The sequence below is a fragment of the Spea bombifrons genome, chromosome 6 (assembly GCF_027358695.1).
Source record: "Spea bombifrons isolate aSpeBom1 chromosome 6, aSpeBom1.2.pri, whole genome shotgun sequence".
Classification (NCBI taxonomy): domain Eukaryota; kingdom Metazoa; phylum Chordata; class Amphibia; order Anura; family Pelobatidae; genus Spea; species Spea bombifrons.
Genome location: NC_071092.1, coordinates 20,837,193 through 20,909,281, shown reverse-complemented (window position 1 = coordinate 20,909,281; position 72,089 = coordinate 20,837,193). Strand labels below are relative to the sequence as shown.

Below are 72,089 nucleotides of genomic sequence, written 5' to 3'. Positions count from 1 at the left end.
AATAATGAAATCAGTTCTTACAACTTAATTGGGTTTCACTCTGAAGAGCCCAACCACCATTCAAGTTTCTGTAATTAATCCTTTGTGATAAAATATACAGATTGAAATAAGAGTAAATAACACAATACCTTTACTTTTCCTCTCACTGATTTCTGGGCCTAGAAAGTTTTGTCCTCTGAAGTGACTACAAATTCAGGAGGGCATTTTATCTCTGGATAAGTAAACATTCAATAAATCAATTTATTACCACAGTAAGTACAGTACACACACACACTCCAGGACAGGCTCTGCCACACCGACACACCCAAACACACTCCAGGACAGGCTCTTCCACACAGACACACACACACACACCAGGACAGGCTCTGCCACACCAACACACACACCAGGACAGGCTCTGCCACACCAACACACACACCAGGGCAGGCTCTGCCACACCAACACACACACCAGGACAGGCTCTGCCACAACGACACCCAAACACACACACACCAGGACAGGCTCTACCACATTGACACATGCAAACACACACACACCAGGACACGCTCTGTCACACCGACACCCAGACACACACACACAAGGACAGACTCTGCCACACCGACACCCAGACACACACCTGGACAGGCTCTGCCACACCAACACCCAAACACACACACCAGGACAGGCTCTGCCACACTGACACACCCAAATACACACACCAGGGCAGGCTCTACCGCACCGACACATGCAAAACACACACACACCAGGACTGGCTCTACCACATCGACAAATCCAAACACATACCAGCAAAGGCTCTGCCACACCGACACCCAGACACAAACACCAGGACAGGCTCTGCCACACCGACACCCAAATACACACACCAGGACAGGCTCTACCACACAGACACCCAGACACACACCAGGACAGGCTCTGCCACACTGAAGCATAAAAATTTGATTTTCTGCATCATTGTATTTGTGTCCCCTTATGTATTCATGCCCCAGCCAGGTCCCCATTTAGTATTGATTACCGTCTTCCCCTCACAACATACAACCTTGTGAATTGCCCCCTTTGTGCATTTATTCCCCCGCACCCTTGTGTATTGCCCCCCAGCGTTGACTAATATGATGCCCCGACTAACCCCCGCCACTTTTGTATTGGTTTATGAGATGCCCAAGCACACTTGTCTATTGTTGATGCCCCCCACTGCCATATGTATTACCCCCTGCCACCCCCCCTCTATTTATACGGATTTTGTGATGCCACAACCCAGCCACCCCCTTTTGTATTATTTAATTTTTAATGATGTCCCAATGCAACCCCCCCCGAATATGGGTCTGCTTTCCTTTAACCCTCTATTTTTTGGTAATACTTACATTTTTGTGACGCTGAGCGGATGCGAGCGAGATTGAAAGCAGCCGTCGCGCAGCAGTCAGGCCACCTCCACCTAATGAAATTAAAGTGGCCAGCGTGCACGCACCATGCCACCCAATGGCCGTGCATCAGCTCTTCGTCCCACCCCTTTTAAGCTGTGGGACGAAGATATGAGGCACGGCCATTGGGCGGCACGGTGCGTGCACGCCGGCCACTTTAATTTCTTTTTTTTTTGTAAATTAGATTTTATTATTTTACAACAAATCGTACACAACAGAAGGGAAATAAGAGGGAACAAAATAGGGGGAGGGGAGGGGGGGGGACACTCCTGCGAAAAGTAGCAATAAATCAGAAGATCCTGACACAGCAGGATAATGCAAATAACAATGACAGCATATATGACATCATAGCCCCAACAGAGCATACAGACGACCCAGCACCCGCAGCCCGGAGGGGGGGTACCAGAAACAAATGAAGGAAAATCAGCCAAACAGAAGCCGGGAAGAGGGGTCCGCCAGGAACTGGGACCAGTAGAACCAGGTACGACCATGCCTCTCGCTAAGACTATCAGACCTGGCCACGAGTTCCTCCATTCCACGAACCTGTTCAACCCGCAATACCCACTCACGTATAGAGGGCGGAGATGTCGCACCCCAATGAAGGGGAATCAAAGCTTTAGCTTCATTCAACAGGTGTCGAACCACCGAGCGCCGATACACTAAGACGGGTTGGGAGGTAAGATGCAGCAAATAGTTAGCAGGGGCGAAGGGGGGTGGGGAGTCGGTGAAGCGAGGAAGGACATCACGGATAGTGGTCCAAAAAGGGACAATCAAGGGACAAGCCCACCAGATATGAAGCACTGACCCAACCGACTGCCCACATCGCCAACAGACGTTGGGGCACTCAGGAAACATAGCATGTAACCTAACCGGTGTGCGGTACCAACGCGACAAAAACTTGAAGGACATCTCCTGTGATCTAGAATTTAGGGAACAGCCGTGTGTCAAAGTAAAAATCTTACCCCACTGTGCTGCAGTCAAGGTGACAGTAAGCTCTGATTCCCATTTAGCCACATAATCAGGTAACGGGGCATCATCGGCGCCCAGCAGGAGCTGATAAAGCAGAGAGATACCGTGGGGAGGCAAAGCATCCCTAGAGTGCAAAGCCTCAAAGGGCGTAAGATCCCGAATAAGGCGATGCTTCTGAGGGATAGACGCAACAAAATCGCGCAACTGCAAGTATTGGAGGACCTGAAGAGCGGTGGGGGCAACCCCGGGGAGAAGGCTAGACAGAGGCCGAAGCGCACGACCCAGCATAAAGGAGCACAACGAGGGGGAGTCCTGGGATGGCGACCCCAAAAAGGCACCCCCAGACCCACCCGGGGGAAAATCCGGATTACCACGAAGCGGAGTCATGGGTGACGGGTAAGTCAGCAACTGGCATCTGCGAGAGACAGAGTGTAACACCTGTAAGGTAGCCAATACAAAGGGATTACCCCCGACCTGCTTCCGCGCCACCGAAGGAGTCAACCAGGTAAGTACCCTGAGCGGAACCAAACAAGCACACGCCTCCAAAGGCACCCACAACTTATGGGAAGGGCGATACGTCCATTCCAAAGACCGTAAAAGATGACAAGCAAAATAATAAGAACGGAGGCAAGGCAACCCCAAGCCACCCCGCACCTTAGGTCTCTGCAACACCGCCAGGGCCAGTCTAGGGGACTTCTTAGCCCAAATAAAGGACAGGAACAACGAGCGCACCGTTGAGAAAAAGACCCTCGGCAAAACAATAGGCAGCGCCTGCAACAGAAACAATATGCGGGGAAGGACGTTCATCTTAATGGCATTCACCCTACCAACCCAGGACACAACCAAGGAGCCCCATGTGCGAAAATCACCGCGAATGGCATCAAGCAGAGGGGGGAAATTAAACCGATACAGAAGAGATAAGTCCGCAGTCAACCAGATCCCCAGGTGACGCAGCGCTTGAGAGCACCAACGGAAGGGAAAGGAGGAGGTCAAAGAGTCCACCTCCGCCCTAGGCAAGGAAATATTTAATATCTCAGATTTCGCCAAATTAATTTTCAGATTAGAAAGACAACCATAAAGCCTAAATTCCTCGAGGAGCACGGGGAGCGAAACATGGGGAGTCCCGAGTGCAAACAACATATCATCTGCAAAAGCCACCGTTTTGTGTTGGACACCATCACACAGAACCCCAGAAATATCCGGGTTAGCACGCACCGCCTCCAAAAAGGGTTCCAGGGAAAGGACAAACAGCAATGGGGAGAGTGGACAGCCCTGCCTAGTACCGTTGGAAATAGGAAACGAGGGGGAAAGAGCACCATTAAGGCGAACCCTGGCAGAAGGCCCAGAGTATAAAGCTGAGACCCAACCCATCATATGAGGACCAAGACCCACCCCCCGAAGCACCGCCAGCATGAACGACCAATCAAGGCGGTCAAAAGCCTTCTCGGCATCCGTAGAGAGCAAAATAGACCTGACCCCTGAGCGCCCAGCCAAATGGATAAGATTCAAAGCACGGATAGTCCCATCCCTGCATTCCCTACCAGGCACAAAGCCCGACTGGTCAGGATGAATCAAAGCCGGGAGAAAGCGCCCCAAACGCAAAGCCAAAATTTTGGAGAATAATTTGATATCCACATTCAGCAGGGAAATAGGCCGATAGCTACCGCAGAGATCCGCATCCCTCCCCTCCTTCGGGATCACAGCTATCGTAGCCGCCAAGGTATGGGGATGAAAGCTGTCTCCCTTCAAAATAGAATTAAACACCGAGACCAACTGGGGACCCAAAATATCGAAAAACTTTTTATAATAGGCCAGGGAGAGACCGTCCGGACCTGGGCATTTACCAGACTTAGAAAGCTTAATCGCCCCGGACAACTCCTCCAGAGAAATCGGAACCTCCAACTGCGCAGAATCCGTCAGGGACAGACGACGGGGTAAGTACCGGTTTAAGTATTGTGCAATAGCCAATCTACGAGCCTCCACATCCCCAGAGGAGTCGTGTGAAGGGGAGCTATTGTAGAGGTTAGAATAGAAGGTCACAAATTCCTGAGCTATTTCCGATGGAAGGTATCGCAGGACACCCCCAGCGGACCGAATCCTGGGTATATAGGAAAGTTGTCTCCTCTTACGTAAAGCGCGGGCCAAGTATTTTCCCGGCTTATTCCCGTGTTCATAAAAGAGGGCCTTCAGACGAACAAAAGATCTCTGGGCCTGGGCATTGAGGATAGAAGCGAGTTCCTTACGAAGCGCAAGCAGACGCGCAAAGTCAGCAGCCACCAGCGTATCCTTGTGAACCCTCTCCAACCTCTCTATCTCCAAGTATAAAGCGCTAAGTTGTTGAGCATGAGCCCTCTTCTTAGCAGCCCCTAATCTAATAAGCTGACCACGGACAACACACTTATGTGCTTCCCAAATCGTAGGAAGAGGCAGATCTGGCGTCACATTAGACAAGAAATAGTCGCGTAAGGTCTCAGCAGTAACCTCCGAGGCAATGGCATCAGTAAGCAACGACTCATTCAGCCGCCAAGAGCTCTGGGTAGGTCGAGTCAGGGGGGACGTAAGCGTCAGGGACAGGGGGGCATGGTCAGACCACGTAATGGCCCCATAGCGGGCATCCAGCAGGAGAGGGAGATTATAGTGAGTAATAAACAAACAGTCAATGCGGGAGTATCTGTCGTGTGGAATAGAGTAAAAGCTAAAATCCTTAGCAGAAGGATGAAGGGCCCTCCAACAATCCACCAACTGCTCAGAAGTGAGCAGAGAATGGATACGTTTTAAAACATGAGAAGGGGTCTGAGACACCCCCGCCGACGTGTCCAAACGAGGAGACAGAGCAACATTGAGATCCCCACCGAAAACCAACAGCCCCTCCTGAAAGCGACGCAACACACGAAATGTTTTAGAAAGCCACAAATGCTGTCTGAGATTAGGGACATAAACGTTAGCAAACGTGTACCAGGCATCAGCAAGCTTACCCTTTACAAAGAGGAATCTACCCTCCGGGTCCGCTAAATGAGTGACGCCAGTAAGTGGGATATGGCGAGAAAACAAAATAGCAACCCCTTTCGATTTAGAGTGCGGATTGTTACTGAAATAGGCAACAGGGTAATCCCGCGACCGCAGGTGAGGCTGAGACCCATCCCGAAAATGAGTCTCCTGAATAAACGCAACAGAAGCACATTGACGCTTCAAATCCCTAAGCAGAATGGAACGTTTCTCAGGGACATTAAGCCCCTTGGCATTGATCGAGAGCACAACAAGATCAGCGGGACGAGAAGTCATATTGCAGGATGGGACCAACGAGAGGGAAATTACCCCTGAAAGCAGGAATCAGGAGCCCCCCGGGAAGGGTAGAAGGAAAAAGGAAGAGAAAAAGGAGAGAGACAAACAGCAAAGAGAAAAGAAGGGAAAGGGAAAAACACACACCAGGAGAAGACGAAAACAAGGAAAGGGGTACGGACGAAACGACCCACCCCCAAACAGACCCACAAAGAAACAAACAGGGAAGGGACAAACACCAGAAGAAGAAGACGAAGACAAGGAAAAGGAGAAGGCACAACGGGACAAACAAACGAAGAAACGGGGAGTGGGGGGAAAAAACAATCCCCACACTCCAAACAAATACCTATGGCGTCAGCCGGAAGAGGGTACACTGGAAGGCCCAGGAACAACAGGACCCCAGCATCCACCAGCACTACACGACGCCTATGGTAAGAGGCGGAGCGACAACCGAAAAAGAATCCGGCCAAAACAAAACAAAAACCGGAAAAACAACCAAAAAGAACATGAGACCCACCATCGGTCCCCGGCACACCAGGTAGCCCAGCGTATCAGCAAAGCAAACCACCCCCCCCACAACAAGCTAACCCCATAAAGTCAAATGAGGGCACGAATGGCAGACGGCGAGGGGGGCACATCTCCCAAAAAAGGAAATACGCAATATGAAATATAGGGCCCAAGAACTAAGAGGGAAGCAAAACCCCTAATGAACCGATAAATGATCCAGCACAGAACCCAGCCCACGCGCATGAGCAGCACATCAGAGGGAAAGTGGCAGAGTCAAGGAAGCAACGCAAAAGAAAATAAACAAGAACAGAAAACCCAAGCCCCCCACCACCCAAAAGTGCCGAAACCCTCCCCCCGCGGCCCAACGAGAAGTGCCCATAGCCAACACCAAGCCACCCAACAGAGCAGCGCCTAGGGCTGGGAGCCACAAGTGGAAGAGCCCGATAGCAGCATACCGTAGCAGGTAATGTAAACACGAACCCTGCACGCGTATACAGGCAGCCCAGCAGAGGGAAGTGGTGGAGTCAAGAAATCAGCGCAAAATAAAATAAACATGAACAGAGAAACCAAGCCCCCCCCACCCAAAAGTGCCGAAACCCTCCCCCCACATCGCAACGACAATCGCCCAAAGCCTGCCCCCAAACACCCTTCAGGACATGTCCTGGGGCCGGGAGCCATAAGTGGAAGAGCCGCAAACAGTAGCAGGCTGGATACACACAAACCCTCCACGCATACACGGGCAGCACCTCAGAGGGCAATTGGCAGAGTCAAGATATTAGCGCAAAAGAAAGTAAACAATAATAGCAAACGTAGACCCCCCCCCACCCAAAAGTGCCGAAACCCTCCCCCCACAGCCCAACGAAAATCGCCCAAAGCCAGCACCCATCTGCCTTATCGAACAGCGCCCAGGGCTGGGAGCCACAAGCGGGAGAACCCGACGGCAGCATACAGCAACATACAGCAGCAGGCAGTATAAATCCAAGCCGTAAACGTGGACCCAGGCAGCACATCAGAGGACGAGTAGCAGAGTCAAGAAATCAGCGCAAAAGAAAATAAACAAGAATAACAAACGCAAAACCCCCCCCCCACCCAAAAGTGCCGAAACCCACCTCCCGCATCCCAACAAAAAATGCCCTGAGCTATCACCCACACAACATATCAAACATTGCCTAGGGCTGGGAGCCACAAGTGGGAGAACCCAACATCAGTAGACATGAGCAGGCAACATAAACATGAACCCCCCCACCCCACTCCGACCCTTACAGAAAAATAAAAAGCAAACCCCCCAAAAACATAAACAAAAAGGAGTCTGCGTTGCGACCCGTCCAACGGGGATGTGAGCAGCCCGACACAGGATAGCGTCCACAAGGCCGACCGGAGGAAGAAGCAAGGCGTCCTGAGCAAAGCCACCAGGCAGGACCCAGGAGGGTAAGGCAGTGCCCCAAGACCAAGAACAATGGCAGGGGGGAGTAGAGCTCCAAATGCAGGCAACCTTCGGGTACATCAACGGAGCCGAGGAAACAGCCGCAACCGGACAAAACAACAGGGATACCGCACGGGGCGCTCACTCCTCCGGATCCGTCGCCGCAGGAATCCTGGCACTCCGTACAGGACGGAGAGGACGACCCGGCATCCTCCCCACACGACGGGAAGAGCCCGCCACTCCGCCACCAGAACCACGATCCGCCGGGACATCAGGCAAGTTCCAATCAGGGATCCGAATAGCAGGTAAGTTGAGATCGCGGAGGAACGCTGACAGTTCGCGATGAAATCGGAGCGAGTAGGTATAGCCACCTGAGCGCACATTAAGGCTAAAGGGGTAACCCCAATGATACGGGATGCCACGGCTCCGGAGCTCAGCGGCAAGAGGTCGAAGCACTCTCCGATTCTGGAGCGTGATGTCGGAGAGATCTTGAAACAGGGTAACCTCAGAGCCCTCGTAATTCCAGGAGCCGACCTCCCTCGCACGCCGCATAATCTGCTCTTTCAGCTGGAAGTCCGTAACGCAGCAGATGATATCTCTCGGGGGTGCTGTCGGGGGACCCCTAGGCCTCAGAGCTCTGTGTGCACGATCCAAAGAGATCACAGCCTCGGGAGGTCTCCCCAAGAGGCTGTTAAACAGGCGGACCACAAGACCACCAACATCCTCAGGCGATGGCCTCTGTTGTCGAGATCCTCCAACCTTCTCCGATAGTCGGCCAAAAAGTAGGATTGATGGGCAGAAGAGGATTCCAGGACAGAGGTTCTCTGAGCCAGTTGAGCGGATTCCGCCTCCCGGAGTGCAAGGCGACGGTCTAACCCGTCCAAGTCGGCCCGAAGGCCCGCAACGGCATCGGTCACGGTCTGCTTCAATTCCACCAGCAAAGTGCTAAAATCCTCCCGCCAGTTAGCCGAGGAAAAAAGCTGACGAACGTCCGCCGAGCAGGTAGGTGCAACAGGCAGTCCCGTAGCCAAATCCTCAGACCGGTCTCCGGAATCGCGGGAACCCGCGGGCGAAGGCACCTCGTGGTCGTCAGGGGCCTGCGAGGCCAACACCGCTGGGGTGCGAAAAAACTCCCTAAGGGTGGCTGTTGAAGACATGGCACCCTCCCCAGACCCCGACGGGGCCGAGGACTGTCTTAAAAACCCTTTCTGTGTCTTGAATGGAACCTCCAATCTGATGTGTTGCAATCCTCTCCAGCCAAGCCCAGTAGATATAGACAGACTCCGGAAGTAATCAAAATATAAATTTATTAGGGGAACAAGTCCCTTTAAAAATGCATTAGTATTAAAATATTAAAAAAATATACATAAATAACTAATAAATAAGTCCTTCCTTGACGCGTTTCACCCTCTTTGGGCTTCCTCAGGAGGTAGAAAAAGTTACATGTTCCACCTTTCGTATCCTTATATGCGTGTGTGTGTGTGAGTCCCCCTTCCTGTGTATGATGCCGTAGCGCCATGACGTTCGTGCGTTTTAGTTAATATTCCTGGACGCCACTCCGTCTAGACGTTTGTCAATCTCGTATGTTACCATGGAGACGCTATCCTGTATAACACCTCCCTTTCTTTCTTTCTTTCTTTCTTTCAGGAGCCTCGTTCATTGTATAGATGCCTCGATCGGCATCTCTTCGCTGCGGAACATAGACATCTCGAGGTAGTATATCCTTTATTATATTTTACATTAATCATTTTCTATATCCCGATCTTATGTGCTTATACTGAAGGGGTGCACTCAGTAGATGTCCGGAAGCGAGGGACCTCCAATATAAAACGTATATATATTCTATTTTTTTCTTTACAGATATCATTGATCGGCATACAAATGACAGATCACCGGAAAGACCCCAATATTCTTATTGGGTCTATTTTTCTCTTTATTTAGATTTTTTCTTTCTTTATATTTTTATGCAGGGGTGGTGTTTCACTTTATTTTATATTTTCTTACTATTCAGCACCATCTCCTCTTTATTATTATTTTAAAAAGTCTAATTCCTTCAACTGAAAAGTACAACTGAAGGCACATCATTAAAACACCAAATACAAGGTATCTCTTTCAAATGGATTTGTAAAGGTGCCACTAGATGGCACTCTAAAGTCAATTCCAGCCAGGTAAAAGAAGAGAGCCTAAAACTTGTACAGAGGCTACCACTCCATTCACAAGGTTTAGACTTATATTGCTTTTTAATGCTAAAATGAAAATCATTGCCACTAGATATGACTAACACAAATATATGCCAGGTAAGAGGAAGGGAGCCTAGAACCTATACCAGTGATGGCGAAAGTTTTTGGGCCAGAGTGTCCAATTTTCTGCATGAAACCAAGTTGCAGACCTCAAAGTTTTTTTGGTACAAACTTACTATACACAACAGTGTGTATTAATTTCCCCATATAAATTATGTTTGTTTTTTAAGCATAGAAACATAGAATGTGTCAGAAGATAACTATTTGGCTCATTTATCTGCCCTAACAGAAAAACACACGAAAAGAGGGTGAATTATTTGTGAAAAAGTAAATAACATTAGCATTTGCACTGAAATGATATCAGTGTATAACAAAACTAAATGGAGCCTAACAATTCACAGTACTTGTCTGCCAACTCTTCTACATGAGGATGTATGTAGAAAGTAGAAAATAACTAACTGACTCATCTGAAATCTAAACTTTCCTCTTCTTGGCTTCAATGAGTTTTCAACAGAAAACAGCTGATTGAAGTCACAGCCAGCGATCAGAAGCATATATGATGATCCTTCTGTCCACTATAAAATGATTTCATGGGATAATACAAGTTAAAAGTCATGTTCCATGACTCTCAGTTCTTAAATACTTGTATATGGAAATGGAAACAGCACCACAGGCCTGGATCAACTGAATTAGACATACAAACTCTGTTTTTGCAGGTATACATGAATAATGTATGGAAACATAGCATTGCAGATATAGATCAACAGAATAACACACAAAGCCAGCTTTGTAGGTATAGATCAATTGGAAATCAATTGGGCACACGACAGCAAGCCCACTGGCAAGGCACACGACAGGAGAGTGGTCAATATCAAGCTGAGTCAGAAGCCGAAGATCAGAAGCAGGATGCCAGGAACAATTCAGGACCAGGTACAGAGCTACAGCAATAGGCTGCTAACACTGCAATGCAAATGCCCCTGCTGAAAGGCAGAGCAGGTATATAAAGGCAGTGCTCCACCAGGTAACAAGGATCAGCTGATTTAAGTAATTAGTTCTGGGTGCTCCAGAGAGGGAAGGGTGGCCACTAGTGGTTGCAGGAGAACAGGAGAGTAAATAATTATTGCTTAATCCAGGCTGAGTAGGGTGGGGCCTGACACCCCCCCCACACACACACTTACACATCCATGCTATCATACACATATTCTTTCATTTACACATTCACAAACATTCATATACTCATTAACAGATATTCATTCATTCCCTCATTCACGCATACTCATTCATACACCCTCCCCCATCTCCTTACCTGAACTGCAGATTGCTCTGTGCCACTCGCAAACTTCCACAGGGGCTGCTACTTCCCTCTGCGTTGCTCGCGCTCTGTGTGAGTACTTCTCTTGTACGGAACGGAGCAGAGTCATGTGACGTGACGTAAATTCACGTGACTCCACTGGGTTCCTGTTTCCCCTGGGCGAATTTAAGAGACGTCACTTGCACACGCTGTTCGAGCAACGCATGCATAAGCAGCAGGGCCCCTGCGGAAGTTAATCCGGCCCTGCATCCATGGACATGTCCGGGGACATTATTTGTCGGGGAAAGTGTCCTCCAGGGAAGTCTGGTTACCCTAGCTTAAACCCACTTGATCATCATATCCGAAAACATTAGTTACGGCCCCAGAGTATCTTTTAAAAAGGAATGCTCTATCTTTTTCATTAAAAAGATTTTGGTATCTCCTCGTCACCCTTCTCCTTCTGTGTCTTCTAAGTAATGTGTGTTTTACCACGTTTCTGACTTGGAAATTCTGTTGGTTTTTGCTATACCATTCCATGTTTTTCATTGGGTTTTTGGGGTGCGTGTGTTTCTGCACCTCTGTTTGGGTTAAATTGTGGGAAAACATTAAGAGGATGTGTTTTGCAGACGGGCAAATTGTATGTTCATCTGTTTGGTGGGGGCTCGCTGGGACATGGTATTTCTTACACTTGTTCTGTGGTCCCCTTTGCCCGGAGGGGTGTGAGTTAATGGCTTCTACTTCTCCCTTACCAATGTCGGTAAGGGACTATCCGCTCAATCTGTTTTCTTTCCCGGAATGTTGAGGGACTTAACTCTCCTATAAAACGTAAAAAGGTCTTGACTCACCTTCGTAAATCCTGCTCTGATATCATCTATTTACAAAAGACACATTGGTGTGACCGTGCCACTAATGTACTTAAGGCCTCCTGGATAGCTAATTGTTATTCTTCTATGTAGGGCTGCAACTAACGATTATTTTAATAATCGATTAGTTGGCCGATTATTTTTTCGATTAATCGATTAATCGGATAAAAAAAATGAAAGTAAATTTTTCATTTATTTAGTATAATTTTCTAAACAAATGATGTTAAATACAAACAGCAGAATAAAAAAACTTTGATAAAATGCATTTCTTGTCTTTATTTCCCAACCAGCCCCCCAATATATGCACATTTGAGCCCAGGCTTGCTACGCTGCCTCCCAGACATGCCATGCTGCCCCCCCACATATGCCACGCTGCCTACCACAGCACTCCACGCTGCCTCCCACATATACCACACCACGCTGCCTCCCACATCTGCCACTCCACACTGCCTCCCACATATGCCACTCCACGCTGCCTCCCATATATGCCACTCCACGCTGCCTCCCACATATGCCACTCCACGCTGCCTCCCACATCTGCCACGCCACGCTGCCTCCCACATCTGCCACTCCACTCTACCCCCCACATGCCACTGTGCCTGATACGCCTTATACCCCCTGAAACACCACTCCATCCTCCCCATACATGCCACCCTGCCCTCCCCACATATGCCACGCCATGCTGCCTCCCACATCTGCCATTCCACAATGCCTCCCACATATGCCACGCTGCCTCCCACATCTGCCACTCCACGCTGCCTCCCACATCTGCCACTGTGCCTGATACGCCTTATATCCCCTGATACCCCACTCCATCCTCCCCAGACATGCCACCCTGCCTCCCAGACATGCCACTTCTCTACCCCCAGATATGCCACTCTACCCCCAGATATGCCTTATACACCCTGATACACCACTCCGTCCTCCCCAGACATGCCACACTGCCCTCCCCACATATGCCTTATATACTGTATATGCCTTATACCCCAGATATGTCACTTCACTGCCCCCAGGATTTAGATTCCCCTAAATTAACCCTAAACTCCCCATTAACCATAACTGCCCCTAAATTAACCCTTAACACCCCCTTAACCACAGCATCCCCTAAATTAACCCTAAACACACCATTAACCACAACTGCCTCAAATTAACCCCAAACACCCCATTAACCACAGCTGCTCCTAAATTAACCCTAAACACCCTATTGACATAACTGCCCCTAAATTAACCCTAAACACCCCACTAACCATAACTGCCCCTAAATTAACCCTAAACACCCCACACCATAACTGCCCCTAAATTAACCCCCACCTCCCCTAACTTTCAGTAGCCCAAATATATATATATATATATATATATATATATATATATATATATTTCATACATATATACACACATTATATATATATATATATATATATATATATATACACATATACACATATACTTACAGTTAGATGAGTGTCACAGCCATGTGGTTCTGGCCTGGAGAAGGAAGGGGCGGGGCCAGTTGTCACAGTGATTACAGGGAGGGGGAGTAAGTAGGAGCTGCTGCTGTGAGTCAGACTAAACGGATTATATAATGAGGGGGATGTTTCAGAGCGTTTGCTCTGAAAAAACCCTCATTTTATAATCGATAATAATCGATTCAACTAATCGATAATGAAATTCGTTGCCAACGAATTTCATTATCGATTATTATCGATTTTATCGATTAGTTGTTGCAGCCCTACTTCTATGTATACGAGAAAATCCAGGGGCACTTATATTCTGCTCGCAACGCGTTTGCAGTACTCAGTTGAGGCGGAGATGCAATTCTTGAAGGTTCGAATGGGGTCTGATACTTTCACTTTGGTTAATGTTTATGCTCCTAACTCAGGTCAAGGTTCCTTTTTGGCAAAGATTTATGCTCTTTTAGTTAAAATATCTGCTACTGATATAATTTTGGGTCGTGATTTTAACATTGCTGTTGATCCTGGCCTGGATGCTTCACGCCCAGGTTCCCGCTCCTCTTGGTTCTCCTTGATACCTCTCATTGACCGCTTCCACTTGATAGATGTGTGAAGACATACCCATCCTGTTGACAAGCAATTTACGTTCTATTCCCATCCCCAGGATTTCTTTTCTAAATTGGATTATTTTTTGGTTTCAGAGCCTCTGTTACATAGAGTTAAAGGCACGCAAATATTCCCGATAGTTATTTCTGACCATGCTCCGGTGTGTCTTGACCTTAACCTTAAGTCCCCTAGCCAGTTCTCCTTTAATTGGAAGTTTTCCTCACATCTCTTTTACTCTGACAATTTTCAGTCCTTTCTAGAACGGGAATGGCTTAATTACGTAGATGACATATTTGACGTATTTGGGGTGCTGTGGGTCATTATTTCTGCTGTCCTTCTGTGTTATAATTTGACTGGCTTGTCTTATGTATTTTATGTCCCTATAATTTGGATCACTGTTTTGTGCTTGTTACCACTTGTTACCACTGTGTGACTTTTGTATTTTTGTACTTTGATTTGGCCTGTGTCTTTTGTACGTTTTTAGTATGTACTAAAAAAAAAAAGGTTTTGGTAATACTCTTGTGACACTTTTAAAATGCCCACAATGGAGGACTGGCCTTCCTTTTCTAAAATTAGGTCTCTCTTTTGAGATATTTGTTTAAAAAAGAAGCGAGTGCACTTCTCTCCTTGCTCTAAGTGTTTTAACCCAGGCATTAAAAATAATTTGTTTACCTTTAAAAACTAAAACATTTTTAATCTCCTTATTAAAATGTTAAATGTTAAAAAAGAATTTGCAAACGCATATTAACCTCTTGATGACAAGACGGTTTCTTACTTGTAGTACGCTTTGGAACAAAGGCTTTTTTAACATTTTTCAAGTGTTGCTGTTTAGCTGTAATTTTCTTTTTTCATGACAAGCAGAGCTTGTTTTTTTCACAACAAGCAGGGCTTTCTTTAGATGCCATTATTGTTATCATATCATCTAATTTACTCTAAGAAATTTAAAAAGGACTTTTTCTCACTTTTATTTGAAAAATCTTTTACTCATCCACAAAACTAATGAAAAAAAATGCTAAATAGATTCTACTATTTAACCTGAGTTTAGAAATACCCCAAATCTTTATTTCCTTTTTGCGCATTTTATAGGGTAATAAGTACAAGTAGCGTTTTGCTATTTCAAAACCTTTTTTCCAAATCTGGTCATTCTGCTTCATGTGGTATCAAACCATATATTTTTTGAAAACTAGACACCCCAGGGTATTTCAAAAGCTGGTATCGTAACCCTTTCCATGCACTAATTTTTACCACCAGCCTTCGTCAAACTTTATGGTATTTTTTTTTTTTTAACCCACATTTTACATTTTACTATAAAAGGTTATATGTTATATAGGAAGGGAGGAGGAGTATGCTTGTATGTTAACAACGAGCTAAAGTCAAATACTAAGCATCTTGAAGGCGACAAGGGATTTGTGGAAGCTTTATGGGTAGATATCAACTTGGGGCATAAAAAAGGAAAAGAACTACTGGTTGGGATATGTTATAAACCACCTAATGTTAATAATGATGAGGAAGAGCAGCTGTTAGAGCAAATTGAGAAAGCTGCACATCTGGGTAACACGTTAATTATTGGAGATTTTAATTACCCGGACATAAATTGGGATAGAGGGACTAGTAGTTCTGCAAGGGGATTCAGGTTGTTGAACCTGTTAAATGACACCTTCATGTCACAACTGGTACAAGCACCAGCTAGAAAGGATACTTGTTTGGATCTGGTGATAACAAACAATGTTGATCTTGTGTCTAACATTCAAGTGGGGGAGCACTTGGGTAATAGTGATCACAATATGGTCTCTTTTGAAATAAACTCAAACAAGAAATTGCCCATGGGGAATACTAAAATGTAGAATTTTAAGAAGGCCAATTTCAATAAGATAAGGGCAGCTTTACAACTTATTGACTGGCAAAAACTCTTCAGGGATAAAAATACTGAGGAAAAATGGAGTATTTTCAAACAAATATTAGCAGGGTACACTTCTCAGTATGTACCACTAGGAAACAAATATAAAAGAAACAAATTGAAACCGATATGGCTTAGTGGGGAAGTTAAGCAGAAAATTAAAAATAAGAAAATGGCTTTTACAGCACTTAAATCAGACGAATCAGAGGCATCCTATATAAGATATGAGGAAGCCAATAAAGTCTGCAAAAGGGTGATTAGATGGGGTAAACTAGAAAATGAGAGGGTGATTGCCAAAGAGAGCAAAACCCCCCAAAAATTCTTTAAGTACATAAATTCTAAAAACATGAAAACGTAGGTTCATTAAAAACAGAGAGGGGAGTGTTGGTTTAGGAGGACCAGGAAAAAGCAGAAACTTTAAATAACTATTTTTCCTCAGTATATATTAAGGAGGAACCTATGGCAATGGATATACATAGGACTACTGAGAAAAATTTTCAGTCAAACTGTGAGTGGATGGCTCAGGACAAGGTGCTGCAGCAACTAAAGAAAATTAATGTTAACAAAGCTCCGGGGCCTGACGGTATTCACCCACGAGTACTTAAGGAGCTGAGTCAGGAAATAAGTGAACCTCTGTTTCTAATCTTTCGGGATTCTTTTCTTTCAGGAATTGTACCAGAGGATTGGAGGAAGGCAGATGTGGTTCCTACTTTCAAAAAGGGTTCAAACTCCGTGCCCGGAAATTATAGACCTGTGAGCTTAACTTCCGTGGCTGGGAAAGTATTTGAAGTAGAGCTGAAACAACGAATCGATAAAATCGATAATAATCGATAACGGAAATCATCGATAACGATTTCCGTTATCGATTAATCGAGTGATCAATTCGTTGTTGGAGCACTCGGCTCCTTTTACTTACCTCCGCGAGCGTTCCCCGCTTCTGCTACACGCTCTGCAGTCTCCGCCTTCTTTTAGCTACGTGACGGATGTGACGCGTTCCGGAGGTAAGTATTCTTCATGTCTATGTGCACGGATCGCACAGAGCCACTCGCACAGAGCGAATCGCTCTGTGCGAATGGAGCCACTCGCACAGAGCGGTTCGCTCTGTGCGAGTGGCTCCACTCGCACAGAGCGGTTCGCTCTGTGCGAGTGGCTCCATTCGCACAGAGCGGTTCGCTCTGTGCGAGTGGCTCCACTCGCACAGAGCGGTTCGCTCTGTGCGAGTGGCTCCATTCGCACAGAGCGGTTCGCTCTGTGCGAGTGGCTCCATTCGCACAGAGCGGTTCGCTCTGTGCGAGTGGCTCCATTCGCACAGAGCGGTTCGCTCTGTGCGAGTGGCTCCATTCGCACAGAGCGGTTCGCTCTGTGCGAGTGGCTCCATTCGCACAGAGCGGTTCGCTCTGTGCGAGTGGCTCCATTCGCACAGAGCGGTTCGTGAGTGTGGGTGCAGGGCAGAGTGGGGGTGGGGGTGCAGGGCAGAGTGGGGGTGGGGGTGCAGGGCAGAGTGGGGGTGGGGGGTGCAGGGCAGGAGACTGGGTGCAGGGCAGAGTGGGGGTGGGGATGCAGGGTGTGAGTGTGGGTGCAGAGCAGAGTGGGAGACTGGGTGCAGGGCAGAGTGGGGGTGGGGATGCAGGGCAGGGTGTGAGTGTGGGTGCAGGGCAGAGTGGGTGCAGGGCAGAGTGTGAGTGTGGGCGCAGGGCAGAATGTGGGGGCAGGGCTGGGTGCAGGGCAGAGTTAGAGACTGGGTGCAGGGGCACAGTGCAAAGTGCTGGGTGCAAAGTGCCAGTGCTGGGTGCAAAGTGCCAGGGCTGGGTGCAAAGTGCTGGGTGCAAAGTGCCAGGGCTGGGTGCAAAGTGCAAAGTGCTGGTGCAAAGTGCTGAATGCTGGGTGCAAAGTGCTGGATGCAAAGTGCCAGGGCTGGGGCAAAGTGCTGGGTGCAAAGTGCTGGGTGCAAAGTGCCAGGGCTGGGTGCAAAGTCCTGGGTGCAAAGTGCTGGGTGCAAAGTGCTGGGTGCAAAGTGCAAAGTGCTGGGGCAAAGTTTCTTGAACAGTAATAGTCCACCTCTTTTCAGAATGTTTGGGGTTATTTTGTTTCATAAATATTGTGTTTGGGTTCTTGTACTTTGAAAATATTGTTTTTTATTACATCATAACAAAATAAGAATGTTAATGTAAATTTTAAGTTGTTTTTTAACATCCAGTTCATTAAATTCTTTTAAATAAACGAAAAATTTGCATATTGTTTTTTTTATCCGATTAATCGATTAATCGAAAAAATAATCGGCCGATTAATCGATTATTAAAATAATCGTTAGTTGCAGCCCTAATTTGAAGGGCTGTTTAGGGATAATATTCAAGAATTCCTTGGGAAGAACAGTATTATTAGCAAAAATCAGCATGGTTTTATGAAACATAGGTCCTGTCAAACTAATTTAATTGCATTCTATGAAGAAGTAAGTAGAAGTGTCGATCAGGGTGTTGCAGTGGATGTAATCTACTTGGATTTTGCCAAGGCGTTTGATACGGTTCCACACAATAGGTTAGTATTCAATAGTAATTCAATGAAGGAAATTGATCTAGATGCAAATTCTTGTTCTTGGGTAGAACATTGGCTTAGAGATAGAGAACAGAGAGTTGTTATAAATGGTAAATTTTCAAGCTGGTCAAAAGTGGTAAGTGGTGTCCCTCAGGGTTCTGTTCTGGGACCAATTTTATTCAACATATTTATAAATGACCTGGCAGTAGGCGTTGAAAGTCATGTTTCTGTGCTTGCAGATGACACTAAACTAGGTAAAGTAATACAGTGTGAGCGGGATATTACAGTGTTGCAGAGGGATCTAGATAGACTGAGGGACTGGGCACAGAAATGGCAGATGAAATTCAATGTAGATAAATGTAAAGTTATGCACTTCGGGGTAGCGAATGCACAAACAACCTACACCCTAAACGGTAGTAAATTAGGGGTAACGACAAATGAGAAGGATTTGGGAATTGTTATAGACAACAAACTAGGCAACAATGTGCAATGTCAGTCTGCGGTTCCTAAGGCAGTAAGGTATTGTCGTGTATAAAAAGGGGCATCAAGTCGCAGGAGAAAGATATCATTTTGCCTCTGTATAAATCAATGGTAAGGCCGCACCTTGAATATGCTGTGCAATTTTGAGCACCTATTCTAAAGAAGGATATTATAGCACTAGAAAGGGTGCAGAGGCGGTCTACAAAATTAATAAAAAGAATGGAGCACTATAGTTATGAAGAAAGGTTAACAAAATTAAATTTGTTTAGTTTAGAAAAACGTCGCCTCAGAGGGGATATGATAACATTATATAAATATATTCGGGGCCAATACAAACCATTGTGTGGAAATCTGTTCATAAACAGGACTATACATAGGACACGTGGTCACACGTTTAGACTGGAAGAAAGGAGATTTAGACTAAAGCAGAGAAAAGGGTTTTTTACAGTAAGGACAATAAGGATGTGGAATTCTCTGATAAAAAGGTAGTCTGTACAGACGTTTAAACTGCAACTGGATGGATACCTGGAAAAACATAATGTTCGGGGATATAATCTTTAATTATGGGGAAACAGCTTATTGATCCAAGGAGAAATCTGACTGCCATTTTGGGGTCAAGAAGGAATTTTTTTCCCTGGTTAGTGCAAAATTGGAAAGAGCGAAACTGGGGGGTTTTTTGCCTTCTTTTGGATGAACAGCAACAAATTAACAGATATAGGAAAGGCTGAACTTGATGGACGCATGTCTTTTTTCAGCCTATGTAACTATGTGACTATGTGATTTACCGCTGCTGGTATATGTCACGGTCACCGAATACCACAATATATGTTCAGCAACATCTCCTGAGCACAGTGATAGCATGCATGGGTTTATTGGGTTGTTTGGGGATTAAAAAGCCACATTTGGAGGTGTGCTTTTTTTTATTTAAATGGAATTTTGACATGTTGAAAATTCTGCCGACATATCCTATTTGGGATATCCTTGAACCTGGCCAATTCAATTTACCCCATCAAACCATATATTTTAAACCATATATATACACCCCTGGGAATTTCAAAATCTGGTATTTTAACTTTTTCCATGCACACATTTTACCACCTGCCTTTATTACAGTTTGCCGTAGTATTTTCTTCATGTTTTTTTCCATGCACATTTTACTTCAGGTATGAATTTACGGCTCCTGGTATAGGTCCCTGTCAAACAACACCTTAATATGTGTTCAATAGCATATCCTGAGTATAGTGATACCCCCATGCATGGATTTGTTGGGATATTTGGGCGGTAAAAGGCCACCTTTGTGAGGTATGCATTTTTTTGGCATTTGGACATCTGGTCAATTCTGTGCCCATGTCCCATATTTGGGACATCTTTGAAGCCGGCCAGTTCAATTTACTCCATCAAATCATAATTTTTTTTAAAAAAAAACTAGGCCCTCTGTGAACTCATTGATGTGACGATTGGCGCCGCCATCTTGTGAGTGACAGGAATGTCACACGCTTGTGGTTGCATGTCAGCAACACCGATTACGCTTAGGAAGCAATCGCTGATTTTTTCCTAAGCTCTGCTTTAGCCGGCCGTTAAAAGGCTAGTTTTTAAAAGCTTATGGTTGAGAATACACTATCTGCTAAAACATGTCCCAGATATTAAAACCATAACATATAAAAATCAATCCGGGAGCTGGCCTGGCCATTAGAACATGCATTTCCAGGGTCAGAGGGTTTTAAATGCCTCCACGCATATGTCAATTTAAAATCAATAATATATTTTTTAAGCAATTTCAATAACAAAATTTAAAACCACATTTTTGTTCCTAAAAACCCAGACCAGTAAGAGGGGCCAGCGGTCCAATTCTTCTTTAAATGCCCATAAAACAGTCCATGATCTATTGCACACTCCTGTGCGGGGAACTCTGATCTCTGACAGCCGGGGAAGGTCTGCACGATGGACGCAGACAACCCCCGCTGCTAGCCACGCCTCCTTCCGGCTGCAGCGGAAATTGTTTACGCGAATCGCATAGACATCTACACGCTGCCCCAGCTACACACCGGGGACTCAGAAGTACTGGTAAGTGGGGCTGGGGGGCGACAGGAGGATCCAGTTCCCCTGCAGCTGCGGGGGATCTGGATCTTAGTCGTCTCATAGTCAGACCTATTTGAGGTCTGATTATAAGACGACCCCGATTATAAGACGAGTGGTATTTTTCAGAGCATTAGCTCTGGAAAAAACCTCGTCTTATAATCGAGCAAATACGATATATATATACATACACACACATACATATATAAGTAGTAGAGGAGGATATATGTTTATCTTGACAAAGGACCCGGTCTTGCCTGAAAAGTTTTTTTTTGTACCCACAATAAAATGTGATTTATTTGGCTTTCATTTGAAACCCATGAGTGTGTTTGTTCTAGTGAACTTATTTAAAAATAAATCGATGTCTATAGTATTTATGTATAAAATTTGGTGCACTGAGGGCAAATCATTAACTGATAATTTCTGATGTGTGTGAAATCTGAAGTAACTGCTGATGTGCAATGACCCTTCATTTGTTCTTGGATATTTTAATGTGAAAACTTAAAAAATACATTATGGTGAACACACAACAAATGTAGCATATTTGTGTTTAGAATTCGGTGATAACTGTATAAAATCTCTCCTTTTTTTACTGTGCCACTAAATAAGCAGTTTAAAAGGCATTTGCAAATACGATGGAACCCTAGTCACTCGAAGCAATTAAGTCATGTCTCACCATAAAGGGTAAATGTCATATCTTATAGGGGAAATCCTCAATATATCTCCGAAGTGATGGTTGAATAGAAAGCCTGGAGAGTCCTTCCCTTCCATAATGAATCACAATAGACTTGCGACAGAATTGCTGCAAGGTAAGAACCCGTGTCCTCCTCAGTGGCTGAGAGAGCACAACCGGGGCACCGTTTTGACAGCGCAATGGGCTATGTCTGCTTCTTTCCACTGCCAGCTCCAGAAGTTTGACAGGACAGTCTGCAAACAGTTCCCGCAACCAAAAGCAGCCCTTGCGAAACAAGACCCGTACGCTGACTGGGCCAGATTCCATTTTGAAGCTGACACTAAATAGGTGCCCCTTTTGGGAGCTGTCACGCACAAGGAAAGTACCAGTATTTTCTCTCTTCAGCATTGCATGAGCTTCAGCGGTGGGTAGAGGTCCCCAATAAAAACCACTAGCCTGAAGTGTAACCACAGAACGCTCCACAAGCTGACGTTCATTGTCCCGGAAAAGTCTGTACCGCGATTCAGGTACAAAAGAAGGTGAAGGACAAAGGACTTGAGTTGATTCTTGCTGGGGACAAGTCCCCCCTCCAACCATTTCAAAGGCTCCATATGTCAAAGAACATCTTTATTCTGCAGAGGTACTGTGTATTCTGCCTGTAAAAAAAAAAACAGATTAATAAATATTAGGTAACCAAAATGTATCAGAAATGCATTATAACAAATATACACATATTTTGGTGCTAGTAGATTAAACAAAAAAATTTACTAGGTGCTGCTGTTAACAGATGGTTCAAGGTTTTTTTTTTTTAATTAACGCAGGGTTCGCTGATCTCCAGCCTTGTAATGAACAAACTGCATTCTACTGTAGCCAAATATTTTACATTTTGACTCATCAGACCAGGGCACCTGCTGCCATTTTTCTGCACCTCAGTTCCTGTGTTTTCAAAACTAGTTGAGTTGCATGACCTTGTTTACACATCAAGTTTCCTTAGCTGACCACTGTGTCTACAGTCTTCAACATTGCTTATTGTTTGTGCTTCTTCAAAAGAGCTTGGACAGAACATCTGGAAACATATTTCTGCCTTGAAATCTTTGCCTGGGAGAGAGCTTGCTGATGCAGTATAACTACCTTGTGTCTTGCTGCTGTACTCAGTATTGCCATGGTGTATGACCTTTGATGTTAAACTTCAGCAACCTCACCAGTTTTACTCATCCTACACAGCTGTTTCTGCTTGAATTATTGTATTTCAACCAACATATTACATTTATGATAATTAGCACCTGTCTAGCATTATTGTTTAATTATACAAGTGACTATATGCCTTCAAAATCCCTGACTTTGCACAACTGTATCTAGACGAACTGATGCTGTCTGACGTGTGGTCACACTAAATATTTATTTTATTTAGATTTTCTTTCTATTCATTCACTTTGCATTTTGTTAAATGATAAAACATATCAACATGTCTATTTTTGAAAGCATTCTTACTTTACAGCATTTTTTTCACACCTTCCTAAAATTATTCCACCCCACTGTATATAAAACACATTTTTAGATATAAAAATGAGGAGACAATATAAATAAAGAATAAAAAGAATGAGTGGAGTCATAAATAAGAATGGAAAGTGAAGGCAAGATTTATAAAAGAGAAATAGTAAAACATGTAAAATGTGTTTGTTTACAGAGCAGGAACTTCTCAATGGGATACACACAAACTTATTAAAAGAGCTTTAGACTGTTCTGGCAAATTCTTTAGCAGGCTCATTTAGACCATCAGTATTGACAGAAGTCCCAAAAATGTAGCAGGGAAGATTCAGTTAAACTACTGACCAGTAAGAAGAGGAGAGAGAGGGCATGTGATAGAAACATTTAAATACATAAATAGGTTTCACAAACACAGGGTGGACGTTTATTTAACCCCTTAATGACAAAGCCCGTACATGTACGGTCTCAAAATGCATTGTTTTCAATGGGTTTAGGGACCGCACATTGTCCTTAAGGGGTTAAAAGTAGGAGAAATGTAAAAACAAGAGGTCATAATCTACAACTAGAGGGTCAGAAGCTTAAATGTAACGTAAGGTAGTTTTACTTTACTCAGAGGGTGTAAATAAATGAAACAGCCTTCTGACAGAGGTAGTAGAGGCTAATACATTGAGGAAATGTAAACATGCCTGGGATAGGCGTTTGGGTATCCTGAATGTAAGACGAGACCAATGACTGATTATGGTCAGAGTCTTTACATCAGGAAAAATGGGCAGCTTAGATTAGCTAAATAGTCCTTACCTGCCATCAAATTCTGTTTCCATGTCTATAATGGCATACACTACCTCTTAAGCTTTAAGGTAAAGTGCACATTTAACACTAACATGGTCTTCTAAAATTAGATGCCATAAAAGCACTTACATTGTTATAAAATTCCCCCACCTAATTAACATTATTGAATACCATCCTTAACTAATATATCATTGATATTGTATTTGAGCAAGAAAAAGTGAAAGAAAAGGGAACTACATTTTCTTAAAAAAATAGGTACCAGGGTTTTACTTGGACTAAGTGTGGTATGATCACGGAAAAGAAAAAATGTGCCCCAACAGAGCAGACCTCAATTGATTTTTCACCTCCCTGATCCAGTCAGAAGGGATCTGGGCCTGTCAGCAAAAGTGGGACAGTAGCACAACTACCCAGGAAAGCACCCACAAACACGACTGTTCCACAAAAACTGTTGTGAGGTGTGTATAAAAATGTTGACATCTTGACATGCATGCTTACAAAAACTAGGATTATAAGTAATGAAGGAATACGATCATCATCATTTATAAAGCCTTTTTTCTGCATGTTTTTTTTGGGGGGGGGGGTGAAAGCATTATTGTCTTTTTGTTACAGATCTTCCTATCCAGGCATCAAATATTACATCAAATAATACCCCCAGAACAGGAATAAAGTGAGTTATTGAAAATATCCATCAAAATCTACGTTGCTGCTATTGTCAACAGGCTATAACAGGGCTCGACAAATCCCAGGTCGCCATGGCGACAGAGAATTTTGTCCTGGCGCCTAGGTTTTGTCAGCCTCTTACATCCAGAAAAAATTATGGATGTAAGAGGCTGTCACCACACGGGGGCGTTGCTGCTGCTGTCTGCCCAGGGTTCTGGGCAGACAGCACAGCCACTCAGAGCCCGCCCCCCGAGCCTGAGATCACTCCCACGGAGTGATCCTGTAGGCTGAAAACGCGGTTGCTGCAAAACCAGCAATCGTGTTTTCAGCTGCCACAGGCAGCTTCAGGAAAGGGGGTTGTGTGTTGATTGGGTCCTTACACCAGTGTGGGGACCTGACCCAACACCCCCAGCCCCAGTGCAGCGTTAACCCCTTCAATGCCGCGATGCGGCATTTAGGGGTTAATTCCCGTTTTGTACAGGGCTCTGCTGCTGGTTTTGTACGGGGCTCTGCTGCTGGTGGTCTGCCTGGAAGCCCAAGCAGACCAGCAACAGCAAAAACGAGCCCCCCACAAGTCCTTGATGATTCCTGTAGGCATGGAAGCCTACAGCAGTCATCAAAGAGACTCCCCCTGCAATGGCTGCTCTATAGACCAGCAATTGAGTCCCAGCTGCCAGAGGCAGCTTCAGGGACAGGGGAGAGGGTTCTTTGGTCTCCCCGTGAGTGTGGAGAGCAGCCCCAACACCCCCCTGCTGCCTGATCGCTCCCTGAGAGTGACAGTGCAGCGTTAACCCCTTCAATGCCACAATTGTGTATGACACATTCGTGGCATTGCAGGGGTTAACATTTGTCCCAAGCTTGTGGGACTAAATATCAGTCAATGCTGTGCTCCAATGGAACATCAGCATCGAAAGAGTTAAAAAAAAAAACAAAAAAAAAAAAACAGCACTGACCTGAAAGTCCAGGGTGCTTCCAGGTCAAACGCTGTGAGTTTAGTAAGTGGGCTGATGATGATCAGATCACTCCTGACCAACTGTTAGTTTAAAAAAATCCTGGCTCCTAATTTTTTTACCTGGCGCCTAGATTCACAACAAATTTGTCAAGCCCTGGTCTACAAGCACATCATGTCTGGGTACCTGCCTGTGTCCTACAAATTTTTGAAGGGGCATATACAGGTCGACAGCACCTGCTTTCCAATTAACAGTGAGCAGGGAAGGGGGTATCATAACGTCATGCAATTCCATTGCAAGCAAAGATACAGACATTGTGAATACACTATGTTGCCTTATGTAAAGCCCTAGACTTTAAGGATATTGTTTATAGTTTTCCACATACTTCTGGTCATATAGTGAAGGTGTTATAATAGGGTGTCCACATACTCGCATCTGCCAGTGAGCGTCACACCAGATATGACTTCATATCCACTGTGGTGCTGACAGGCAATCACGTAGAGCAAGACTGCATCGCTGACCTACAGGCAATGATTTGCTGACAGACTCAGAGGCCAGCCAGTGACAGGGAGGAAAGGGGATTATGCTGGGGGGGTATGAAGGGGAAATAATGCTGGGTATAGAGATGGAGGATTTTGGTGCAATACAGGGTGATAACAACAGGTAATGGAAATGATGCTGGGGAAGAATATGATGATGATTGTGGGGAGAAATATGATGATGATGATGAGGAGGAGGATGAGGATGACGATTACGATGGAAAGAAAAGGACGATGAGGGGAAGATGATGGTGCAGAGGAATATGATGATGGGGAGGAATGATGATGATGATGGTTGGGGACATTACTTATTTGAATTATGATGAGGGTGGGTGTGATGGCGGTCAGGGGCAGTTCCACACACATACAGATACATGTAAACAGACACACACACGTCACGTAACGACCTTTGAGGGTCCTGAACCGTCACTAACTTAAATAAGCTTGGAAAGTGATCAACGACAATGCTGTAATGCCTCGATGTCGAGGCATTCAATAACGCCGAGATCGGCATCGGGGGCCATGTCTGGCCCCTCCCTGGGGCCCGTTTTAAAAGCGTTTAGGAGGCGATCAACGATCACCTCCTAAACTTAAATGGTGTCGCTGGAATGCCTCGATCAGGAGGCATTCAGCGACACCAAATACTTACCCCAGGACGGGCTGTGGCTGCTCCGGAGAGCGGTCACAGCCGCCACTGCCAGTGATCTTTGCCATCCGCAAGATGGCGGCCGCCCTGTAAAAACAACAATCAAGCTGAAAAAGTTCGCTAGATGGTCTCCAGACCCGCTAGAGAACTCTGGCTCCACTTGCAGGTTGAATACAGGTACTGCATTCAACCATGCAAGTCAATGGAGCCCAGCTTTCTAATCACAATGTGATTAGTAAGATATTCCAAAAAAAAAATTTGCTAACATTTAAAAATAATTATGCAGTGATGTCACCAGAGGAACCATCCAGTACCAGCAAAATGTGTAACAAAAAAAAATAAAAAAAAAATAATAAAAAATAAAGTTTATTATTTTGAGCAAGTGCTATAATTTCTCAAAAATCTCAACATAGAAAGAGTTAAAATAAAAGCACTTCAAATACCCAAGGGGTGTCTAATTTAAAAAAAATGGCTTGATGGGGTAAATTGGAGTGGCCAGGCTCAAAGATAGGGCATAGGTCAGGGCTTGACAAATTTGTTGTGAATCTAGGCGCCAGGTAAAAAAGTTAGGAGCCAGGATTTTTTTAAACTAACAGTTGGTCGGGAGGGATCCGATCATCATCAGCCCACTTACTAAACTCACAGCGTTTGACCTGGAAGCACCCTGGACTTTCAGGTCAGTGCTGTTTGTTTGTTTTTTTTAAATACATTTTTTTTAACTCTTTTGATGCTGATGTTCCATTGGAGCACAGCATTGACAGATATTTAGTCCCCACAAGCTTGTGGGGACAAATGTTAACCCCTGCAATGCCACGAATGTGTCATACACAATTGTGGCATTGAAGGGGTTAACGCTGCACTGTCGCTCTCATGGAGTGATCAGGCAGCAGGGGGCTGTTGGGGCTGGTCTCCACACTCATGGCGAGACCAAAGAACCCTCTCACCCTGTCCCTGAAGCTGCCTCTGGCAGCTGGGACTCAATTGCTGGTCTATAGACCAGCCACTGCAGGGGGGAGTCTATGATGACTGCTGTAGGCTTCTATGCCTACAGGAATCATCAAAGGGCTTGTGGGGGCTCGTTTTTTTGCTGTTGCTGGTCTGCCTGGGCTTCCAGGCAGACCACCGGCAGCAGAGCCCCTTACAAAACGGGAGTTAACCCCTAAAACGCCGCGATCGCGGCATTGAAGGGGTTAACGCTGCACTGTCGCTCTCAGGGAGCGATCAGGCAGAAGGGGGGTGTTGGGCCTGGTCTCCACACTCATGTGGAGACCGAAGAACCCTCTCCCCTGTCCCTGAAGCTGCCTCTGGCAGCTGGGACTCAATTGCTGGTCTATGGACCAGCCATTGCAGAGGGAGTCTCTTTGATGACTGCTGTAGGCTTCCATACCTACAGGGGTCATCAAAGGGCTTGTGGGGGCTCGTTTTTGCTGTTGCTGGTCTGCCTGGGCTTCCAGGCAGACCACCAGCAGCAAAGCCCCCAAAACGGGAATTAACCCCTAAATGCCGCGATCGCGGCATTGAAGGGGTTAACGCTGCGCTGTCGCTCCCATGGAGCGATCAGTGTAGAAAAGCCCCTTTGAATCCCGGGATATATAACCTTCACCCGTCTGGCTTTCCTTTAACTACTACAGATTCCTCGTCGTATGAAACTCCACTTACACCAGTGGCTTAAAACAATGGGTTTATTAACATAACAAATACATATATATGAGTATATAGAGAAGCGTCTGAAATACAAGGCTCTATGACTCTAACTACACTATGCTAATGACTCTATGTGTGCATGTAAGGATGGGATGTCCCTGTCACCTTGATGTTATCCTTCCTTCTTTCTTTCTGGTTCTCTCTCTTTTTCTTTCTGGTTCTCTCTCTCTGTCTTTGTTGCTCACACCTTTATAGCCACCATGCCCAAACAGTCCCAGCCAATCATCTTCTGATTTTGTGTCCACTCATCCTTAGGAAGGCACAATCTTGTACCTGCACCAGCTGCCTGTAGAGACCGCTCTTGTCCATGAAGTTAGATTGCCCCCACAGTGAAGTTGATGGTCCTCAGGGTGGGTCTCTGGAATGTTGATATTGTCTCCTTTTGTTGTAGGACAAACACATGCTTGTCTCCAGCCCAGATACTATCTCCTGCAGTCCTTTTGTTGTAGGAGATTGTAGATTGTATCTCCTGTTTATTGTTCCCACCTGGTAGAGAGATAGCTCTTTGATGTATTGTGAGTTCCTGGACATTTGGGTTTCGCCACTAGTGTAATTCCTTGAAACTGGTTTACTCAAGAGGAATCCCATTGTGTTGGGAGCCAACTGTTGTCTTTGGAGATTAATAGTTGACTTATATTTATTACATCTCCCCCCTTTGTGTCTGAATGACACACGTAAACCCAGTTTGCTGTGGCTGGAAAAACATTCAAAATGGTCAAGAATAAAATCCATAATGCAGGTCCTCTTCAGATTAGTGGTTTTGTATGTTTGGATTTCCGTGGCACCATAGTGTAGTTATCTTTTAGAGAGTCTAACTTAAATGTAAATATCTAAATTCTTTTATAGTATGTCTAGCCTTGGATGTCAAGCGCTTCAGTAATTTACAAAGAATTATTTGCACAATAAAACATATAATAGTACAAATGAAAATAATAACAACAGGATGAAACATATAATACATAAAATTCCTTTTAGAAAATGATTGTCCAAAAATATTATCCCAATGATTATTTGTGGAAATAGAATCAATGTGAGGAATAAGTTGTTCAATTTCCCCTTGGAGATGTTGAATTACCACCTTAGTTTGATCATCAGATTCTTTCATTTTTTTAAGTAGGCCAATGTCTGATTCTAATACTTTACTCCATTTACATAGAATAGTAGCATCCCTGAGATTGGGATCACAGAAATGTTTATAGAAGGGCGTTATTCAACAGAATGTCGACTGATGAATGGTACCCTAAATAGAATGCCAGAAATGTTTAAAATAGTCAAATTATCCCCACAATAGAGTCCTCTAGACAAGTTGTAATTACCCCAGCACCCATCAGAAGAAACCCATTCAACTTGATTGATCTTTAGTAATCACGTGTAACACACCCTGCCGTATCCCATGTATGACACAATTTGAGAAGTAGGGACTGTCTCAACCCCTACTTGACACAGTGAATTATTATGCCAGCATGAAGTGTATACCTCCCTATACTGTCCCGGTGTGCAGACATATGTTTTTGTCACAGGATGTAGACCGCCAAGAGAAAGATCCATTTCTACCCATTCCCCATTTTGAAATACCAAGAAATCATATCATACAAACAAAGTAATTCTTAACTATCCCCTTAACTACTGGTGTTATTATTCTCTGGAACTGATTTACTTGAAGATAAAAGTATTATTTGGATTTTACCCAATTTATGCATCATTCCCTGTCTGCCAGTGCAGTTATACTATATCCAGTTTAACCTAAACAGCTCTAACATGCTGTATATACATAATATTCCTCTGATACAGGCTTTATAACTATCGAACACTGACAGGGTCCCAAGATATTCAGCATACAAGTAATTGTTCGCATTAAGGATTTGGCCTTGAGTCGATGCATCTGAAAAAAGGAATAAGGGAGAGAAAGAGAGAGGAGAAACAAAACAAGAACCAAAAGTTAATGAGGTTTTTCATAATCATAGACCACTTGTTTGAATCAATTTACATTTATCAATATGTACCCATTTCATTGGCTGTTTTCTCTTTTTCTTGGTTTTCTGTTTGTATGACTGTACAGCCAAGCTTTTTATTTATTATATAGGGCCTTCCCAGTTTGCACTCCATGGTGCTGTGGGACTAACTAGCCTGGTTCAAATAGACTCGACGGGTCGCCTGTGTCACTCCCCTCTTTACATGGTCTTGCCATGTTGCCTGCTGCAAATTGTAAATTTGCTCGAACTTGGTCTTGCACTGCCTTAAGAAACTGTTCTTTTGATATTGCCTCCCTGAGAGGGGTTGAAAGTGTAGGCTCATCAGGATGCGAGAGGTTCATAATCGCCAAGGAAATGGCTTCTAATTCTGCCCTTTGAGCTGAGCAATATGATGGGAGTTTAACTAAAAGATGAAAATTCCTGGAGGGGCAGATCACCGCACAACCCGTGTAGAACTTACCATTCTTCCAGTACCGTGAACCATCTACAAAGACATGTACAGAGTCATTAATTGTGTCAGCATGAAATATTGTTTTACATTCATTTTTCTGCAATATTTCCCTTACTGGCTCAATAGCTTCACTTGGAAACCTATACTGTCTGTGTGGGGGAGGGTCAGGCCCTTGAACCAAAATTTCACTTCCTTTGAGAGCTCCACAATCATTCTTACCTTGAGCCCACACCTCTGGAAACTTGTGCACTAAGGATTTAACTACTGCCTTATCTGTAAACGGGAATTGTATAGGAGCATTTTTCACGCTGTGTATAACTGGGATTGAGGAGAGATGTTCATAATCCAATATTACTGGTTTACGATTACGTGTGACTTTCCACAACATACCGTTACACAAATCAATAAGCATCCCTGCCTTGCGCATTATATCCACTCCTAGAATAGTTTCATCACCCTGTGAGGTGCACCACATAGGAAATACATCACTCCAGGAATCCAGCTGTATAGGTACAGAGGGTGCTAACACTGCTCTTGTTTGGGCTCCCCCTAATCCGATCAAGTGAGTTTGTGGCGCTAATGGTGAGACAAGCAATGGTAACGATGTTAGACTAACAGCAGCTCCTGTGTCCAGTAGTATATTTGTGTGATGGCCCCCGACCACACCTGAAACACAAGGGCGACTGTTATGGTCCTTCTGCAATTTGCAGATAGGTTCCATTTTAACAGGGGCCTGACATCCCTATGGTGAGAGTACAGTACACCCCTCATCCCTAAGGTCAAGTAAAGGTGCAGTTGGAATCACATTGACTACGTGGCTGGAAGATTTTGCATCCTCTACTGTTCTAACCTGGGTGGGATAAGACTTATAACCTTCTTTTTCAGAAATCTGTTTAAGATGCTCTCTTGCTTGTGTATAGGGATCATGTCGTGTGGAATGCCATGCGTTGTTTCTGGCAGTATTGTGATATACCCCCGCATGTACCTGACCCCTTCTTTCCTGATTATTTCTGCGTTGCCAACAGTGTTTTTTAATATGTCCAATTTTCCCACATGAAAAACATATGCGGCCTGTTCTTAATTTATCTAGGTGTGTACTGTTACCTTCATTTTTTGTTATTAAAGCAATGTGTTGGAAGCTTGTTTTAAGTGTATGATCCTTCCTCCAGTCATGTAACATTCTTAGGAATTCATGAAAATTACGAGCTGTAGCTAATAAGTTACGGTTAGTGGAATCCATACCCTTATATTTTCCTGCTAGTATACGTAACATTATTGGGTCTCCTATTTGCAAACCTGTTTTGTTATGAACCTTGCAATACACCTCATGAAATCTAGTGCAAAATGCAAAAGGGTCTTCATTGGGCTGGGGCAAAATACTATCTAAGAAGGATGTGTCCGCAGTATCTACATTTGTAAGGGCCATAATCTGATTACTGCGCTCGTCCTTGTTAGCCCAAGAGCCATACTGCTGTTGGAGTTCTAATGAATTACTGTAATATGGAGGCAACCAAATTTTAAGCAGTTGGCAGGCAGTGTGGTCATCAAGGCTATACTGGGTAACAAACTGCTCAAATGTAACTAAATTGTCTACCATGTGAGCACTTGAATTAAAAGGTGTTATAAGGGTTTTAATTTCACGAGCATATTTCTTATGAGGGTCCTCTGCAAAACTAGTAAGTGTTGTGAACTTATGTGTTCGTGTCAACGTGCTTGGGGTTGTCTCAGATCTAGTAAATAGCGAACTTTGCACTGTATCGTGACCTGTTGTATTTGGTGGAGTGTGACACTGTGCTTCCTCACCTCCTGTTGCAGTAGAAACAGGAAAATGTGTATTGTGCCTAGAGCGTTCCTCTTCTAGTTTCTGAGTTAGTGTTGCTATAATGTGTCCCCTTTGTACAAACTGTTCCCCCAACATTTCTACATCCTCTCTACTTAATTGGCATGTAGGACAACCATCTACCCCAACAACAGAGACATTTACAGGCATCATTTGTACATTGGTGTTAGACATGACCTTTCCTTCCATACTTTCTAATGCACACTTATACTGTACAACAAGTTGAGCTAAATTAGCCGCATACTTCTTTTTCTTATGAATTACAAATTTTCCTATCTTATTATTAGCCTTTTCAAACTGTAACAGTAAATCATTTAACAACTGTAAAGCATTTAACCTATCATTACATACATATTCAACAGTTGACTTATCCGCAAAATTATTAACAGCTTCCATCTTATATACTCACGATACCGAATCTCTCCGTTCTCATACGAATTCCGCCCTCCAAAATGCTCACGACGTAGTCCTGGGCCAACCGAGGAATGTCTTCAAAAATTTTACTGGAACGTTAACCTGCCTGGCTTCGCCAATGTAGAAAAGCCCCTTTGAATCCCGGGATATATAACCTTCACCCGTCTGGCTTTCCTTTAACTACTACAGATTCCTCGTCGTATGAAACTCCACTTACACCAGTGGCTTAAAACAATGGGTTTATTAACATAACAAATACATATATATGAGTATATAGAGAAGCGTCTGAAATACAAGGCTCTATGACTCTAACTACACTATGCTAATGACTCTATGTGTGCATGTAAGGATGGGATGTCCCTGTCACCTTGATGTTATCCTTCCTTCTTTCTTTCTGGTTCTCTCTCTTTTTCTTTCTGGTTCTCTCTCTCTGTCTTTGTTGCTCACACCTTTATAGCCACCATGCCCAAACAGTCCCAGCCAATCATCTTCTGATTTTGTGTCCACTCATCCTTAGGAAGGCACAATCTTGTACCTGCACCAGCTGCCTGTAGAGACCGCTCTTGTCCATGAAGTTAGATTGCCCCCACAGTGAAGTTGATGGTCCTCAGGGTGGGTCTCTGGAATGTTGATATTGTCTCCTTTTGTTGTAGGACAAACACATGCTTGTCTCCAGCCCAGATACTATCTCCTGCAGTCCTTTTGTTGTAGGAGATTGTAGATTGTATCTCCTGTTTATTGTTCCCACCTGGTAGAGAGATAGCTCTTTGATGTATTGTGAGTTCCTGGACATTTGGGTTTCGCCACTAGTGTAATTCCTTGAAACTGGTTTACTCAAGAGGAATCCCATTGTGTTGGGAGCCAACTGTTGTCTTTGGAGATTAATAGTTGACTTATATTTATTACAATCAGGCAGCTGGGGAGTGTTGGGTGAGGTCCCCAGACTTGTGTGGGGACCCAATCAACACACAAACCCCTTCCCTGAGGCTGCCTGTGGCAGCTGAAAACACGATTGCTGCTTTTCCAGCAACCGCGTTTTCAGCCTACAGGATCACTCCGTGGGAGTGATCTCAGGCTCGGGGGCGGGCTCGGAGTGGCTGTGCTGTCTGCCCAGACTTCTGGGCAGACAGGAACAGCGCCCCCATGTGGTGACTCAGCCTCTTACATCCACAATTTTTTCTGGATGTAAGAGGCTGACAAAACCTAGGCGCCAGGACAAAATTCTCTGTCGCCATGGCGACCTGGCGCCTGGGATTTGTCGAGCCCTGGCATAGGTACAGACTGACCAAAATGGAGAAAAAAAGCGCCTTTCCCAAATGTGGCATTTTAAATCTCAAACAACACGACAAACCCATGCATGTGGGGTATCACTGCACTCGGGAGATGTTGCTGAACACACATTGGGGTGTTGTTTGATAGTGACGCATACCAGGAGCTATGAATGAATTAAATTTGTGTGGAAAAAAATACAAAATTACATTTTGGCAAAGGCGGGTGGTAGAAAAGGGTTAAAATACCAGCATTTGAAATACCTTGGGGTGTCTAGTTTTCAAAAATATATGGTTTGATGGGGTAAATTAAAGTAGCCGGCTTCAAAGATGTTCCAAAGAGGATATAGAGGCAGAGAGGATATAGAGATATAAAGAAGTTCCAAAGAGGATATAGAGGCAAAGAGGATATAGAGGCAGAATGACCAAATGACCACCTGAATTACGCATGTCCCAAAAGTAGCCTTTTACCAGCCAAACAATCTGACAAACCTATGCATGTGTATCACCATACTCAGGAGATGTTGCTGAACACATATTGGGGTGTTTGACAGCGACATATACCAGGACCTTTATATTTATAACTAAATTACAATTCGTGTGAAAAAAAAATTACTATTACAAAGTTTGACAAAGTGTGGTTGTATAATTAGTGCATGAAAAGGGTTAAAATACCAGCATTTGAAATACCCTGGGGTGTCTATTTTTCAAAAATATATGGTTTGATGGGGATTAATTGAGTTAACCAGCTTCAAAGATGTTCCAAAGAGGAGATGGAGGCAGAATGACCAGATTTGGAAAAAAAGGTTTGGAAATCATAAAACGCTACTTGTACTTATTGCCCAATAACTTCCAAAAAACAGCAAAAAAAAACATAAAAACATTGGGTATTTCTAAACTCAGGACAAATAGTAGAATCTATTTAGCTAGTTTTTTTACTTCCTTTTGTAGGTGAGTAAACGATTTTTTTATAGTAAATAAGATGATATGATCAAAACATATGGTATCTGAAGAAAGCCCATACAATATATAACATGTATGGGTACACTAAATAGGTGAGGAGAAAATTACAGCTGAACACAAGCACTGCAAAAGTGTTAAAACAGCCTCGGTCCCACAGGGTACAAAAAGAAAAAATGAGCCAGGTCCTTAAGGGGTTAAAGAAAACATGAGTGAGCATGCAAAACCCATTTCTTTTATTTCTTATGTGATTTATATTCAACTGTAGGTTATAACAGAATGGCACAATCATAAAACAAAACATGACAAAAAGAAATATATATAATATAAAATGTATTTATGTATGGCTGCAACTAACAATTATTTTCACAATCGATTAGTTGGCCAATTATTTTTTCGGATAAAAAAACAATATGCAAATTTTTCATTTATTTAAAAAAATGTAATAAACACGTTGGGTGTTAAAAACAAACATCAGAATAAAAAAACCTTAAAATTTACATGAACGTGTCATTGCACACAATACTTTTATCTCTATCACAATGGCATTTTCAAATTGCCTTCTTATTTTACTGACCTAATAAAAGCTACAAGAACCCACACACAATATTTCTCAAACTAGGTTTTAATAGCTAAAAAAGTTTTACTATTTATCCACATGTATTTTTTCATATTTAATAAAAACTATGATTAAGAGTGATCAGAGTGATCTGATCATCATCAGCCCACTTACTAAACTCACAGGATTTGACCTGGGAGCACCCTGGACTTTTGTGTCAGTGCTGTTTTTTTTTTTGTTTTGTTTTTTTTTAACTCTTTCAATGCTGATGTTCCATTGGAGCACATTGGAGCACTCATGTGGAGATCAAAGAACCCTCTCCCCCTGTCCCTGAAGCTGCCTCTGGCAGCTGGGACACAGACGGTAGACTGGCATCTGGTGGGAGGAGTCTCTTTGATCACTCCTGTAGGACTGATCAAAGGGCTTGTGGGGGCTCGTTTTTGCCGTTTCTGGTCTGCCTGGGCTTCCAGGTAGATCACAGCAGCAGAGCCCCGTACAAAACGGGTATTAACCCCTAAAATGCCAGGGGTTAATGCTGCACTGTTGCTCTCATGGCGCGATCAGGCAGCAGGGGGATGTTGTGTCCTGGTCCCCACACTTGTGAAGCTGTCTGTGGCAGCTGAAAACGCAATTGCTGGTTTGCCGGCAATCGCATTTTCAGCCTACAGAATCACTCCGTTGGAGTGATCAAAGGCTCGGGGGCGGGCTATGCAGACGTGTCTTTGTCTCTCATTTTGTTCTAATCTTTAAAATCAAATAAATACATTATAAAAAAAGTTTATTTGTAAGTATTGAGTTTTTGTTTAGTATTCTCACTTTAACAGATGAAAATAAACCAGTAAGATGGGAAAATTATCGTTTTTCATTTAGTTGCGTAATAATTCTGCAAACTAATAGTTGCCCAATAATTGTGCACACATTATTTAAGGTTTCTTAACATTTTGGATTGACAGAGTACAGTAGTTGTTTAATAATAAAATTGATCCTCAAAAATACAACTTGCCTAATAATTGTGCACATAGTGTAAAGATGTGTGACCTCAAATGTAGGTGATTTTTTCCATTCTATGAATGTACTGTAAAATATTGACATGAACTGGGAGACTTTTACATTAACTTTGCATTTAAAAGGGACACTGCAGCACTTTAAGACATATGATATCTAAGCGGTCCCCGTAACATTTTGTGGCATCCCCTTTGCAAATGTATTGGGGTGCAGTTTCTGTCTCAGGCTAGATTTGTTTTGCCTTCTTTTAACTGAAACAGTTTAAAGTACTCTAATTTGCATTCCTATTCTAAATTAGGTTCAGAAACAATTAACCAAGGCTCAGTGTCTAAATGGGCCACATGAAGCCATTTAATTGCTAAACTTGGTTTGGTCCATAATATGCAATCTCCTTTTATAACCCAGTATGCATTGATTAGAATGAGGGTCACAAGTAGATAAGCAACAGTTCACTAGAATGGTCAAGCAAGCCGGGCCAGGAATGGAGAAATCAACGAAGTCAAACATGCAAATATCAGCAACAGATTGTGGATAAACTACTGCAAGAGTAGTGAGCCCAGCCAATACAACAACCAAGCACTGAATGGAAGTCAGTGCTCAGTTTTTAAACTGGCTTTTAATCCCCTATTTGACACTCCCCCACCCCCTATATGCCACTCTGACTCCCTGATATGGCTTTAAACCCCATATATGTCACTCTACCTCCAGAAAACCATTAACCCCCCTCTTCCCCGTTTTACCAGTGCATTTTACCCTTTACTTGTGGCTCCACCATAGAAGCCCCGGCAAAAGTGCTGGCAGCAGCGGAGGTTGTCTGTGCGCATCCCGCAAACGTTCACCGGCTGCGGGATGCGCACAGACAACCTCTGCTGCTACCAGCACTTCTATGGTGGAGCACCAAAAGGTCATGTGATGCCGGCGCTCCATCATAGAAACCCCCAGAGGAAGTGCTGGCAGCAGCAGAGGCTGCCAGAGAGGAGGATCCAGGTCCCCTGCATCGCTGCGGAGATCTGGATCTTAGTCTTGTAGTCAGACCTCTTGTAGTCAGTCTCATTAGAAGACGACCTAGAATATAAGACGAGGGGTATTTTCCAAAGCATTTGCTCTGAAAAAACCTTGTCTTATAATTGAGAAAATACGGTATATATACACACATACACAAGGCTCAACAAACCTCAGGGGCCATGTCACACATGACTACTAGAGATCACTTCCTGGCACTCGAGAGGTATACTTGGAATGGCCTGGAAAGCGGGTGCTGCAGGCACATTGCACCCAGGCAGCGTTTCATGACCCCGCAAGACAGAGGCAGCAGGCAGCTCACATGCAGCGCAGACAAGTCTGAACAGGTAAAACAGGTGGGAGCGTTTGTGTATGTACTATAATGTTAGAGCACATATATGTTTAGTGCTAGTTAGTGTGTGTATATGTATAGCGCTAGAGTCAATGAGTGCGTGAATGTGTTTATGGTGTTAGTGTGTGTATACATGTATAGTACTATATATGTATAGTGTTTGAGCATGTGAGGGTGAGTAGTGTGTATATTGTAGTATGATAAATACACACTGACTCTTGCACTATGTATTTACATACATACTGACTCTATGTATAGTGCTAGAGTTAGTGTGAGTACGGATTGTACTGTAGTGTCATGTGTATGTATGTATAGTACCAGAGTCAGTGTGTGTGTGTGTGTGTGTAGATAAGGATAGAATCAATGTGTGTATACACACAAGAACATATCTTGATCCATAATCCAAATGGTAGACGCCAACATGGATTTGTGAAAGATAGGTCTTGTCAAACCAACCTGTTGGCATTCTATGAAGAAGTTAGTAAAAATATAGATCTGGGTGTGACTGTAGGTGTGATTTATCTGCATTTATCTGGGCATTTGATACGGTACCACATAAAAGGCTACTCTACAAATGAACAGAAATAGGCTTAGGGGCAAATGTCTGTATTTGGATTGGAAATTGGATCAAAGATAGAATGCAGAGTGTTGTTGTGAATGGATGTTTCTCAGACTGTACGCAGGTATTAAGTGGAGTGCCTCAGGGGTCTTTCCTGGGTCCTCTACTTGATCTCCCAAGCTGTATTGAGAGCCATGTCACAGTTTTTGCTGATGACACAAAATTAAGCAGGGTAATTCAGACTAATCTTGATGCTTCTTCTTTGCAGGAGGATTTAGACAGAATTGGGGACTGGGCGTACAAGTGGCAGATGAGGTTCTACATAGATAAATGCAAAGTTATGCACTATGGTAAAAATAATAAAAATGCAAACTATACTAAATAAATGTAATATCCTTGGGGAAAAACTACCATTGAGAAGGATTTAGGAATAATGGTAGACAATAGACTTAACAGTGCGCAATGCCAGCAAGCAGCTGCAAGGGCCAATAAGGTCTTGGCATGCATAAAAAGAGGTATTGATTCACGGGACTTTACACGTCAATGGTAAGACCTCACCTTGAGTATGCGGTACAATTCTGGGCACCAGTCCTTAAAAAGGACATTATGGAACTAGAAAAAGTACAAAGGAGGGCTACAAAATTAATAAGGGGATTGGGAGATACTAGTTATGAAGAGAGAATAAAAAAGTTAAAATTATATACACTGGAAAAATGTCATCTTACAGGGGATATGGTAACATTATATAAATATATGCAGGGCCAATATAAAGAGCTTTCCAGTGACCTGTTCATTAACAGAAATGTACAAAGAACAAAAGGTCACCCTCTGAGACTGAAAGAGCGGAGATTTCATAGACGACAAAGGAAGGGATTCTTTACAGTAAAGACAAAGGTATGATGGAATATATATACACACACATGCAGTATACACTCACTGGTCACTTTATTAGGTACACCTTGCTAGTACCGGGTTAGACCCCCTTTTGCCTTAATTGTTCGTGGCATACTTTCTATAAGGTGCTGGTAACATTCCTCAGAGATTTTGGTCCATATGGACATGATGGCATCTAGCAGTTGCTGCACATCCATGATGCGAATCTCCCGCTCCACCACATCCCAAAGGTGCTCTATCAGTGAACTCATTGTCATGTTCAAGAAGCCAGTTTGAGATGATGTGACCGTTGTGACATGTTGTATTATCCTGCTGAAAGTAGCCATAAGAATATGGGTACACTGGGGTCATAAAGGGATGGACATGGTCAGCAACAACACTCAGGTAGGCTGTTGCGTTTAAATGATGCTCAATTCTTACTAAGGGCCCAAAGTTTGCAAAGAAAATCTCCCCTACACCATTACACCAGCAGCCAGAATCAAGACTCATCAGAAAGGCAACCTTCTTTCAGTTATCCATTGTACAATTTTGGTAAGCCTGTGCGAATTGTAGCCTCTGTATGGAATTGTATGGTATTATGGTGCTGTACCCCATCTGCTTCAAGGTTAGACATGTTGTGCATTCAGAGATGGTATTCTGCATACTTTGGTTGTAACAAGTGGTTATTTGAGTTACTGCTGCCTTTCTGTCATCTCGAACCAGTCTGCCCATTCTCCTGTGACTGCTGACATCAACAAGGCATTTTCATCCACAAAACTGCTGCTCACTGGATATTTTCTCTTTTACTGGCTATTCTCTGTAAACCTTAGAGATGGTTGTGTGTGAAAATCCCAGTAGATCAGCAGTTTCTGAAATACTCAGACCAGCCCGTCTGGCACCAACAACCATGCCATGTTCAAAGTCACTTAAATCGCCATTCTACATGCTTAAATGCATTGAGTTGATTGGCTGATTGGCCAGGTGTACCTAATAAAGTGGCCAAATAGAGCTCTGACTACAAGACTAAGATCCAGATCCCCCGCAGCGCTGCAGGGGACCTGGATCCTCCTCTCCAGCAACTGCAACCTCCACTTCTGCCAGAGCTTCTATGACATCACATGACCTTCTGGTGCAATTCAAAGTTCCCTGATATTCGTTTTAACCCCCTATATGCCACTCTTCTCCCGATGGCATCCAAACTGCTGAAACAACTTATAATCAAGTTCTTCACCGCAAACTCCCTGCTTCAACCCCTTCAATCTGATTTCTATCCACAGCATTCCACAAAGACCGCCTTAACATTAATATTACCAACAACCTCCTCAGCAGTAAAACAAAAGGCCACTTCTCACTACTTTTACTATTGGACCTCTCTGTAGCCTTTGACACGGCTGACCACCTCCTCCTTCTACAATTCCTTCATGCTCACGGCATCCATGACACAGCTCTTTTCCAGTTCAAATTGTACCTCTCTGTCCATACCTTTAATGTCTCCTTCATTGGAACTTGCTCCTCCGCACTACCGTTATCTGTTTTGTTCCTCAAGGCTCAATTCTTGGGATTCTACTCTTCTCTATCTACACATCTTCATATCTTCCAAGTCCGCTGCCTTAGTGTAACACTTGACTCTGCTCTCTCCTTCATTCCTCACATCCAGTCCCTCAAAAAATCCTGCTGCTGGGGATATGACCAAAACTTTAAGTGTATAAAAATAAACACAAGATTTGGAAGAAAAACTGGTTCCCACATTTTTTTCCTAGATATATATATATATATATATAAATAAATAAATAAAAGAGTTTGTATGATAACTGTGTATTTGTATACATTTAGAGGCACAGATAACACAAATAACACAAAGATAACACAAATTAAACAACTTGCAGACATCAATCATTTTGAAAAAGGTAAACATTATTGCGTTTCCCCACATTTCTATAGCTTAATTTAAACAATCCATTCCCTTCCTATAGCAACGGAGGTCGAAGGGAGATAGACACAAAACTCACCAAAGTACTTGAAACAAAGGACCGCAGAAGGGGTTATTCGTTGATTCTGCATTAGCGATATTACTAAATGTTAACAGCGAATCCAAAACAGGCGGAAGGAAGGTCCTTTAGAAGATAATTTGTGAGTTACTAGTCACTGAAAGAAAGATGGCATGGTAAAGAACTCAACAGGTCCTTTTCAGTGGATGATACAAATGGCGGTGAATTAGTCCTGAAATTCAGTCCTCTGCTTTCCTAAATTACACACTACTCGTAGTTCCGATAGCAACATAATGCTTATGTTTTTGTTCTCCTTATACAGCTCTTGCAAATCTGGAGTCCCGTTGCAAACATTTGGCAGGAGTCACAACTGTAATCCAGTTAAAATAAAAAAATAGACATGTATATAAAAACGGATACCTCTCTCAGATGATGCAGTAACGACGAGTTGTTGCACCGTAATAGTTTTAGAAAACCACAAACCCCCACCCCCCGTATTGTGCCAGCAACCCAGACCGAACTTAACCCCCCAGAGGATGCTTAGAATGAGCAACGGGAAGAAACGCCCCTAGTGTGTGACGTAGTACTCTACTTACTAGCGGTATCGTAGCCCAGCGAATTCCTTGGGAGTTTATTGGCTGCGGGACGATTGGCCTCTAGAACTAAAAGCCGAACTTCTGTTTCGTAGAACGTGTCTGTGGTTGACTAGGCGGTTAAGGCAGGCCTGACAAGAAATGGAGCTTGAGGGTCGTTTTGGGAAAATGTAAGGGGAGGGGTGGGATGGGATGATATTTCAAACGGTAGTTTAGTACATTTATATATTAGGAGAAGGGGGTATGGACAGGTAACTCCGCTTTTATGATATAAATGTGATGGAGTTTGAAAGTAATTCATAAGAGGATTTTCTAGATGAAACTGGGTGGGTTGGAAAAGAGAATAACGGAAGTTGGCATGGAAGCCTTATTTTCACCCTCATGGTTGAAGCGTGTTGGCTTATATTTAAGATTTAGGCATATGTAGTAGGGGCTACTCCTCTGGCGCCCCCCATCCCCCAAAAAAGGAAAAAAATCTTGTAACAAAAAACTAGCTTTCATTAAAGATAGTTTATGTGCAAGTGCAAACAAGTACAGTAATATATAACTGGAAACAATAATATAATATACAAGGAAAAAACAGCTAATCTGCTGTAACAAAATCATTTTTTTAAATATTGAAAAAATTGGACCCCAGAAAGCATTTCCTTGGGCCATGCTCCCTAGCATGCAATCACTCCCTCCGCCACCACACCGAAAAAAAATTGCCACACTTACTGCAGATTAGGGTAAGGCTGCGATAGTCAGTGCAGTCTCCCCCCCCCCTTCTCACCCTGACCATGACTTTGAGAGGTCCTCACCCCTGCAGTCATTCCCAGTCTCTTCGTCCCTCATTCACTAAGCCATACCTCTCCTTTCCTTCCTCCCTGTGAACTATAGATCAAACACATATAAACAGCACTTGCATGTGTAGATCACATACAAACCCTATATTTGCAGGTATGCATAAATGATGTATGGAAACATAGCATATCAGGTATAGATCAACAGAATCAACACAAAAACCAAGCTTTGCAGGTATAGATCAATTGAAAATCACATGTTAAGCAGCGTTGAAGGTATAGATCAAATAAACAGAATCAGACATACAAACCCTCTATTTGTAGGTAAACAATAATAATGTATGGAAACTGAGCGTACCAGATACAGATCAACAGAATAATACACACCCAGCTTTGCAGGTATAAATCAATTGGAATTCAAATATAAACTCAGCATTAAAGGTATAGATACCCCCTAAATTACAGGCATAGATCACAGGTTGCACACCCCAAAGCCAGCCCTGGTGTCCACATTGCCCACATAGAACCAGATCAGCGCCCAGATTACACACATATTACAGCCCAGTCTGAGACAATTTTGTCCCCTAACAGCCCAGTGTAAGACATGTGCTATCTTTGCATTTCTCCAAATCACTTAAACACCCATGATAGACACAAACACTTTACACAGTTACTCACTCATTCACAGGAATCATTTACACATATTCATCAATGCAGTCTCACAAATCATTCAAGCAATTCATCCACACATTAATTCATTAATTCTCATAAGCATTCACACAATTCATCCACACATTAATTCATTCATTCTTGTACGCATTCGCACTACCCCCTCTCCCCATCTACCCCTCCCCTTCTTATTGTCACGACCTCCCTTAGGCTAGGTTTCCACTTGGGTTTTTGTCCGGCGTTTTTTTCTTGATGAAAAACGCCAGGAAAAACGCCAAGAAAACTGCCACTGCATTTACCTGCGTTTTGGCGTTTTTTCTGGAGTTTTTTCTGGAGTTTTTTCTGGCGTTTTAGCCTTTCTGTGGAAATTGCTTTTTTTGACCTTAGGCAGTTTTTCCAGCCTTTACAAGTTAGAAGTTTCACCCAGCTAAAAGGGATTAGGATAAATGGCAAGTATCTGCCCTCTCCTGATGTCATTTACTTGGTAGACCCTTTTGTCTCTTTTCTGTGGTTTGTAAGGCATGCTTTATTCCGAATGTCTGCTCCTCTGGGAAGATTGGCCCCAAATGATGGTGCAAATTGTTTGCTGTTGCTTTTGGCACGCAGGATCCGGTCGCGTATGTTTGTTTGTAATGGCATGTTTGTTCCAAATGGTGTAAAATTCAATATGAACCAGTCCAGGACTTTGTTTTGTGTGAAACTGTTTGTTTTCAGCCTATTTCTCGTAGGACACACAGATACTGGGTCCATCCTCTGCATTGTAACTGTGGAAAAAACGCCATAAAAAACGCCAAGGCAATAAACCCACATGGCTTTTTCATGGCGTTTTTTCTCTCCCATAGACTTCTATTGGAGAAAAAAAGCCAAGATTTCTTGCAAAAAACGCCAGAGTGTCAACATGCTGCAGTTTTGAAAAACTGCCACAGAGCCCAAAAAAGCAGAAAAACGCCAAAGAGGACTGAAAAAACGCCAAACAGAAAAACGCCAAGTGGAAATGGCATTTTGCGATTTCCTATTGAATTACAGCTAACATCTGGCTGCAGCGGTTTTTCACAAAAAAAACGCCAGGTGGCGCTATTGGCGTTTTTATAGGCGTTTTTAGCAAAAAAAAACCAAATGGAAACCTTGCCTTACACTGGCACTCACCGCGGAAGTTATTCCACCTGGAACACTACGACCAAAGGAGGAGCCCCTGGCAGCAGCACCCCAGGATTTAGATGATCCCAACAGCAAGGAGGCCAGGTAAGGTAGGTATAGGTAGAAGATACGGAGTTGGCAGTACAAGGTGTAAGGCTTGGCAAAGACTGGATAGCCGAGGCAGGATATGGACAAGCCGAGGTCGAGATCCAGAGAGGGTAGTCAGGTAAGCCGTGGTCGAGATCCAGAGAGGGTAGTCAGGTAAGCCGTGGTCGAGATCCAGAGAGGGTAGTCAGGTAGGCCGTGGTCGAGATCCAGAGAGGGTAGTCAGGTAAGCCGTGGTCGAGATCCAGAGAGGGTAGTCAGGTAAGCCGTGGTTGAGATCCAGAGAGGGTAGTCAGGTAAGCCGTGGTTCAGCAATAAGATCAGCAAGGCACAGTACAAAATCAGCAGGCAAAGAGAGGTCAAGCAAGCAAAGGGTCAAAATAACTGGAAGTAACTCAAAACACAACCGAGCATAAAGACCACAACAGGGTAACTGGCTAGAGAACTTCCTGACTTTTAAATCTGGCGCCAGAACCTAACCCCGCCCCTAAGATGACGTCACCGCTGAGGCTCCAGTCGGCCATCCAAACCACGCCTCCAGTTGCGTGGTAACGAAATGCTCCTGCCGCGAGGAAGGGACCGCGAGTAGGTAAGTTTCCGACTCCGGGGGTCTCCACTGCTGCAGGCAGGCTGCTGTAGTGTAGTAGGAAGATCCCCGGAGGACGCCCTATATGCTGCGGAGCTTGGTGGATCACAGGCATCAGCCTGCCTGTGTCTGCCGAGATCCGTGTCTGTGTCACTAGACTTCGGCGCCAAGTGATATCAGTGGGATGTCCCGCTGACATTAGTGGGAGGTCCCCCTGGCGTCACTGGGAGTCAGAGGTGGTTGATGGGATTGCTGTATATATATATGTGTGCTGTCCTCAATAAAGATAGTTCTGTTTTACCCCTACACTATGTCTCGCCAAGTGCTTGGGGAAATATGAAGGGTTAATCCCTTGAGCAATTAAGCTTTCAGTGGCAAGGAAGATATCTATGGCGGAGCTACTCAGTCCAAGTCCAGTCTCCGTCACACCTTATACCCCCTATATACCACTCCACACCCAGATATGCCACTGGCCCCCCCAAATATGCCTCCAGATATGCCTTATATTCCCAGATATACCCCCTGATATGCAACTCTGTCCCACTCTGTTAGAATAAGTATGTGAGCATGGACGTGTATGTGTAAGTGTGTGTTAGCATGGATGTGTAAATGTGTGTTAGCATGGATATGTAAATGTGTGTTGGTATGGATGTGTAAGTGTGTGTGTTAGCAAGAATGTGTATGTGTGTATTAGTGAGTATGAAACAGAATGTGTTGGCAGATAAGAACCATTTGACCCATGTAGCCTGCCCAATTTCTGAACACATTGCTTAGTCCCTGGCCTTATACCCACTGGCCTTGTCAAAGCCATATCCCCCTTTCTCCTTCTTTTGCCTCTAGCAAGCAACATAGTTACCTTTCCTGCTTCCCTAGGGCAGCATCCTGAGCCATCCCCTCCTTGGTCAGCAACAGCAACACATTAAAAGGTGCGCCATGCCTTTAAGACACCGAGTGTTGGAGTATAATGTTAAGCACCTTCTAATGCAGTCTATGGAGGCTGTGCTGGGTTGAAGGGTCGCTTGTAACCGGCCCACTGAGCAGCAGGACACTGGGGGGATGATCTGCCCCCTGGTTTGGCAGATTCCTTCTGTTGCTATCGTCACAAAGGGGTTAAAAGGTTTTTATTGCACCAAAAGATTTGCTGCACTGTTACCTACACTATTTCCTTTGTACAAATAAGTGCCAGTTATGACACACTGTAATTATTAATCCTAATAAGAAAATACAAACAGCGGTAACACACCTACAACAAAAGCTCATCACATTCCTGGACACTTCCCATTAGACAGTGCATGTTGTGCAAATAGGCTAAAAACTATTTTTTGGTTCATTTTTGGCCCATTCATTTTTGGGGAACAAATTACATTCCCTATTCATTCGGTTCAGCTAAAAACCAGAGGGGATCATCTTTAATTCGACAGCGAAATTCATTGCCCGTGCCCACATTCACTCTCACAAACTCTCAATTCAATCTCTCTCACATGCTCTCTAAATGTTTCCCTGCCTTCTCTGCTGACCACTTCCGCTTCTGGCTCCATGTCCGCTTCCACATCTTCTTGTTTCACGTCCGCTTCCACATCTCCATGTTCTTCTATCTCTGCATAATCTCCGCATAACCTGGCACAAACTTCTGCTAAAATAGTGGCGCTTCTGGTGACATCCTCTCTCCCGAATGGAGGAGGAGATTAGGTAACTGTGATTTTGTCCTAAGAAGCCCTTTGGGTGACATCTTTTCCCCCCATATTGGAAGCGCACACATTTTGACCTTATTACAAATGTAGTGAATTTTAGCAAATTTGGCGATTTAGTGTACCACAAATTATATATCTTTATGAAGGACAAGTAGGGGTTTCTTTTTGCTTCGTTTTCGTCTGTTTTGTGAGGCTCTGGCCTTGTTTTGTGGCTTCATACAAATCTCAGAATTAGCCAAAATTAGGTACCTTTGCAATTCGTATAAATCAGAATACACAACTCTACTATGAATAGATACTACCTATTTTTGTGTAAACAGGACCATAATGAATTAATTACTGAAAGAATTATTCCAAAAACTACGGTCTGTAATTATTAATTTGATATGGTCAAGTTAGCGCCAAGAATCAAATGGGATGCTTTATCTAAATATGTAGAATGGAGCCTTCCTGATATTTTGAAATACTACCATGAAACTTTAGTAACCAAAATAATTGGTTGAGCTACACAAAATCTATAGGCTAGTGCAGTAAAGTGATGGCTCAGATTTGTACAAATATGTATAAACAGAAGGAAAACTGACAAATGAATACAATCTCACATGAGAAGGAAGGATTCCGCAATGTGAAATAGCCTTGAAATTACTTCATATACACACAAAATAAATAAGGGCTCCAGGCACTCAAGGGTTCCAGCTCAGGTAGATTTATTGAAGGACAACACCAACAACGTTTCAACCTCACAATGAGGTCTTTATATACACACACATACGATATGCTGCTGCCTTTCGCACACTGTGGTAACTATTTTCTAGCACTCTTTAATTACTTTACAACAGTTGTAAGTTGCAACTTGTTTCCCAAAGAGCAAAAGATTATATTTATCAGTCTAGACCTGTCTTCATTAAGGTCCTGCAACAATATCTGGCACAGACCCTGATTTTCCCTGGACACACAATGCAATCTGGAACGAACATTTCCAAAGATTGCTCATTCTAAACAGCTACAGGATTACACAGGATTTTTTTTACCATGTTTGCGCTAAAGGACGGTCACATAAGACCATATTTTTCCTGAAAGCACAAGGCCCAAGGACCTCAAAGGCATTCAGTGTACCTTTCTATGTGGCCTGCCAAAATCATGTGTCTCTTTTTAGTTTTTCACATGGTTAATGCTGCACTCTCATGTAGCGATCAGGCAGCAGGAGGATGCCGAGGCTGGTCTGTTTTCTGGACCCAAGAAACACAAATTTTATCACCAAATGCCCACCGACACCGACATACATCCTTGGTATGCTGCAGGTAAATATCAGGAAGGCAAATTATCACCTTTACAGAGGTTATATTGAGGGAAGTAGATAAGACCTGGGGCTGCTGAACATGTGCAAATCATTTATTTTTGGGGACGTACTAAACAGCATATTGGGATGATGGGATGATTGGCTGCAATGCTCAGCACTATCAATAGGTGTCAGTACACATTTTACACTCATGGTAAATCAAAGTATGTTCTTTTAGGTAGTTCTTGATACTAAGTTGCAACGAATACATTGCAAAAAGAAGCTGCAAATGTTTAACTATTTACTTGCTGAAATATATACAGTTTTATAACGAAATCATAGTAAATTCTATAGAAATAACAGAAAATTTTTATGTAATCAACATATTGATTTAATATGGTACATGAATGTGCAACACCATATTTTACCTGTTTTGATTAGCACAATATGGGAATATATATTTTAAACATGGGGATTATGGGTGGAATATTATAGTTACACATGCAAAGGAACACATTTGACCCATTTCTAATAAGAATATGGGAATATTATTATTTTTACATGGGGACTATGGTTGGAATATCATGGTTACAGATGCCAAGGAACACATTTGACCTGTCTCTGATAAGAATATGGGCATTTTATTATTTTTACATGGGGATTATGGGTGGAATATTATAGTTACACATGCTAAGGAACACATTTGACCCATTTCTGATAAGAATATGGGTTTAATATTTTTTTACATGGGGATTATGGGTGGAATATCATGGTTACACATGCCAAGGAACACATTTGACCTGTTTCTGATAAGAATATGGGCATTTTATTATTTTTACATGGGGATTATGGGTGGAATATTATAGTTACACATGCTGAATAACATATTTGATCTGTTTCTGATAAAAATATGGGTATACTCATTTTTTTACATAGGGATTATGGGTGGAATATTATAGTTACACATGCTAAATAACACATTTGATCCATTTCCGATTAGAATATGGGTATAATATTTTTTTTACATGGGGATTATGGATGGAATATTATAGTTACACATGCTAAGTAACACATTTGACCTGTTTCTGATAAGAATATGGGAATATTATTATTTTTACATGGGGATTATGGGTGGGAGATCATGGTTACAGATGCCAAAGAACACGTTTGACCTCTTTTAGATAAGAATATGGGAATTTTATTATTTTTACAAGGGGATTATGGATGGCATATTATAGTTACACATGCTAAGTAACATATTTGACCTGTTTCTGATAAAAATATGGGAATATTATTATTTTTACATGGGGATTCTGGGTGAAATATTATAGTTACACATGCTAAGGAACATATTTGACCCATTTCTGATAAGGAAATGGGTATAATCTTTTTTTACATGGGGATAATGGGTGAAATATTATAGTTACACATGCTAAGTAACATATTTGACCTGTTTCTGATAAGAATATGGGAATAATATTTTCACATGGGGATTATGAGTGGAATATTATAGTTGCACATGCTAAGGAACACATTTGACCTGTTTCTGATAAGAATATGGCTATAAATAGTTTTTACATGGGAATTATGGGTGGAATATCATGATTACAGATCCCAAAGAACACATTTGACCTGTTTCTGATAAGAATATGGACATTTTATTATTCCCACATGGGGATTATGGGTGGAATATTATAGTTACACATGCTAAGTAACATATTTGACCTGTTTCTGATAAGAATTTGGGTATATTTTTTTACATGGGGATTATGGGTGGAATATCATGGTTACAGATGCCAAGGAACACATTTGACCTGTCTCTGATAAGAATATGGGCATTTTATTATTTTTACATGGGGATTATGGGTGGAATATTATAGTTACACATGCTAAGTAACACATTTGACCCATTTCTGATAAGAATATGGCTATAAATATTTTTTTACATGGGGATTATGGGTGGAATATTATGGTTACACATGTTTAGTACCTTATTCAACAAGTTTCTGTTTAGAATATGGCTATAATTATTTTTCTACATGGGGATTATGGGTGCAATATAAAGGTTACACATGCCATGGAACACAATTAACCTCTTTCTGAAAAGAATATGGGTAAAATCATTTTTCTACATGGGGATTATGGGTAGAATATTATGGTTACACATGCCTAGTAATGTATTTCACTTGTTTCTGATAAGAAAATGGGTATGATTAAATTTTTTCATAGATCTTATGGATACTATGATATGATTGCACGTGCCATGTAACATATTTGATCTATTTCTGTTGAGAAAATGGTTATAACTGTTTTTTCTACATGGGGATTATGGGTGAAATGTCATGGTTACACACCCCTAGTAACATATTTGACCCATTTCTTATAAGAATGTTGGTATATTTTTTTACTACATAGGGATTATGGGAGGAATAGCATGGTCAAAGGGACAGAGTATGGTTATAAATATTTTTATATATGGTGATTATGGGTTGAATATCATGGGTTGAATATCAAAATATTTTGTTTGTGTACAGTGCACAGTGCCTCTGCAAATTGTGACCGTATAAAAACAGATTGAGGGCTGATTGAGGTTGTGAACTAAAAATATTTCTCGTGAAGAATTTGTAAAAACGTTTAGCTGTAGCATGTACTTGTTGTCATCTATCCTTTATTAACCCCTTAAGGACTAGGCTGTGTTTTACCTTTTGTACCATTGGGACCCAGGCTGTTTTAACACTTTTGCGGTGTTCGTGTTTAGATGTAATTTTCTCTTCACTCATTTAGTGAACCCACACAAATTATATGTTGTTTTTTCAGGACAAGAAGGGCTTTCTTCAGATATCATTGTTTTAATCATATGATCTAATTTCCCATAAAAAAAATAATAAAATATGATGAAAAATGTAAAAAAAACCCCACATTTTCTGACTTTTACCCAAAAATCTTCTACTCATCCAAAAAAGCTAATGAAAAAACCTACTAAATATATTCTACTATTTGTCCTGAGTTTAGAAATACCCAATGTTTTTATGTTTTTTTGCTTTTTTCTGCACGTTATGGAGCATTAAGTACAAGTAGCGTTTTGCTATTTCAAAACAATTTTTTCCAAATCTGGTAATTCTTCCCCCCATGTGCCATTTCGGGTATCTTTGAAGCCGGCCAATGCAATTTACCCCATCAAATCACATATTTTTGAAAACTAGACACCCCAAGGTATTTCAAATGCTAGAATTTTAACTCTTTCCATGCACTAATTTTACCACCAGTCTTTGTCAAACTTTGTGGTAGTAATTTATTTTGTGTTTTTTATCGCTAAAATTGTTCTTCAGGTATGGATTTACAGCTCCTGGTATACATCACTTTCAAACAACACCCAATATGTGTTCAGCAACATCTCCCGAGTACAGTCATACCCCCCCCCATGCATGGGTTTGTCGCGTTATTTGGGAGGTAAAACGCCACATTTAGGAAGTGCACATTTTTTAACTTGGAACTTTTACATCTGGTCATTCTGCCCCCACGTCCTAATAGGACCATCTTTGAAGCCGGCTAATTCAATTTACTCCATCAAACCATATATTTTTGAAAACTAGACACCCTAAGGTATTTCAAGTGCTAGTATTTTAACCCTTTCCATGCATGAGATTCTACCACCAGCCTTTGCCACACTTTGTGTTTTTTTTTACACAAATTGTACTTTGGGTATACATTTATAGCTCCAGGTATACGTCACTATCAAACAACACCCTAATATGTGTTTAACAACATCTCTCGAGTACAGTGATACCACCCATGCATGGGTTTGACTGCTGTTTGGGGTTAAAAGGCCACATTTGGGATGTGCGCCTTTTTTTTCCCTATTTTGGTCAGTCTGTGCCTATATCTTTGAGCCTGGCCACTACAATTTACCTCATAAAACCATATATTTTTGAAAACTAGACACCCCAAGGTACTTAAAATGGTAGTATTTAACCCTTTCCATGCATCAGATTCTACCACCAGCCTTTGCCACACTTTGTGGTGGTATTTTTTTTTTTATTTTTTTCACACAAATTGTACTTTGGGTATAAATTTATAGCTCCAGGTATACGTCACTATCAAACAACACCCTAATATGTGTTCAGGAACATCTCCCGAGTTCAGTCATACCCCACATGTATGGGTTTGTCTGGTGTTTGGGGTTAAAATGCCACATTTTGGAAGTGCGCTTTTTTTTCCCCATTTCGGTCAGTCTGTGCCTATGCCCTATCTTTGAGCCCGGCCACTCCAATTTACCCCATCAAACCATTCATTTTTTTAAATTAGACACCCCTTGGGTATTTGAAATGCTTTTATTTAAATTTTTCCATGTCAGGATTTTTGGGAAGATACAGCGCTAATTTTAGCACTTGCTCATAATAATAAACTTTATTTTTTTATTTGACTCTTTTTGGGCTTTTTTTTTTACATTTTGCTGGAACTGGATAGTTCCTCTAAAGCATAATAATTTTTAAATGTTACCATGTTTTTTTTAAGCTTTTTCCTTTTTTCCTTTTTTTTTTTTTTTACATTTTTTTTTTTCCCATTTTTTACTAATCACATAGTGATTAGAAAGCTGGGCTCCATTGACTTGTATGGTTGAATGCAGTACCTGTATTTAACCTGCAAGTGGAGCCAGAGGTCTATAGAGGGTCCGTCTAGCGAACTTTTTCAACTTTATTATTTTTTTCCCGGGCCGCCGCCATCTTGCGGATGGCGAAGACTGCGAAGAATATGGGAATATTATTATTTTTACATGGGGATTATGGGTGGAATATCATGGTTACAGATGCCAAGGAACACATTTGACCTGTCTCTGATAAGAATATGGGCATTTTATTATTTTTACATGGGGATTATGGGTGGAATATTATAGTTTTTTTTTTCCAAATCTGGTAATTCTTCCCCCCATGTGCCATTTCGGGTATCTTTGAAGCCGGCCAATGCAATTTACCCCATCAAATCACATATTTTTGAAAACTAGACACCCCAAGGTATTTCAAATGCTAGAATTTTAACTCTTTCCATGCACTAATTTTACCACCAGTCTTTGTCAAACTTTGTGGTAGTCATTTATTTTGTGTTTTTATCGCTAAAATTGTTCTTCAGGTATGGATTTACAGCTCCTGGTATACATCACTTTCAAACAACACCCCAATATGTGTTCAGCAACATCTCCCGAGTACAGTCATACCCCCCCATGCATGGGTTTGTCGGGTTATTTGGGAGGTAAAATGCAACATTTAGGAAGTGCACATTTTTTAACTTGGCACTTTTACATCTGGTCATTCTGCCCCCACGTCCTAATAGGACCATCTTTGAAGCCGGCTAATTCAATTTACTCCATCAAACCATATATTTTTGAAAACTAGACACCCTAAGGTATTTCAAGTGCTAGTATTTTAACCCTTTCCATGCATGAGATTCTACCACCAGCCTTTGCCACACTTTGTGGTTTTTTTTACACAAATTGTACTTTGGGTATACATTTATAGCTCCAGGTATACGTCACTATCAAACAACACCCTAATATGTGTTTAACAACATCTCTCGAGTACAGTGATACCACCCATGCATGGGTTTGACTGCTGTTTGGGGTTAAAAGGCCACATTTGGGAAGTGCGCCTTTTTTTTCCCTATTTTGGTCAGTCTGTGCCTATATCTTTGAGCCTGGCCACTACAATTTACCTCATAAAACCATATATTTTTGAAAACTAGACACCCCAAGGTACTTAAAATGGTAGTATTTAACCCTTTCCATGCATCAGATTCTACCACCAGCCTTTGCCACACTTTGTGGTAGTATTTTTTTTTTATATTTTTTCACACAAATTGTACTTTGAGTATAAATTTATAGCTCCAGGTATACGTCACTATCAAACAACACCCTTATATGTGTTCAGGAACATCTCCCGAGTTCAGTCATACCCCACATGTATGGGTTTGTCTGGTGTTTGGGGTTAAAATGCCACATTTTGGAAGTGCGCTTTTTTTTTTTCCCCATTTCGGTCAGTCTGTGCCTATGCCCTATCTTTGAGCCCGGCCACTCCAATTTACCCCATCAAACCATTCCTTTTTTTAAATTAGACACCCCTTGGGTATTTGAAATGCTTTTATTTAAATTTTTCCATGTCAGGATTTTTGGGAAGATACAGCGCTAATTTTAGCACTTGCTCATAATAATAAACTTTATTTTTTTATTTGACTCTTTTTGGGCTTTTTTTTTTACATTTTGCTGGAACTGGATAGTTCCTCTAAAGCATAGTAATTTTTAAATGTTACCATGTTTTTTTAAGCTTTTTCTTTTTTTCCTTTTTTTTTTTTACATTTTTTTTACATTTTTTTTTTACATTTTTTACTAATCACATAGTGATTAGAAAGCTGGGCTCCATTGACTTGTATGGTCAATACCATCGCCATCTTGCGGATGGCGAAGACTGCGTGCAGCTGCGGCTGTGACCGCTCTCCGGAGCGGTCACAGCCCGCCCTGGGGTAAGTATTTGGTGTCGCTGGATACCTCCTGATCGAGGCATTCCAGCGACACCATTGAAGTTGAGGAGGTGATCGTTGATCGCCTCCTAAACGCTTTTAAAACGGGCGTCCGCCGCCATACAATGTATGGCAGATGTTGACGCCCCGGGGAGGGGCCAGACATGGCCCATCATGCCGATCTCGGTGTTGCTGAATGCCTCGACATCGAGGCATTACAGCAACACCGTTTAAGCTTAGAAAGTGATCGTTGATCACTTTCTAAGCTTGTTTAAGTCTCATGACGTGTCGTCATAGGTCGTTAAGTGAGCGTTTTGCATGACGTGCCTGACCCGGCAATGGACGTTAAGGGGTTAAAAGTTTATGTGAAAATCATATTCTTTTTATCTCTGTGCAAACACCATAAAAAGAATAACTTACTGAGGATACCAGAGTTGGATAAGCAGGAACACACGGTTGAGGTGCTCTGATGGGAAGTATAGTAGGGTGAATAAATGGGAAAAAACTCAGGCTGTTACTAAGGCCAACAGTAATTGCAGAAGGAGATACAGGAGTCTGTAGTAACCAGCTGGGAGCAGATACTAGACTCAGTAGTAAGCAGTTGGATGCAGACACTGGACTCTGTAGAGTACATGTGCGTGGTAGTAAGCCGCAAGAGGCAGGGTAGCTGTGCAAGGTACTCAGCCGCACCGGGCAGGGTAGCCAAGAGTGGTAGTCAGCAGGCGGCAGGGTACAAATGAAAACGCTTGGAGAAATAAATAACAAGTGTTGGCCGTATAAAAATACATTATGGACAATGATTCCATCTTAATTAGGTAAGTAATGAAACTGGTGGAAATGGTGCACTATACCACACCTTGGACACTAAATATTTACCGGCATAAGAAAAGGAATAAACAATCCTCTTTAGAAGTGATGGCTTAATGGCCAATTACTTTGAAAAATATATCAAAACATCATAGTGCAACATCTCAAGAAAACAAAACAGTCTGTGATAAGGGTTATAGAAAATGCCCACTCGCTTTTTCGTGAGTTAGCAGAGGACATCAGCTTTCTGTATGCCCCATGAAGTAATACTCAATTCCAACAAAAAAGTATAAGGAGTCCTTACATATAAAACACCAATCAATGCCCCAAAATGAAGGTAACAATACATGACTGATCCTACCTTCCCTATATGAAAGCTTGGTAGTCTATCAGTGATTCCCATATATAAGAATTATACCCAACTATCCATAAAAAACAGATGTGTTATTTGGCATGTGCAACTATGCTATTTCACCATAATCCCCATGTAAAATAATAATTATAGCCATATTTCCATCAGAAAAAGGTCCAATGTGTTCCTTCCCATGACATTGCACCCATAATCCCCATGTTGGAAAATATCCTTATTCTTATCAGAAAAAGGCCAGATATATGATTTAGCATGTGTATCCATGATATTCCATGCATAATCCCCTTATATGAAAATAATTATACCAATTTACTTATAAGAAACACATCAAATATGTTACTGGGCACGTGCAACCATGCTATTCCTCCCATAACATTCTCAGGGCCGGCCCAAGGCAAAATGCCACCTGGGGCGAATTTTAAAATGCCGCCCCTCCCCTTATCTACCCTTCCTCTCCCTCCGTCCCTGCCGCCCCCCCCCCTTGTACTTACCTTTCAGCAGTCCTGCGGCGAGTCTCCCTGTTCGGTCTCGGTGCCGGCTTGTAATGCTGAGCGCCGGAAATCTTCTGGCACTCAGCATTACAAACCGGCACTGAGACCGAACAGGGAGACTCGACGCAGAGGAGAGAAAGAAGGGCGCCGAGCGGGTACTGACCACTCGGCACCCCTTTCTCTCTCTTTCGCTTTAAAAAAAAACAAAAGGGCTTGGGGCGGCAAAGTGCCGCCCCTTCAAAAGTGCCGCCTGGAGCGGTTGCCCCGCTCGGCTCCATTGTCGGGCCGGCCCTGAACATTCTTATAAGAAATGGGTCAAATATGTTACTAGGGGTGTGTAACCATGACATTTCATGGTGAATAATCCCCATGTAGAAAAAACAGTTATAACCATTTTCTCAACAGAAATAGATCAAATATGTTACATGGCACGTGCAGTCATATCATAGTATCCATAATATCCATGAAAAAATTTAATCATACCCATTTTCTTTTCAGAAACAAGTGAAATACATTACTAGGCATGTGTAACCATAATATTCCACCCATAATCCCCATGTAGAAAAATGATTTTACCCATATTCTTATCAGAAAGAGGTCAATTGTGTTCCATGGCATGTGTAACCTTGATATTGCACCCATAATCCCCATGTAGAAAAATAATTATAGCCAAATTCTTAACAGAAACTTGTCGAATAAGGTACTAAACATGTGTAACCATAATATTCCACCCATGATCCCCATATATAAAAATTATTTATAGACATATTCTTATCAGAAACAGGTCAAATGCGTTCCTTAGCATGTGTAACTATAATATTCCACCCATAATCCTCATGTAAAAAAATTATATTCCCATAATCTTATCAGAAACAGGTCAAATGTGTTACTTAGCATGTGTAACTATAATATTCCACCCATAATCCCCATGTAAAAAAATATACCCATATTCTTATCAGAAACAGGTCAAATATGTTACTTAGCATGTGTAACTATAATATTCCACCCATAATCCCCATGTGAAAATAATAAAATGTCCATATTCTTATCAGAAACAGGTCAAATGTGTTCTTTGGGATCTGTAATCATGATATTCCACCCATAATCCCCATGTAAAAACTATTTATAGCCATATTCTTATCAGAAACAGGTCAAATGTGTTCCTTAGCATGTGCAACTATAATATTCCACTCATAATCCCCATGTGAAAATAATATTCCCATATCCTTATCAGAAACAGGTCAAATATGTTACTTAGCATGTGTAACTATAATATTCCACCCATTATCCACATGTAAAAAAAGATTATACCCATAGCCTTATCAGAAATGGGTCAAATATGTTCCTTAGCATGTGTAACTATAATATTTCACCCATAATCCCCATATAAAAATAATAATATTCCCATATTTTTATCAGAAACAGGTCAAATATGTTACTTAGCATGTGTAACTATAATATGCCACCCATAATCCCCATGTAAAAATAATAAAATTCCCATATTCTTATCAAAAAGAGGTCAAACGTGTTCTTTGGCATCTGTAACCATGATCTTCCACCCATAATCCCCATGTAAAAATAATAATATTCCCATATTCTTATCAGAAACAGGTCAAATGTGTTACTTAGCATATGTAACTATAATATTCCACCCATAATCCCCATGTAAAAATAATAAAATGCCCATATTCTTATCAGAAACAGGTCAAATGTGTTCTTTGGCATCTGTAACCATGATATTCTGCCCATAATCCCCCATGTAAAAAAAATTTTTTACCCAAATTCTTCTCAGAAATGGGTCAAATATGTTACTTAGCATGTGTAACTATAATATGTCACCCATAATCCCCATGTAAAAATAATAATACTCCCATATTCCTGTCAGAAAAGGTCAAATTTGTTCCTTGGCATCTGTTACCATGATATTCCACCCATATTCCCCATGTAAAAAAAATATTATACCCATATTTTTATCAGAAACAGGTCAAATGTGTTCCTTAGCATGTGTAACTATAATATTCCACCCATAATCCCCATGTAAAAATAATAATATTCCTATATTCTTATCAGAAACAGGTCAAATATGTTCCTTAGCATGTGTAACTATAATATTCCACCCATAATCCCCATGTAAAAAAATATTATACCCAAATTCTTATCAGAAATGGGTCAAATATGTTCCTTGGCATCTGTAACCATGACATTCCACCCATATTCCCCATGTAAAAAAATATTATACCCATATTCTTATCAGAGACAGGTCAAATGTGTTCCTTAGCATGTGTAACTATAATATTCCACCCATAATCCCCATGTAAAAATAATAATATTCCCATATTCTTATCAGAAACAGGTCAAATATGTTCCTTAGCATGTGTAACTATAATATTCCACCCAGGCCCGGACTGGGACAAAAAATAGGCCCGGGCATTTAAGCCTGAGCAGCCCATATTTATTTATTTATTTATTGTTAAAGCCCACCCGTACCATCTTTGCATTAAATCATTCACACAAATCATTAACACATTCATTAATGCAGTCTCACAAATCATTCAAGCAATTCATCCTCACATGAATTCATTGTCATACGCATTCACACAATTCATCCACACATTTATTCATTCATTCTCATACGCATTCACACTAGCCCCTCTCTTCATCTTATCTGCCCGTTCTCACTATGTTCCCCCTTTTCACTATGTAACCTCCTTCCCCACTTCTCAATATGTACCGCCTCTATCTATCCCCTCTCCCCCTTTCTCACTATCTAACTCCCCTCTGCCCCTTCTCACTGCACCCCCCTCCCTCACCCTACTTACCTTGTTGCCGGAGCAAGCAGCAACAGCGACCGCGCCTGTGCCAGGGCAGGATTGACTTAGGGGCTGATGGAGCTGCAGCTCCAGGCCCCCACCTTAAAATAGGTCCAGTCAGGACTGGACTGACTGGTCCTATATGGCCGCATTAACACCGAGCCCCTTAAGCCTGCCGCAACTACCCCCTCCTAACTATCTACCCTCTCCCTCTTTAAAGTTCACTTACCTTTCAGGAGTCCTGTGGTGGGGGTGCAAGGCCTCTGCCTCCCAGCTCTGCCACTGTATGGAACAGTATAGAGTGATGGGAGTTATGATGTACTTTTAGAGCATAATTAGATCATGAAAAAGACATTGGAAATGGTACAGCATAACACCCATCACTCTCACACACTTACCAATCCACACATATATACCAATCCACACATATATACCAATCCACACGTATACACCAATCCACTAATCCACACACATACCAATCCACACCTATACCAATCCACACATATATACCAATCCACACATATATACCAATCCACACGTATACCAATCCACACGTATACCAATCCACACGTATACCAATCCACACGTATACCAATCCACACACACATACCAATCCACACACACATACCAATCCACACGTATACCAATCCACACGTATACCAATCCACACATATATACCAATCCACACATATATACCAATCCACACATATATACCAATCCACACGTATACCAATCCACACACATACCAATCCACACGTATACCAATCCACACACACATACCAATCCACACGTATACCAATCCACACATATATACCAATCCACACATATATACCAATCCACACACATACCAATCCACACGTATACCAATCCACACGTATACCAATCCACACGTATACCAATCCACACGTATACCAATCCACACATATATACCAATCCACACGTATACCAATCCACACGTATACCAATCCACACGTATACCAATCCACACGTATACCAATCCACACATATATACCAATCCACACATATATACACTAATCCACACATATATACTAATCAACACATATATACTAATCAACACATATATACCAAACCACACATATATACCAATCCACACATATATACACCAATCCACACATATATACACCAATCCACTCTCACTGAATGTTTTCCTACCTTTCCTCTTTTCTCCTTACAGCTCCTTTTCCTCCTCTTCGCTCCTCTTCTTCAGTTCTTCTGTCTTCTCTGTCTTCTTCCGGGTCACCGGGTCGGTGGGCGCGGCTTCAGTGTTGTGCGCCGGGATCTGACAGCAAACCCCGGCGCACAACAGCTGTTGTCGCGCAGATCACAAGGGACCGGTATCGGAGGTCTTTAACAGACCTCCGGGTCCCTTGAGTGATTTTAAGCCGGGTTGAACCCGGCTTAAAATCACTCAAGGGAACCGGAGGTCTGTTAAAGACCTCCGATACCGCTCCCTTGCGAGCCTGCTCCTCCAGCGGCGGACATTACTGTCCGTCTCTGGAGGAGTGCCGGGTGCCGCAAGTTGGCAGCCCCTGATGAGCGGCACCCGGTGCGGACCGCCCCCCGTCGCGCCCCCTGGAGTGTGGCGCCCTGCTCTAAGAGGCCGGGAAGCCCCCACCAGGGCCGGCCTTAGGGGTCTGCGGCCGCACAGGGTTTAAATTAAAACATCGGGTTTTTTTTTTCAACTTTATTTAACATCCTCCATGTTAAATAAAGTTAAAAAAAACTTTATTTAACATGGAAAATGTTAAATAAAGTTAAAAAAAAACCCGATGTTTTAATTTAAACCCTGTGCGGCCGCAGACCCGTAAGGCCGGCCTTGGTGGGGACTTCCCGGCCCCTTAGAGTGGCGGACCCGGTCGCAGTTGCGGCGGGCTTAAGGGGCAGGTGCCCCTTATGCCCTGCGTTACTGCGGCCGTAGGTAGGTTAGGGGCCTGGAGCTGCAGCTCCATCAGCCCCTAAAGTCAATGCGGCCCTGCCGTGGCCCGGCCCACCGGGCAAATGCCCGGTGTGCCCGATGGCCAGTCCGGGCCTGATTCCACCCATAATCCCCATGTAAAAATAATAATATTCCCATATTCTTATCAGAAACAGGTCAAATTTGTTCCTTGGCATCTGTAACCATGATATTCCACCCATAATCCCCATGTAAAAAATATTATACCCATATTCTTATCAGAAATGGGTCAAATATGTTATTTAGCATGTGTAACTATAATATTCCACCCATAATCCCCATGTAAAAATAATAAAATGCCCATATTCTTATCAGAAACAGGTCAAATGTGTTCCTTGGCATCTGTAACCATGATATTCCACCCATAATCCCCCATGTAAAAATTTTTTTACAGCCATATTCTTATCAGAAACAGGTCAAATGTGCTCCTTAGCATCTGTAACTATAATATTCCACCCATAATCCCCATGTAAAAAGAATATTATACCCATATTCTTATCAGAAACAGGTCAAATATGTTCCTTGGCATCTGTAACCATGATATTCCACCCATAATCCCCATGTAAAAAAAATATTATACCCATATTCTTATCAGAAATGGGTCAAATATGTTATTTAGCATGTGTAACTATAATATTCCACCCATAATCCCCATGTAAAAAAAATATGATACCCATACTCTTATCAGAAATGGGTCAAATGTGTTATTTAGCATGTGTAACTATAATATTCCACCCATAATCCCCATTTAAAAATAATAATATTCCTATATTCTTATCAGAAACAGGTCAAATATGTTCCTTAGCATGTGTAACTATAATATTCCACCCATAATCCCCATGTAAAAAAATATTATACCCAAATTCTTATCAGAAATGGGTCAAATATGTTCCCTTGCATCTGTAACCATGACATTCCACCCATATTCCCCATGTAAAAAAAATATTATACCCATATTCTTATCAGAGACAGGTCAAATGTGTTCCTTAGCATGTGTAACTATAATATTCCACCCATAATCCCCATGTAAAAATAATAATATTCCCATATTCTTATCAGAAACAGGTCAAATATGTTCCTTAGCATGTGTAACTATAATATTCCACCCATAATCCCCATGTAAAAATAATAATATTCCCATATTCTTATCAGAAACAGGTCAAATTTGTTCCTTGGCATCTGTAACCATGATATTCCACCCATAATCCCCATGTAAAAAATATTATACCCATATTCTTATCAGAAATGGGTCAAATATGTTATTTAGCATGTGTAACTATAATATTCCACCCATAATCCCCATGTAAAAATAATAAAATGCCCATATTCTTATCAGAAACAGGTCAAATGTGTTCCTTGGCATCTGTAACCATGATATTCCACCCATAATCTCCCATGTAAAAATTTTTTTACAGCCATATTCTTATCAGAAACAGGTCAAATGTGCTCCTTAGCATCTGTAACTATAATATTCCACCCATAATCCCCATGTAAAAAGAATATTATACCCATATTCTTATCAGAAACAGGTCAAATATGTTCCTTGGCATCTGTAACCATGATATTCCACCCATAATCCCCATGTAAAAAAAATATTATACCCATATTCTTATCAGAAATGGGTCAAATATGTTATTTAGCATGTGTAACTATAATATTCCACCCATAATCCCCATGTAAAAAAAATATGATACCCATACTCTTATCAGAAATGGGTCAAATGTGTTCTTTGGCATCTGTAACCATGATATTCTGCCCAATATCCCCATGTAAAAAAAAGATTATACCCAAATTCTTATCAGAAATGGGTCAAATATGTTATTTAGCATGTGTAACTATAATATTCCACCCATAATCCCCATGTAAAAAGAATAATACTCCCATATTCCTGTTAGAAAAAGGTCAAATTTGTTCCTTGGCATCCGTAACTATGATATTCCACCCATATTCCCCATGTAAAAAAATGTTATACCCATATTCTGATCAGAAATGGGTCAAATGTGTTCCTTAGCATGTGTAACTATAATATTCCACCCATAATCCCCATGTAAAAATAATAAATGCCCATATTCTTATAAATGCCCATATTCTTATCAGAAACAGGTCAAATGTGTTCCTTGGCATCTGTAACCATGATATTCCACCCATAATCCCCCAGGTCAAATGTGTTCTTTGGCATCCGTAACCATGATATTCCACCCATAATCCCCCAGGTCAAATGTGTTCTTTGGCATCTGTAAACATGATATTCCACCCATAATCCCCATGTAAAAAAAAGATTATACCCAAATTCTTATCGGAAATGGGTCAAATATGTTATTTAGCATGTGTAACTATAATATTCTACCCATAATCCCATGTAAACAGGTCAAATTTGTTCCTCGGCATCTGTAACCATGATATTCCACCCATATTCCACCCATAATCCCCATGTTTAAAATATATATTCCCATATTGTGCCAATCAAAACAGGTAAAATATGGTGTTTGCACATTCATGTACCATATTAAATCAATATTTTGATTACATAACATTTTTCTATTATTTCTATAGCATTTACCATGATTCCGTTATAAAACTGTATATATTTCAGCAAGTAAATAGTTAAACATTTGCAGCTTCTTTTTGCAATGTATTTGTGGCAACTTAGTATGAAGAACTACCTAAAAGAACATACTGTGATTTACCATGAGTGTAGAATGTGTACTGACACCTATTGATAGTGCTGAGCATTGCAGCCAATCAGCCCATCAGCCCAAAATGCTGTTTAGTATGTCCCTTATTTTTGCCTATTTTCTAAACAATCAATAAAAAGCAGAAATACAAAGAATGAGTGAAAAAGAACTTACTGTCAAGTTTGAAAGAGATTGGTAATAACATGGCATGCTAAAAAGTGTCAATATGGCCCTAGCAGAAATGTTTTATTTCCATTAACATTTGGTTTTAAGGGTTAGTTTTGATACAGATGATCACTATTTAGCGATGTGCTATTAAAAAAGCGATGTGCACCTTGTAATATTTGCCCTATTACGCACAAGAGATGTAATTCATAGACATATAGAGTGGTTTCCAAATAAGGGCAATTCAATGATATTTTGGTTATTTTTCCCCTTTGGATCTAGCGGTGTATAATTTATGTGTATGTACATGTAAACCTGTTTGAAACATTTGTTTAAATTTTTTCTGCTATTTTTCATTTTTATCATACAAGATATATTTTATTTTACAATAATGCATATGGTTTCAAAAGAAAACCTTAATTTACTCACTCAGAAAGCCTGAACAGAGACTTAGTAAAAACACAAATATTGCTGCTATCCTGTAGTGTAAAAAACATTCTTCACTAATAGGATAAAGGGCAGAATGATCAATAAGTACCATAGTACCAAATAAGCATGGCAGACCTGCTCGGCAAGGAGTACTTTTGGCTAAACTTGAGTTGGGTAATGGTTTCTTTGGTCACATGAGAATAAATAAATATGTGCAATATTACTTACACCATACAGTGGTATTTATTGTGCTCAAATAATATGTTAAAACAATCCATTAAAATATAATATTGCTAACCGATCTAGTGAACTGCATTCCAACTTATACCTACCTACAAGACCAATCGTCTACAGTACATTTCAGTGTGATATACTTTTAATTATTTCGCAATGCTTCTCACAGATGATTTAGAGCGATTTGCTAAGATAAAATCATCACAGAGCGCTAACAACAAATCCGCACTCTCATTTTACTTCACTAACATGTCAACTGCGCATGCTCATCAAGATATCACTTCTGGAGTAGGTTCGACTACAACTCCCAGCTTTCCTTGTGAAGCTTACGTCACATCCAAAATGGCAGCGTCCACAGAGGTTCACGCGTTTGCAGCTCCTGCTGGATATTCTGGTAAAATTATCATGAATTTTTTGGTATGAGTGTATGTTCGTTGTAACTCCATGTTCATCTATTATCAAAATGTAATCGGTTAATGTATGTTTTTAGTCAATTGATTTGGTTAGGAATACTACAGCGTTTGCATTCAGACAATTAACCGAGATGTGAAATTGAACGTTCTTACATATCATATTTGCGCTGAGGTTCCATGGATGATTGTTAGGTAAATGTGTTACACCAAATAGTTACTCGATTGACCAAATTATGTTATAAATTATGCAAAAAGCGCTTCCGATCGACTAATCAAGATTCAGATAATAACGTTTTTAACCCTTGCGGTGCTTATGTTTAACTAATTTTCTTTCATTTACTGTACCCACACAAGTTTTAAAAAAAAAAAAAATTTATTAGAACAAGAAGGGCTTTCTTTAGATACTATTATTTGGATCATATCCTCTAATTTACTATAAAAAAAAAAGCATACAATATGCTGAACAATTGGGGGGGGGAGCACCATTTCTGACTTTCATTTGAAAAATAGTTTATACAAATGCTGATAAATACATTGTTTGTCTTGAGTTTAGAAATACCCAATGCTGTTGTGCTTTTTTGTGTAGGCCAATAAGTAGTGTGTTGCTATGTCAAATCCATTTTTTCCAAACCTTGTAATCCTGCCCTCATGTCCTATTTGGGAAATCTTTAAAGCTGGCCAGTTCAACTTACTCACATCAAATATATATTTTTGAAAGCTCAACACCCCAGGGTATTTTAACTCTTTCCATGCACTCATGTTGCCAAAGTTTGTGATGTTTTTTTTTTTTAAAAAAAACTGTATTTCTGGTGTGTATTTACAGCTCCTGGCATAAATCACTCCAAACACCCCAAATGCTGGTATTTTAACCCTTTCCATGCACTAATTCTACCATCAGCATTTGTGAAACTTTATGGTTGTAATTTTTTTTGGTATTTTTTTCCCTCTGCAATACAGTTTTTCAACTGGGAGTTTTGACATCTGGTCAGCCTGCCCCCATGTCCTATTTGGGACACATGGAAATTGTAAGGGAACAGTTAGCCTTTGCATGCATTAAAAACATATGGTTACAGTGTCCCTTTTACGTAGGCTATTATCTAGATTCTGGATGATCACCACACAGTTTGACAATTGTTTTGTTTGCTTGAGTATTTATGCGTAAGAGTTGTTATATAGTGTTGCCTTTAAAAAAAAAGAAAAAAAACCCAAAAACATTTGTCTCTTCACTAGCTATTCCAGTGATGTTTTCAGAAGAGAGGAAGAGTTTTCACTGCTTGTATGCTAAGGAACATAAAGTGAGGGAGCAGTTGGACCAAACCCGTCCTCTAAACCGTACCCTTTTTGTTATAAACATTCCATCTTATTGCACAAAGGTGAGGACATTCTATTTAGCTGTTTGTAAAAATGTAATAGCCCAGATCTCTGTTTATTACATGTTTGAAAAAATGCTATAGTTAAAAAGAGATTGCTGTATTCTCATGTGCAAATGAGGGCTGGGATATACATTTGCATTCAATTTCACTTCCATTTTTTTGTTCACAAGTTAATGTTTTTAGTAATATCAAGGCTTCTGTACTGAAAGCATTAGACACTGTATGTCAGGGATCAACAAACCTTAGGCACCAGGCTGTCATGGCAACTAGAAACCTTCTTGGGGCCCAGGGTTTTGCAGGGCTGCCATCATGAATCCGTTGTAGTGGGTGCCGTGAGGCCACATAATGAACGCTATTTGACCTCATGCCACTCACTTCCCGGCTCACTCTCAGAAAAGCATAGTGTGCCAGTTTGGCCTTGGCAGATGATAGTCAACGGCATAGCTGGTGAGAGGTGGAGTAGTGTATGTGAGTGTGTGTATACCCTAGTGCCAGAGTCTGTGTGTTTGTATAGAGCCGAAGTCAGTATGTGCAGTGTATTGCCGTGCAAGAGTCAGTGTGTAAGTGCCCGTAGTCTTAGTGTTTATTTTTTATATATCTATAGTCTTAGTCAATGTGTGGTGCTAGTGTGTATGGTGGTGTTTGTTGCAGTATAGGATTAGCATGCATTTGTATGTCAGCATATAGGGTTAGTGTGTGTACTAGTATATGGTGTTAGCATGTGTGTATTAGTGTAGAATGTTAGCATGTGTGTATTACTGTAATGTGTTGGTGTTTGAGCAGAAGATGCTAACGTGGTGTTCGTGTCTAAATGTAGGTTATTCTATGGCAAGGCTTGACAAACCCCAGGACCAATAATACATGATTGCGGGAAGAAAAGAAAAAAACCCCCCCTGTTGTATGCTTATGGGACATAATTTGCTAGTCTTAAGATCGCTCCTCTCTAATCAAGCAACTTAACAGAGACCATAACTTTGAGTTTGCATGATTATTCAACCACATACATTATATGCACAAATTAGGGTTTTTACTACATACATTGTCCTTATTTTAAGTTGACAACTCTTCCTTTAGTTATTAAAACCCCATTCAGTGTACAGAACCATAAAATAAAGGAAAAGAGGCAGATGTGCTTTCGATATAAAAATATTGGAACCCCCCCATTGCTGTTGCTGTACAAACACTGCAATGTACATGTGTTGGCATTTCAACCTCGTTAGTTGTTTGACATAGATCTTCCTTTCAAGTACTGGACTTTTCTGCACGGCACAGTGTCTTTAGTGATATCTACAATTGTGTGGTAGACTGTTGGTTATGCTTCTGTCCCTATAGATATGTTTATCCAAAATATTCAGTTCCTGTGGCACAGTGGAGTCAGTGGAGTTCCAGGAAAAACCAGGACCATCTGAGAAGATTCAAACAGTTTTTTCTAAATACTTTAATCAGAAAGTATCAAAGGTAAGACCCCCCTACTTAAACCGCTACACTTAATATTTGTTAGTTGTATGCACCTCTGTTTTTGTACACCCCCCCCCCCACACACACACAAAATGAATGTTTCTTTCACAAATGTGTCAACTGGAAGAAACTAGGAATCAGAATAAATAAATTAACTTGTAAATACATTAAATAAGTTTAAATAAATAACATTTACTCCCATCAGTATACACCAAGCCAGACATTGACTTGGTAGACCTCTGTCTGCTCAGGAGGAGGGATGGGGTCATTAGGAACCCTTCAAAATCTACTACACTCATCAAGGATTCCTGCAGTGTCAGCCTTGTCCCGCCAGAAGGGAATACTCGAACATTTATTAAGCAATTCAGATGCTGTCAGTGTAAGAGCATCACACGTAGTGCTGTTACACTGTCGGGGATGCTTACTTTTGCCAACAGTGATGAGACCAGACTGTCTCCCCCACAGTGCCAGTCCATGCCTAGTTACATTGGGAGATAGATGAGGCAGGTGAATCCTCAGGTGCCTGGAAGCATTTTATACATGCCATAGTTACCTGGGATTTGTCAAGCCCTGTACCGGTAGTGCCATTATTTATAGTGACCATACCTTCTGTTTATCAATAGAATTGTGAAAGTTATGCTGCTTACAAGGCTTAATTTAAATTTTTAAAAAAAAACACATACACACATTTTGACATTTCAACAAGAATTTGTTTAATTAAACACTCTTTTCCTGTCTGTTTTGTTTAGGGGTTTAAAGTTGCCTATATAGTGTTCACTAATCCATCTGCAATCCGAGAGTTTAAGATTCTAAAGTTCCAGAAACCATATGTGTTGTCTGAAAACATACAGTCCTTAAAAACCGGAGTCCACAGTGAGTATATCTAGTTTCCATTACACATGTGCATATGACGTTACCATAGTTTTTATTTTTTCAATCTCTGATCTGTTGGAGGTGAGTATTTTTTCTTGGTAATATAACTGTTGGCTCGCTACAATGTGTTTTTGTTGGCTGTTTTTTGGAATAGGGAGAATCTTCGTCTCCCCTTCTCCATATAATTTCTCCAGTACTGATCACAATGTGTATGATCCACCAGTAGGGGATGTAATTAGCGATCCCATCTAGGCCATCTTGCCAATGGTCAGGATAGCATATGCCTATCCCATGCATGTTTAAAATACTTTACTGTAAATAACTAATATATAGTGAACAGATATTTAAATCTGATCCTTTGTTGCTATACTGACTTCGCTAAACTTGCCTACATGCTGCACTACTTGGATAAAAAGCAGTACCCAAAAGCTTTTAATTTTATTAATCCATCCAGTCAAAACCTAAAATATTAAAATGTGTAAAGGGTGATTCTGGCCCTCCAAGACATAAGAAAAAAGCATGCATAGTTTGCTTCTAAGACAAAAGAACTAGAACTAATGAAAATGTGGGATCCTGGGGGAGTTGTAATAAACCAAAAACTGGGACACTTTGCCATATTTTATATATATTTTTTAAAACACCAATGGCACATACGCAGCATTTCTGAGCTCACTGCTATACCCATCAGCAAGGTGTTTGGGTGAGTAGACGTGCATGCATGACAGGTATATTGAAGGACTCTGTCCCCTTCAATGTGATTAACTTTGTTTCTCATGGTGAAATGAGTCTTGCATGAAAACTTACTTGTCACTGCATTAATATATTTTCTAAACATTGTGCATTTTAGAGTGGATAGAAGTTTATGAAACATCTCTTGTTGATGCAGCAGCTCTGCAAACTCATATAGATGACTTTATGAAAGAATATGACGAGAAGGTGGCCGAGGTAAGGTTTACTTATATTTTAAATGGCTTTCATGAAAAAGGTACCAAAAGTTAACATACCACAGTTGTCGCTAAAATTATAAGGTTATAGGCCTTGCCCGCTGAAAGCCGACATAGTTCCTGCATATTGATTTTATCTAGACCAACTTTATCGCGAAGAACACTAGGAGACATAGTAATATACTGCTGGTCAACATATTCTTATAAAAATACCTAGAAACCACACAAACATTGGGCTTTATCAATCCTGCTTTTCTTCCGACAGGAAGAGGAAAAAGCAAAGGAAGAAGAGGGAGTTCCAGATGAGGAAGGATGGGTAAAGGTTACTAGAAAAGGACGTCGCCCTGGCTTGGCACGCACAGAGGCCGTAAACATTCGGATGACAGAGAAGGAAAAGAAAAAGAGGAAACAAAAAGAGCTTCTCAACTTCTACGCCTGGCAGCATCGTGACAGCAAAAGAGAGCGTGAGTGTCCGCCAGTGTCTCCTACAAACACTTTACAAAATCATCCTAAAACAGGAGTACTTTCTATTGACTGTGTTCTGATGCATATGTGCTGTATGTTGTTTGTAGTCTGCTGCAGAGCTTCATTGTTCACATTTTGTCAACCCTAGAGCGTTACTTTCTTTGTTTTGTACCACTTCTTCTCACAGTAATATATATATATATATATATATATATATATATATATATATATATATATATATATATATATATATATATATTACTATAAATGCATCATTTCACTATCCTTTTGATTTTAGACCTTGCTGAGCTCCGTAAAAAATTTGAGGAAGATAAACAGAAGATTGCACTGATGCGGGCGCAGAGAAAGTTTCGTCCTTATTGAGAATTCATCCTGTCAGTCACCTATGAATTTACTTCGGCGTGGATTATTCCTGGCTTGTGTGGCACTCAAGGACTAGAGATATGCTCCCCTGGTTTATAGATTTATTAGTTTCCGGGGAGTTCAATGCAATAAAGTCATCATGCACCAATATTACCACTTGGACTTTCTTGCTATTTATAATGTGATAATGTGCATAAAACCCCAAAAAATTAAGAAGCAGAAATTTTAAACCTGTATTTGTTTCTGGTTTGACAGCGCTATTTTCTATCTGTGGCGCCCAGTATTGAAATACTGCTAATATTTCTTTTTTTTTTGTGTGTAACTTCCAGTTTTTGTGAAGTTGGCATTGAAGTACAAGATGATTTGTATGCGTAATTCAACAGAACATTAACTTTTTTGACCAATACGTCATTGAAATAAATTTAAAAAAAAAAAAAAAAAGTCCTGATACATCTGTTAGAATTGCTTCAAACCTGCTACCTGAAAGCAGTAGTAAATTAGTAAATTAGAAGTGTGCGTGTATAATATACCGTACTGGCCCGAATATAGGCCGCACTTTTTTCCCCCACTTTAAGTCTTTAAAGTGGGGGTGCGGCCTATATTCGGGGTCTAGCGCCCGACGCCCGGGACATGCAGTCCCGGGCGGCGGGGTTAGGATACAGATCCCCCGCAGCGGTGCAGGGGACCTGCATCCTACTGTCTGATACGCTCAGACAGCCTCCCCTGCCGGCACTTTCCACGGGGGGGAGTACCGGCACGGGAGGTTGTCTAAGCGCATAGCACGGACGTTCACCGGCAGCGGCGATGCGCCGTTGCCGGTGAATGTGCGCACGATGCATTCTAACCCCCCCGACTTACCAGGGCAGACTCCCGGGTGTCTTGCAGGGCCGGCGGAAGACATCTACGCAATACGCGTATACAACTTCCGGTACCGGCACTTCCGCTGAGTGCCGGCACCGGGAGTTGTATACACGATGGGCATAGATGTCCCCCTCCGGCCCCGTAAGACACCCGGGAGTCTGCTCTGGTAAGTCGGGGGGGGGAGGACAGAGTGGCAGCGTATCTCGGGGAGGGGGAGAGGACAGAGTGGCAGCATATCTCGGAGGGGGAGGACAGAGTAGCAGAATATCTCGGGGGGGGGACAGAGTGGCA

At 41.8% G+C, this 72,089-nt stretch overlaps 1 protein-coding gene across 1 annotated transcript; it reads left to right on the top strand.

Moving 5' to 3' along the window:
* Positions 1-65,362: 65,362 nt before the first annotated feature.
* RRP7A (ribosomal RNA processing 7 homolog A) lies at positions 65,363-71,136 on the top strand. The gene is made up of 7 exons (XM_053469096.1): positions 65,363-65,421; positions 66,671-66,813; positions 68,146-68,271; positions 69,021-69,144; positions 69,992-70,089; positions 70,354-70,552; positions 70,852-71,136. Exons 1-7 carry the CDS (start codon positions 65,370-65,372, stop codon positions 70,935-70,937), a joined length of 828 nt encoding a protein of 275 aa, XP_053325071.1. The 5' UTR covers positions 65,363-65,369; the 3' UTR covers positions 70,938-71,136.
* Positions 71,137-72,089: the final 953 nt, after the last annotated feature.

What these genes read in the sequence shown, in the direction of transcription:
- RRP7A (XM_053469096.1), top strand. Translation starts at nt 65,370, where the DNA reads ATGGCAGCGTCCACAGAGGTTCACGCGTTTGCAGCTCCTGCTGGATAT. An exon ending in CTTAAAAACCGGAGTCCACA is followed by an intron (nt 69,145 to 69,991) that starts GTGAGTATATCT and finishes TGTGCATTTTAG; the next exon opens with AGTGGATAGAAGTTTATGAA. An exon ending in ATGACGAGAAGGTGGCCGAG is followed by an intron (nt 70,090 to 70,353) that starts GTAAGGTTTACT and finishes TTCTTCCGACAG; the next exon opens with GAAGAGGAAAAAGCAAAGGA.